General features: G+C 36.4%; 1 protein-coding gene across 1 annotated transcript; it reads right to left on the bottom strand.

Annotated features, from left to right (window-relative positions):
* Window positions 1-1,785: 1,785 nt before the first annotated feature.
* Window positions 1,786-52,392, bottom strand: EIF3E (eukaryotic translation initiation factor 3 subunit E). Its single transcript, XM_061171412.1, has 13 exons — window positions 52,266-52,392; window positions 46,370-46,484; window positions 44,629-44,746; window positions 40,498-40,540; window positions 39,326-39,430; window positions 34,025-34,150; window positions 33,225-33,349; window positions 20,035-20,161; window positions 19,105-19,206; window positions 17,685-17,794; window positions 3,489-3,591; window positions 3,062-3,196; window positions 1,786-1,968 (listed from the first exon to the last, which is right to left on the bottom strand). The coding sequence occupies exons 1-13, from the start codon at window positions 52,353-52,355 to the stop codon at window positions 1,930-1,932; spliced, it is 1,338 nt and encodes a 445-aa protein (XP_061027395.1). The 5' UTR covers window positions 52,356-52,392; the 3' UTR covers window positions 1,786-1,929.
* Window positions 52,393-72,089: the final 19,697 nt, after the last annotated feature.

Raw genomic sequence — 72,089 nt, forward strand, 5'->3', positions numbered from 1 at the left:
TAACTGAAAAAGCCTGTTTCCAATTCCTTGCTTTAACATTTACTAGGTATGACCTTGAGTAACCATCTGTGTATATTTCCTCATCAAAAATATATAAATATTTGCACAAAAATTTCAGTGTTTCCAGGCATAAGTGAGGCACTCAAATGTTAGATTCCTTTTCTTTTCCTTAGGGTTATTTAGATATATAGGTGTAAAAATGCCTGACACATAGTAAATGCTTAATATTCACATCCTATCTTTCCTCCCTGCAGTTTTTACAGGTCCACTAAGACATATTAAATAACTGTCAGACTTGCTTTTAATTGTTAGTGATATAATCACCTAGAAACCTTTGCTATTAACATGGCTTGGTTGAGCTATCTTAAGATAAAAAGTGAATATTAATGATGCCTTTAAGAATGTTTTGCCCTTGGGCCACTGGTGAGGATGGAAACATAGGCATCTTAAACATTCTTCCCATTTCAACATAGCCTGAGTAATACATGCAACTTTATATAACTACTGCTCCATTTCTTATAGCTCTGTACTTTTGAGCCATGGAATTAGCTCCTACACATGAGGTAATGAGGGTCTGCTTCTATCTAGTTAGTGATATGCCACCTTTTGGTACTTTCTCTATGAACCTTGATCATTTTGCACTACAAGTGATCCTCTAAACTTGGCATTTTCACAACACTGGTTATAGATGAATCAAAAATTAGCATTTGGCTTACCTTGACCAGGAATCCTCCTCCTAGATTCAACACCTTTGGATTACAGTTTAGAAGAACCAATACCACAAACGACAGCACAACGGCTAAATCTGGCCCCCGTATTCTCCAAATTTAACCGTATGTTGAGGGTGGCCTGACCAGGCGTCAAATAAAAGAACAGTATGCATGTATCTTTTATCTTTGTACCATTCGTTGAGAGCAGAAACAGAAACTTCTGTTGTGACTGGGTTTTAGTTCAACAATCAAAATGAAAAATCAAACCACTTCTAGGTAAAGGAGACCCAACCAGGGCTTTATATACTTCTTGAATATCTTAGGTGTCTATATAACTCTGTGTGTTTGTGCGTGTGCGTGCGTGCACATGCACAAAATATTCAAGGAGGTATTTATAAAATTCAACTTATATTCCTATTTAAGTCTCTGTAGCTGCCTAGTGAGTGACTAAAGAGCCACTTCAAGGAATTAAGAAATAGCAGCCTTATTTGTTAATAGCCCCAAAATATCCTAAAATAGGTACATGGTTAAACAATCTGGTACATCAATGCCATGGAATACAACTTAGCAATAAAAAGAAACAAACTACTGATATATATGATAACTTGGATAAAGAGATCTCAAGGGCGTTATGAGTAGAAAAAGTTAATCTCAAAAAAGTCACATATTGTATAATTCCATTGCTGTAACATTCTCATAATGACAAAATTATAGAGACAGAGAACAGACGAGTGGTTGCCAGGGGTTAGAGCTGGCTGGAGTAGGTGTGACTCCAAAGGGGTAGCATGAGGGAGATCTTCATGATGATGATAGCTCTGTATCTTGACTGAAGCGATGGTTACAAAAAAAGTGATAAAATGGTACAGAGCTATTCACACCATTGTACCAATGTCAATACCCTGGTTTTGATACTGTATTATAGTAACACATGAGGAAAAAATTGGGGGAAACTAGATTTAGGCTGCATAGGACCTCTCTGTACTATTTTTGCAACTTCCTGTGAATCTATAATTATTCCAAAATGAAAAGTTTAAAAAAAATCACACACTTACATACACAAGGAAATATAATGACATAAATGAAACATAGCCAATTTTATTCAAATTCTCCAAAATTTATGCTAAATATGTTAATTGTTTATAAAATGTTTCACCTTTGTATAATGGTTTTATTATTTCACCTTTCTTTTATAGTTTTTTCATTTTTTCTGTACAGTTCTTCAGTAGAAGCCAGAGTCCTGAGTTGCCCAGTTGGGAGCCTAAAATACACAAAGAGAAATCAACAGGGTGAAAAGAAATACTTTCTGAAAAACCAGTTTCAACAAAAAGTGATACTAGAAAAGTTTTTTAGCAATACTCCTCCCAAACCATTCTCTAAGATTTTAACAACCTCTTCAATTACTAAATGCAAGGTGTCTCAGAACAACAACAAAACACACCAAAATACCATCTGATACATTTTCTCACCAATTATAAAGTATGACAATGACAATATCACCAATATTATAACCAAAATCAATACAACTTGATCCTTAAGCATACAGAAACAACCATTACATAAAAGTTATTTTTCAGGCTCAGTTATTCTGGACTTGGATGGAAAAGGCAAGGACAATAATTTCCTAATTCTTCCTTCTCTTTTAAAACTGAAGGACTATGCTAAGGACACAAATCTGATGCTAAAACTTCAATCAAATGAGATCCTTGAATGTACCTCAACAGTTTCCTAAAAATGTCCTACCCTCCAGTTATACATAATCATAATGACTAAAGAGCATTAGAGGTAGTTTGGAATCCCAAAATTACAAGGCCATTCAAATTCCTTTAGTATCTAATATGCAGGATTTCTACCAAAAAGGGGGATATATTTTTCTGACAATTAAATATGACTTTCAGATAAAATCAAATTTTATAAAATCAATACTAATATATATAATAAGATCAACATTTTTACAGAAGTAGTTCTTTAGATTTACTGAATAAAAGGAACATGAATTTCAAACACTTGAAAGAGAGATAACACATGTAAGTTATCAACTGCCAGTATCAAAATGATGTGTTGAAAACACTGAGGAAATGAGATAATGAAGGCACACAGGAAGGGTAAAAGAAAAAAAACCCAATTATGGTAAAACTAGGAACACTTAATTTTTTTTGCTGCCTTAACTAACGCATAATACATCTAAGAGAAACATTTTCCGTTTAGTAATTTCTTAAATAAAATATTTATACCCCCAACAAATACAGAATCAGATACAACCAAAATTAATTTGTTCTCAAATGAAGTTCATGTAACAATTATATTACATTATTGCTAAATCCCAGACAGAAGAGAAGATGTGTGGTTCTTACCTCTGATCTACTATTCTGATTAAGTTTCTTCTCAATATTCATGGCCAACATCTGGCTTCTAAATGAAAGGCTTTTGGTCTTTTCAATCACTTGCTGATAGGGTGAGACTGCATTGTTACCCATAACCACATGACCCTACAATGAGACAGAGGGAAATTGATCCTGTAATGTTAACAACCAAGTTTCTCAGGTAAGTCATGAGGATGACATCACAACCTACATGTCTGTTGCAAATATTTTTATGCACAGAGATGACAATATTCATCCAACAACACAAAACAGGAGGTTGCTGTTGCCTTCAAAAAACTATTACACATTAAAACAAAAATTCTTAATAGAATAAACGTCCTAATAAAAACTTCTCCCCAAAGTATCAAATAATCAGCAACTGATATCTAGTATTTTGCACAGATAACATAATACTCACTAATTTAGAATCAATCTTGGCATCCAGTCTTGCATTTCTAATCAAATTTACAATCCATCTTTCAGCTTCTTCTGGAGTCATGTTCAGTTTATCTGCCAACATGCTAATGAAAAAAGAAAAAAATGACATTAACTGGGTCTAAAAACTTAGTTTTATATACACAGTCTTTGACCTACCCTCTGTATAGAAACTTTTAGGTACTTATGGGTCACCTTCTCTTAAATATTATGAGTCTTTTTTTTTTTTTTTTTTTTTTTAATAAGAGGCTCTTTTTTTTTTTTTTTTAATTTATTTATTTATTTATTTATGGCTGTGTTGGGTCTTTGTTTCTGTGCGAGGGCTTTCTCTAGTTGTGGCAAGCGGGGGCCACTCTTCATCACGGTGCGCGTGGGCCTCTCACTATCGCGGCCTCTCTTGTTGCGGAGCACAGGCTCCAGATGCGCAGGCTCAGTAATTGTGGCTCACGGGCCCAGTTGCTCCGCGGCATGTGGGATCTTCCCAGACCAGGGCTCGAACCCGTGTCCCCTGCATTGGCAGGCAGATTCTCAACCACTGCGCCACCAGGGAAGCCCGATATTATGAGTCTTAAAAGTGCACTATTGATGTTTGTGCTATTACCTTGTACCGTTCACAATCTATCTCATTTCACCAACCAGACTGTAAGACCCTTGAAGGTAGGTCCCCATATTCTGTATTACAGAAATCCTATTACAAGGAACATCAGTATTAAGAATAATAAAATGTAACACATAACTAAAACTCAGGGCCGCTATGTATGTTTGTTATAAATTCTAAGGACACTCCCTAGAACTAGAACACTATATAACCTAAATGGCCACTGAATTTAAGAGAAAAGAGACAGACACACATACATAGAAAACACGAAAGGAGAGGGGGAGGGAAAAAGATGACAGACACCAAGACCCTGATCTAAAGCCTTTGATGTCATCAACCGATCTGCATTTTCTAATTTATGGTCAGGTTGAAAAAGAGGCCACTGCAGAGCTTAATTTATCAGAACTAACACAAACACAAGCCTTGGTAGTAGGTAAGCCAGTCAGTCACCTGATGAAAAGAGTATCTACATATGCATGTATAGTATTTAGAAGGACGGTATACATATATGAATATACACAGGTGTTAGACACAAACATTAACTGTCCCCTTTTACTTGTCTTCACTGAAGATATTGCACACTTGCCAGGCCTTCTAATGTAATCACTGGTTAAATGAAAAAAACCCTAGAATATCAGTAACAAAATAATTCCTTAGAATATTATAAACTAAAATTCCTGATCTGATAGCATTCCCAATTTTAAAATATAAATATTCAAGACATTGCCAATCATATAATTATGTAATTCCGGAGCTCCCAACCTAAAAGTAACCAATCAAGTTAATAAAAATACCTTTATGGGAATAATATAATCTGTGCTATCCCTATTTTATATGTTTATTGTCAAAGAGAAGAATTTCATTCAAAATGTAAAAATTAAGTTAGGCTATCAATAAAATCATTACACATTAAATTACAAACTAAAGCTATGAAGACAATCATTTAAAATTTATCCCTAAAATATGCTTGATGTTAAAAACATCATGATGAGTATGAGCCAACTCAACCATAAAACTCCCTGGATTTACATGTCAAATTCTGTTCTCTGTCGTTTTATGGTCAATTTTGCTGTAAGTACACATTCTCAGCAAACATAAAGAACAATTAGTCCATGACTACTACTTCAATTTCATGATCAGGTTTCATCTTATTCTCTTTGTTACTGCTCTCTAACCAAACCTCATTTTATTTACGCTACTAGAAGTAGGGAAGTGTGTCATTTTACTGAAAGAACCAGGCATTTTTTTGACTAGGAAAAATTCCTGCAGCTGGTGTTTCCTGTGGCTTCTCAATAAACTCCTTGTGTTTCCTGCAGGTACTTGACTTATTTTACAGATGTGTAAATTTCATTCTCTTGGGCTTCCCTGGTGGCGCAGTGGTTAAGAATCCGCCTGCCAATGCAGGGGACAAGGGTTCAAGCCCTGGTCCGGGAAGTTCCCACATGCCGTGGAGCAACGAAGCCCGTGCGCCACAACTACTGAGCCTGCGCTCTAGAGCCCGCGAACCACCAACTACGGACGCCCGCGTGCCTAGAGCCCGTGCTCCGCAACAAGAGAAGCCAACGCAATGAGAAGCCCACACACCGCAACGAAGAGTAGCCCCCGCTCTCCGCAACTAGAGAAAGCACGCACGCAGCAAGGAAGACCCAACACAGCCAAAAATAAATAAAATAAATAAATAAATTTAAAAAAAATTTCATTCTCTTCTGTGCTGCTAAAGTAAGCAACTGCCTAATACTTTTATCTGAAGCTGCTACTCTAAAGGTAAAGAACATATTTTCCAAAAGATATTATTTTATCAACTCCTGTAACAATTTCTCTTTTGTATGTCTCCTGCATTCCCCCAAAATACAACTCTTTAAAGTGAGGCCAAGACCATTTTACTCTGAAAAGCACAAATGAAAACAATTTATACTGAATATATTAAAACTCCAATCTTCAAGATCTCTATATACTGCTTTTCAAAATAGACATGTCATTCCTAGTAGCTACTAATTGTGTATAGTTGGTTTTATACAGATTTTTAAAAATTATAACATAGAACCTGTTTATGGAGGCTGTTTACATAATTAAAATTATAATGAAACATTCAGTCTCAAGCCTAAGTTATTGATCAGATTCCTCTTCTTGCTGCCTATATCAAACTGAGAAGTCCTATCAATTATCTCTTTAACCACTGCCTCTAATCTAAGTTCCCTACCAAACTACTCTCATCTTGAAAGACTCTCCTCTTCACCAACCAGACTAAACCTCTCTGTTCATTAAACATACCATGTTTTTAACCACTTCGGGACCTCTGCACATGCTGTGCCTTCTGCTTAAAACGCTAATCCACCTTTTTCTTCACTAAGCTATGTGTTACATGGGTATCAGCTAAAACAGCACCCTCATCAGCCTTCCAAGACACCTCTGCCAATCATGACAGATGTTTGATGCTTTCATGGCCCCCTATTTTTTTCAGAGCATTCATAGAGCTGTAGTTGTTTTACTGAGTATCTGCTTTCATGATAGACTGTACATGTACCCCAAGAGCATGCATCATAGCTTCTTTGTTCAGTGCTATATATCCAGTAATTAGCACAATGCCCAGTATACAGGAGGCAATTAAATAAATACTTATTGTCTGATTCCTACCCTAGTCACTACCCTAGGGCTCCATTACTATTTCCTAATTTTCTAACTAATCTACCTCGAGTCTCTCCTTAATCTATTTTACATAGTTGTCAGCTTAGTCCTAAAACCCAACTACCAGTTTATTCCTAAATTCCTTTCAAAACTTTAATAGAGCCCTTCTACCAAAACAAAAAAATTCAAACTTCCAAGTTTCTCTTTCATGTTCTCTACAATTTAGCTACAATCTAACTTTCCAGCCTTCTCTTATTCTTCCTCATGAATACCACACACCAACCAAATTGTTCATTCAACAAAATATGAACTATGTTAGATGTTTGTGACAACATACAGTCTGCTCCCCACTTTCATAAAGTTTAAAGCTGTAGACTGGGAAGTAGGGGACAATCACCTAATACCCCAAATATATAAACTATTTCAAGTGTAAGGATGAAAAAGTGGAAGGAGCTATGTGAGTGCAAAAGGGTTTAACCAGTTCCAGTCTGGAAGTCTGAGGACAGTTTAAGTAAACAAATATTTAAGGTCAAATTTTAAGATAAAAGAAAGAAAATTCTATGCTGTATAACTCTACCTAGAATTTTCCATCCCTCTTCTTTCTTTACATACATATTCTAAGTCTCATATTCCATCATGGCTAGAGCAATCTGGCAACATGCATCAAGACCCACAAAGGTCTGCATACTCTGACCCATAATCCCACTTCGGGGATTTACTGTTTTGCAATGTGCTTGTTGATCCTTTACTTTTAAATCAAGTCAAAGAAAAACTTGAAATAAGGTCCGAGAAGTATTAGTAAATTATTGATGGTATCTCAGGTTATCTAGGCTACCAATCACTCTGAGAATAAGTAAGGGAACGTGGCAATAATCCAGTTTCTTTCAAGTAACAGGAAAATATACACAGTAAAAGTAATTAAATAATAGAGAGAAATCCTCAAAGTCCACAATTCTCTTACACTCTACTGATTTTATGAAAAAATTAGTAAAGGTTTAAAAATAAAAATTTAATATCCTATTAAAGCTTAAAAAAACAAAAACTTGCCTTAAGCTATCCTACACCATGTTAATTTTGTTTTTAAAATAATTCAGTTTATCAATAGATTAAAAGACAAAATGTATCAAAAGGCAGAATTTCTGAGAAAAATACCTAATTCAGTCTAGGTCTCAAACTCAAAAATAACTTCCAGATTATTTAGATTACACTAAAAATCTCAACCCTGTCAATAGGCAGCTTAAAGAAGATATTTTAGGCTTAAAGACTTATATTTAAGACATGATACCATAAAACTCCCAGAAGAGAACATAGGCAAAACATTCTCTGACATAAATCATACCAATGTTTTCTTAGGTCAGTCTCCCAAGGCAATAGCAATAAAAGCAAAAAACAAACAAACAAAGAAAAAAACAAATGGAACCTAATCAAATGTAAGCTTTTGCACAGCAAAGGAAACCATAAACAAAACAAAAAGACAACCTACTGACTGGGAGAAAATATTTGCAAATGATGCGACCAACAAGGGATTAATTTCCAAAATATACAAACAGCTCATACAACTCAATAACAACAACAACAACAAACAACCTAGTCGAAAAAATGGGCAGAAGACCTAAACAGACATTTCTCCAAAGAAGACATACAGAGATGGCCAATAGGCCTATGAAAAGATGCTCAACGTTGCTAATTATTAGAGAAATGCAAATCAAAACTGCAATGAGGTACCACCTCACATCAGTCAGAATGGCCATCACTAAAAAGTCTACAAATAACAAATGCTGGAGAGGGTGTGGAGAAAAGGGAACCCTCCTACACTGTTGGTGGGAATGTAAATTGGTGCAGCCACTAGAGAAAACAGTATGGAGGTTCCTCAAAAAACGAACAAGAGCTGCCATATGATCCAGCAATCCCACTCCTGGGTATATATACGGACAAAACCATAATTCAAAAAGATACATGCACCCCCTATGTTCACAGCAGCAATACTATTCACAATAGCCAAAACATGGAAACAACCCAAATGTCCAATGACAGATGAATGGATAAAGAAGATGTGGTATATATACACAAAGGAATACTACTCAGCCATAAAAAAGAATGAAATAATGCCATCTGCAGCAACATGGATGGACCTGGAGATATCATACTAAGTGAAGTCAGTCAGACAGAGAAAGACAAATACCACACAATACCACTTATATGTGGAATCTAAAATATGACAGAAATGAACTTATCTACGAAACAGAAACAGACTCAAGGACAGGGAACAGACTTGTGGTTGCTGAGGTAGAGGAGGGCTGGGGGAGGGATGGATTGGGAGTTTGGGATTAGCAGATGCAAACTATTATATATAGAATGGATAAACAACAAGGTCCTACTGTATAGCACAGGGAACTATATCCAATATCCTGTAGTAAACCATAATGGAAAGAAATATAAAAAAGAATATATATACATATAACTAAATCACTTTGCTATACAGCAGAAATTAACACAACACTATAAATCAACTATACTTCAATAAGATAAATTAAAAAGACATTTTAAATATTTTGTGTAAATCCCTTATTCCCATCTTTTAGTTGAAGAGCTCTCCTGCTCAAGTGACACAACAACATGATATTGAATATGTTAAGTCAGTAATACATAAGACCCCGAGTAGCCCAAGCCATCTTGAGAAAGAAGAACAAAGCTGGAGGTGTCACACACCTTGACTTCAAACTATATCACAAAGATACAGTAATCAAAACAGTATGCTACTGGCATTAAAACAAACACAAAGATCCATGGAACACAATAGAGAGCTCAAACCCAAGCATTAATTTATTTATGACAAAGGAGGCAAGAATATACGATGGGAAAAGAACAGTCTCTTCAACAAATGGTGTTGGGAAAACTGGACAGCTACACGCAAACAAATGAAACTGGACCACTATCTCACACCATATACAAAAATTAACTCAAAATGAATTAAAGAGTTGAACATTAAGACCTGAAATCATAAAACTCCTTAAAAAAAAAAACAAAAAAAACACAGGTAGTAAGTTCCTTGACGTAAGTCTTGGTGATGATTTTTTGGACCTGATACCAAAAACAAACCCCAAAACAAAGGCAACAAAAGCAAAAATAAACATCAAACTAAAAAACCCCTGCACAGTAAAGGAAACCATCAATGAGAAGAAAAGGCAACCTACCAAATGGGAGAAATATTGCAAAATATTGCAAACCATGTATTTAAGGGGTTAATACCCAAAATACAGAAGGAACACATATAACTCAATATCAAAACAACAAGTAATTTGATTTAAAAATGGGCAGAGGATCTGAATATTTTTCCAAGGAAGACATACAGATAGCCAAGAGGTACGTGAAAAGGTGCTCAGCATCACTAATCATCAGAGAAATGCAAATCAAAACTATAATGAGATCTCTCACACCTGTCAGAATGGCTATTACCAAAAAGATAAGAAATAAGTGTTAGCAAGAATGTGGAGAAAGGGGAACACTTGTGCACTGCTGGTGGTAAAGTAAATTGGTATAGCCACTATGGAAGACAGTATGCTAGTTCCTCAAACAATTAAAAATAGAACTATCATATGATCCAGCAATTCCACTTATGAATTTTTTATCCAAAGGAAATGAAAACAGTAACTTGAAAAGATATACCTAAACCCATGTTCACTGCAGTATTACTTACAACAGCCAAGACACAAAAGCAACCTAAGTGACCATCAATGGATGAATGGATGAACAAAATGTGATACACACACACACACACACACAGAGGAATATTATTCAACCATTAAAAGAATGAAACCTTGCCATTTGTGACAACATGGAAAGAACTTGAGGGCATTATGCCAAGTGAATTAAGTCAGACAGAAAAAGACAAATACCACATGATCTCATTTATACGTGGAATCTAAAACAAACAAAAAATGCTTGTAGATACAGAGAAGAGATTGGGGAGGGGGCGGGGACTGGGTGAAGGGTCAAAAGGTACAAACTTCCAGTTACAAAATAAGTAAGTCATGGGATATAATGTACAGCATGGTGACTATAGTTTAGAGTAAATCTCATCACAAGAAAAAAAAATTGCAACTATGTGTGGCGATGAATGCTAACTACAGTTATTATGGTGATCATTTCACAATATATACAAATATCAAATCATTATGTTATACACCTGAAACTAATGTAATGTTTTGTTATGTGTTAATTACATCTCAATTTAAAAAAAAGAAAACTAAAACAAACAACAAAAACTATCATTAATATCCTTAGCAAAATTAAAAACCACTGTAGTATTGCATTCATAAAATAAGAACAGAATGCTATAAAGGAAAAATATTCAGAGAAAAGAGTGACAGAGGGCTCTTGGAAATTAAAGAATAACATTAGAGATTTGTTGTTTTTAATCTACAGAAGATTTGAAAGATGTTGAGAAAATATCCCAGAGTGTAGAACACAAAGACAAAGTGATGGAAAATAGAGAACTGATAAGAAGATTGGAAGCCTGGTCCAGCAGGTCTAATACCTGAACAATAGAAGTTCCAGAAAGAATAAACAGTGAACATAAAGAAGAAAGAAATAATTCAAGAAAATTTCCCAGAACTGGAGAGCATGAGCTTCCAAATTAAAAAGGTCCTATATGAAGAATTAAAACAGACCTAAACTAAGGCATATCATTGTAAAATTTCAGAGCAATGGGGACAAAAAAAAAAAAGCTTCTTCCCCCCACATTTCTAGACAGGAAAACAAAACACCTGTATAAAAGATGAGGAATAAAAATGGCTTCTGACTTCTACAACAAAAGCTAGAAAGCAAGAGAATCACGTCTTCAAAATTCTGAAGTAGTTTTCAAGTGAGAATACCATGCCTAGCAATACCACTACTCAAGTATGAGAGTCAAATACACAATTTTAGATGTGAAAAAGTTTACCTCCAAAGTACCCTTCCTTATAAATCCACTGAAGAATATGATAATTACCAAATATGATAATAAACCAAGAAGAAGGAAGGCATAATGTCCAAGAAACTGGAGCGTTATCATAGTAGACAAGCTAAGGAAATCCCCAGAACAAATGACAAAGAGAGATAAATATGCATCTGGCAGAAAGAGCAACAAGTCCAGATTTTTTTGAGGAAGATAAAACTAATAAAATAATCAATTTTCAGAAGAGATTTATAAATTGGCAAAGAATCTGAAGTAGAATTAATGAAAAAGACATTAAGAAGAACAATGAAGCAAATGAGGGAAAAGTGGCAATTATCAATTACATGGAAAATAAATACGGAATACTAAAACATACTATAGATCTACCTTATTTGAAAAAAGGTACTAAGTTAACTTAGCATGTATTTGGTGCTAAGTTCAGAAATCAACACACAATTTATAAAAGATTAAAGAGTTCAGAAGAAGTCCCATATATAAATGAGAATTTAAAATGTGATATGGGTGGCATTTCAAATAAGTGGTGGGAAGGACAGTTTTTCAATAAATCATGTTGGTTAGCTATTGGGGGTTGGGGGGTGGGGGAGCTACTCTCTATTCCCAAATAAATCACTGATGGATTCAAATAGAAGAAATAAAGCCATAAAGGTCCTAGAAAAAAACATATAAATAGCATATAAACCTATTATAAGAAAGAACTTTTAAATAAAATACAAAATCCAGTACCATAAAGGAAAAGCTTAGTAACTTTGACTAAATAAAAATATAAATCATTCCTTTGGGGGGAAAAAAACAGAATCCTAAGTGCTATTTCAAGGCATAGAAAAAATAAGTATTTCATTCTCTATTCAATTTCATTAATAAAACATATTCAAGACTCTTAGCACAAAACCAGATACTTTTCTTTCTGGGAAGTAATTAAGACCAGTGGTCCCGCTTAAGCACATAAAATATATAAATCTAAATCTAGAGAACCAATTAGGCTTTCATTAACTCTAGGCTGATTGTCTATCAGGTTTTCAATGACTAATCTTTTAGACAGTCTCCCTTTTCTGAACCCTCCCATAGCCCCTGCCCTGATGTATCTTAACAAATAAGGATTTGGGGTCCAGCATTTCACAGGCATATGAATTACCTGTTTAAATAACCTGGCTTTCCAAATTTTATTTGATAAGCACAATTTATTTCAAATAGTATTGACTTTAGCATTAAGCTATGGAAACCTCTGGCCTGCTTTTCACTGAAGACTGTGGCTAACTATTTAGCATATCCAAAGAGCACCAGACTTTTATAACTGTATGCTACGACAACTAATTAAAGAATAAGTGTTAAGTGTAAATTGTGTTTAACTGTAAGATTAGGAGGAAACAGGGGAAAGAAACCAGGAGAAAACTGAGAAAATGCTAAATTCTGTGTGTGACAAATGTAAATTCTCACTGAATTTTGCAACATCGCATTAGTCAAAAATGACAGTATAGAGCTTCCCTGGTGGCGCAGTGGTTAAGAATCCGCCTGCCAATGCAGGAGACACGGGTTTGAGCCCTGGTCCGGGAAGATCCCACATGTCGCGGAGCAACTAAGCCCGTGCACCACAACTACTGAAGCCCGCGAGCCTAGAACCCGTGCTCCCAACAAGAGAAGCCACCACAATGAGAAGCCTGCGCACCACAACGAAGCGTAGCCCCTGCTCACCGCAACCAGAAAAAAGCCCGCGTTCAGCAATGAAGACCCAACACAGCCCAAAATAAAAAAAAATAAAATAAATTTAAAAAAAAAGAAACTTCTGATTAAAAAAAAGACAGTATATTACTTTATAGTTAACACAGAAATGCAGTGATAATGGCTGTTAAAACTATTTAATCTCCATCTGGAAACGCACCTTTTTATTTCTAACATCAGGAAGTATAATTAAGAATACAAATTGCTACATGGTAATAAAAACTTGAAGAAAAATATTAAGATCTAAAATGTTACTTAATAAAATCAGCAAAGTAGAATGACTTCATAACTTAAATGCAAGAGCAGTTGGCAAATACATATTTTTGTGAAAAGCCAAAACTAACCCCCATAGGGAAATTATATTAATGTATGCTCCAAAATGTTTATCATACACATTCAAAATATTACTTCCATGCTTTGCTTTTATCTACAATTGAAAACTGGTCCAAGAGTTATTCTAGAACAGCTTTTAAATTTCAGACACACACCATATCTGATAAACTATTCGGCTATACTAAATTAAATCCCACCACAGTAATCTTTTTTGACAGATGTTGCATACTTTATGGTAAACAGATTCGAAAGTTATCCTACAAATCTACAGGGTTGTATATAAACCGATAAAAACATTCTTAATATGCATTTTTACAAAGATAAGACTATCACATGTGCTTACAGCCACTTAGTGAAGAATCCTATTAACAGAGAATGTTCCAAATCACAAATGGAAAGAGTTATTTAATAAACCATGCGTTTTATAATACTGAATAGCATTTGATATGCGTCTGCTGGGGGACAGAAAGGAAGACAGAGACAAATCTTCCCCGCCCAACGCTAAAAAAGATCGAATATCAAATAACTTTAAATTAATTAGCAGCAGAGATAGGCCAGCATAAACTAGTGAATGGAGTAATTTGTCATAATTAATATATGGTAGAAGAGTCTACTTAAATATATCCCATTTAGAGAATTATCAGAGTCCACTGAAACTTCAATCCAAATTACTTCTCTGATTTTTCAATATACAAATAATGTCCAAGTCATTCTAATTACTCTGTATTTTTTTTTTCAAAATGCCTATCATAACTTGTAATCTTATCTTTATTTAATATCTGTTTCTTCCTCTGGATTTTAAGCTCTAAGGCTATGCTCCAAGAGGCACTCATTCACATCTGTAATATTTTCTTCTTCAACAACTGTACTAGTTACACTGCTCTTAACTAATTACATCTTAATGTATATCATATGTATCTATCCTCTTTAGAAAGCTGAACACTGGGCTTCCCTGGTGGCGCAGTGGTTAAGAATCTGCCTGCCAATGCAGGGGACACGGGTTCGAGCCCTGGTCTGGGAAGATCCCACATGCCGTGGAGCAACAAAGCCCATGCGCCACAACTACTGAGCCTGCGCTCTAGAGCCCTGTGAGCCACAACTACTGAGCCCATGTGCCACAACTACTGAAGCCCGTGCGCCTAGAGCCCGTGCTCTGCAACAAGAAAAGCCACCACAATGAGAAGCCTGCGCACTGCAACAAAGAGTAGCCCTCGCTTGCCACAACTAGAGAAAGCCCCTGCGCAGCAACGAAGACCCAACGCAGCCAAAAATAAATAAAAGCAAATCGTATTTAAAAAAAGAAAGCTGAACACTATCTTTTTAAAAATTTTGCACATTCTTGAAATGACAAAATTACAGAAATGAAGAACAGATGAGTGGTTGCCAGGGGTTAAAGAGAGGTGGGAGGGAAGTGGGTATGGCTATAAAAGAGCAATTTGAGGAATCCTTGTGGTGACAGAAATGTTCTGTATCTGAATATATCAACAACAATAATGATGGCTGTGATATTTTACTATGGCTTACAAAATGTTACCATTGAAGGAAACTGTGTAAAGGGCATAGGGGATCTCTTCATTATTTCTTACAACTGAAGGTGAATCTATTATCATCTCAAAATAAGAAGCGTAATTTAAAAAAAGAAGTTTTGCATCAGAGTTACTTAGAGGAGCTTTGAAAAATACAGATGCTGAGATCTCCCCCTCCCCACCCTGAGAATGTTTCAGTTTTTTAGGGGTTGGACCTGGGAAGTTTTAAACCAGATTCTCAAGCCTTGAATCCAGAGATTCTGATTCAGAAGGTCTGGGGTAAAGCCAGAAAATCTATTCTTCTTAAGTTTAAGTTGTTGGTGGTTTTTTAAGTTCTCCAGATGATTCTGATGTACAGCTAGGTTTAAAAACCTCTGGACTAGAGAACAATATTTTTTTCTATGGATTGTTTGAAGGTAAACATTAGCTATTTTGGTCATTATCATGGATTCCAAGTCCTTGGGGTCTGAATTAAGACATTTGTTGTACTTATAAAAGCCCAACTTAGATGCTTAACATAATTTTCAGCATATTCCTAACCCACTAAAGCAGCTCTAAAAACGTGAAGAAGCGTAGCTCCCTGGACTGAGCCTATTGGTCACATACTCTCCACTATCACCCCCTAAACCTTACAACCTGAGATCTCACTGTTATTCTAAAAAGAATTATTTCTTTGTTCACGTGAAGCTATACTTTATGCTCTGCCTCTACCTTCTTAATTCATTATATACTAAAAATATTAAATCACTGGTTTTTCACTTCATTACCCTAGCAGGCTGTAATTATGTGTCTAAAAAAAACTGGTGACCTGATGCAATGGTTCTCAATCCTGATGTGCTTTGGAATTATCACCCTAAATGGAACAGCATAGTAGCCCTATTTATTACACAGCATAGCACAGCATACACAGAAAATGTGACTCAGAAAGTTCGCAGTTGCTTCAGGGAATCTCTTTGTAAAATAAAAATCAAAATTCTACAGATTTTGCACAAAAAAATTAAACACTGTCTTATGGTTTCCATCTTTATCCTCTGGTTCAAGTGATACACTAATGACAAATTAGTCTAAATCTGCTGTTTCTAAAAATATCAATTGCTCACAATGAAAAAGAAAGAATTTATAATGAGGGTGAAGACAATGAATGTCAGAGAGCTATTAGCTCAGGCTCTTTCATTAAATAAGCCCTAAGCTGCTTAATGTCTCTGAGCCTTCAGTTTCTCAGCTATAAACAGGGAGTTACAAAACAAAGGAGTTGTACTGAATCAGTGTTTTGTAAAATTGGGTTTACAGAGTCAGAGTCGTATGGTTCCATAGAGTCAGGAGGAAAGCTGAATAGAGGTACAAGCTGAACAAGGTGAAGGGGCTCTTATTTTATCTGCATATATGTATACATAAATATGTATACTCATATACATAATATTGCATTTCACAACGAATGACATTTTAGGAATTTCCATGTATTCTTTAAGAGAATCAGATTTTTAAAATTATATGTCTGCTAGCTAAAGTACTACTAAAACAGGTCAAGGCTTCAACTCCCATAGAAAAAGCCTCACGCTCACACTGTAATTCTAACTCTGAGTAACCACTTCAGTGACAACCCACTAAAATTAGGCAAGCAACTATGGATGCCTTAGCAAAAACAAACGGCACTAAAGAAAAACTTTGGTCTACATACAATTCCTAAGAGGCAAACATTAAAGTAGTAAGTTTTTAAACATTAAGGAGCATTTACCGTTCGACTTCATCTGTGGCCAAAGGGCGCTGTTATTTTTCAAATTCTAATATGTAAAATTAGTTTCTAATAGGTTATGTAAGTTTCACAATTTTTTCCTAATAATTTCCTCACACAAGAGAAAATTCCAACTGAAATCCACCATAATTTTTCCGTGTTTCAACATTTTAGGATGTCACAAGAGTTTACTATATGAGAATTCAAATATATAATTAAATAAAACAAATTCAATTAACTGAAATGATTACCAAATGTGGTCTTTTCAACAGCATTTCCAATTTACTAAAGACTAACTCCTTATTTGAACCCCTGTTAAAAACCATTCTAAAACTGGTCACTGCTCTTTTCTCCCTACGTAATGGTATAATAGTGTTATTTTAAAAGGTAACTCTTTAAAAAGGTAACTGACAATCATAATACTGCCTTGAAGTTATCATTTTCAAAAATCATGCTTTCCCACACACATGGAAACTAAAGAAGATAAAGAAGGACTGTAGCACCCCGGAATTCAAACAAAAGCTAGGATTTTTAATAAATTACTAGGACAATGTTTCCTTTTTCTTCTAAAGCAAAGAGAAATAAAATAAAAATCCAATTAACTGGAATCCTATTAAGTATAACTTTACAATAAATGAAAATTTACAGGAATTTAGAAGTAGAAAATACAAATCAAATCAGAGTGTTCTTACTTAATGCTGATACATTGATGGATGCGACAAAAAGTCTCAAATATGAAGAGACGGGCATTTTCAATGAAATCCTCAAGACAAGCCACCAAGAAGAAATCATTCACTAGCACCTATGCGTATAAAATATAAAAGAAAAAATTAACGGTGCTGACAAGCAATTTTGAAAAATTTGTCACAAATACTTTCTTTGTGCTTTACTCATTATTCCATTCACTATAATTCTCTCATCTATCACAAGTTGTACACCACAGCACTTTCTAGAACACTATATTCAAGTCTCTAACAATTTAACCAAGAAGTAAACGAACGCTACAGGAAAAAGAGCTAAGAACTGTGATGTTTCCTTGTTCCACTGATGACTTGAGCAATCTTGTGACAAAGCAGCTTTGTCCTGTCTCTATCCTACATAAATGCTCTGGAGATAACATATTTCCAGCTATTTAAAATAGTTATGAATGGACTAAAGATATGCATATTTTTGTGATAGTAAGTAGACTTGAAAATCTACAAAAGAAAAAAATTCAAAGGGTGGCACCTATTCCACAGATGGTATCATACTTAGAAGAGAATATTCTAACTTCAAGAATAGCAACCAAGTGCCCCACTGCCTTGGCAAGACCTAGATACTTAGTATTACAATATACACCAATATTTAATAATGTCACATTTGACTGCAAGTACACAAGTTATTAAACTGGATTCTAATTGTGTCCAATGTTTGAAAATCACCTCTAAAGGTATACTTACATAATTTCCTTTTCCTTAGACAAATAAGATCTTAAGTCCTTCAACAAACTCTTCCCATTTTTGTGCTAATATCTGGGTTCAAAAATGAAACTGACAGCTAGTAACTTGTAGATTTGGTAAATGCCTTTAACAGGTAAATTCTTAGTTTCTCAAAACTTGCAAACTAAGTTATTCAAAAAACCATAAATCTAACTCTTTCAGTTGCTCTCACAGAACTTTAGTTTCTACCAACTAACAGAAAACATTGTAGTTAAAAAATTCACACTCTTAGCTTGACTGATTTATAGCAAATGATAAATACAATCATGAGAAAAATTCTGAAGATAGGCCTGCTTATGTAACACACTGGAATTACAGTTGTGATGGAAAATTCCATATAATCTTGCCCATACATATAAAATATTTCACATATTTACTCATTCAGGATAAGACATGAAATTATGTGTGAATTTATAATGTGCCGATGTTTTAACAAACTGTCCTAAAAAAAGGGATAGACTCAGGCAATAAGATTGAAAATGTCTTCAACCCAGCACATTTCTAAATAATCTGCATATTAAGATTAATAAACATTTCTGATATAATTACTTTAATAAAACCCTGCAAGGTTAACTTTTATAATATACAAAATTTTAAGAATATTATTAATTTGTAAGTAAAAATTTGTACTTACTGATTCACATTCCCTTAGCTTTTTCTGAGCCCCATCAAAGTCAAAGTTAACATATAAGCATTCAACAAACTCTGTAATTGGGTCTTTATATGTGTAAGACTCCTGTAAAATTAAGTCAAAGGTTAAGTTGGATCTGATTCAACATTGTTTAGTAGACTGTCCCCAGAATAGCCCAATCTTCCTATTTTCTCCTCCCTTACCATTAATTTCTAACAAATTACCTAGTATTATCTTCTCAAAGCAATTGCTCATATCCTGATTGCAGGCCACACCTTAACCTTATAATGCCTTCCAGACCAAGTTCTCTAAATTCTCATCCTAGAACCATTCAAAGGCTTTCAAATTCCTCTACTGCCAAAAGTCTCCCTTACTTAATAAACAGTGATGAACTTCTCCAAGTAAAAGGGTATTCATATCCTGCAGAATAAAACTGTCTTTTTGTACTTAAATTATTCTTAGATCAAATAAATGTTTAAGTTCTTTTTTAACCCATAGTTATTGCTGAGAAATTCACTAAAAATCAATCAGTAGGGCTATAGCTTTTGTACAACTTGGGGACTATTAAAATTATATTCTATGTAAAAATCACTACTCTGGAACTATGTAGGTAGTGACCTTCCAACAAAAAGTTCCAAGCTCCAGATCTCCTTCACCCTTTGCAATAAGAGCAACACTAATACACGATGCATATCAAGTATCTAACTAGCAGAGAGCAGTATTCATTCATACCACATCTACCATAAGTATATCATGAACTTAAAGTAGTATATGCCCATTTGGGGTTCTTGGGCTCTTTTCTCTTCATGTATACTTCCCTCCTATTTTTAAACATTTTTATCTTAAGAACTAAGAGTTCTACTTTTTCAGAAAAAGAGGTTAGACTTAAAGTTTAGGCACATTTTAAAAATCAATAAAGATTTTAGTTTTTACCTGTTGAATAACTTTGACCAGATCTTTTAGCACTTGCCGGCGTTTTCGGACATCTTTGTTTGTTATGACTGCTGTGGTCAAATAGCGGAGAATATGTGGACACATTGTCTGAATTGCATTAAGATACCTAAGGTAAAAATATAAAAATTACTTAATATTAATAACTTACCCAGTTTTTTTAGATCTATAATCACCTGTGATTAAAAGAAAACACTTGGGGTTTCCCTGGTGGTGCACTGGTTAAGAACCCACCTGCCAATGCAGGGGACACAGGTTCGAGCCCTGGTCGGGGAAGATCCCACATGCCGTGGAGCAACTAAGCCCGTGTGTCACAACTACTGAGCCTGCGCTCTAGAGCCTGCGAGCCACAACTAGTGAGCCCATGTGCCACAACTACTGGAGCCTGCGCGCCCAGAGCCCGTGCTCCACAAGAGAAGCCACCACAATGAGAAGCCCGCGCACTGCAACAAAGAGTAGCCCCCACTCGCCGCAACTAGAGAAAGCCCGTGCGCAACAAAGAAGACTCAACACAGCCAAATATTAAAAAAATAAAGTTATAAAAAAATAAAAATAAAACACTTGAGCAGACCATTAGATTGCACTGTTTCAGAAAACTAGGATTGCAAAAACTTAAGAATGAATACTATAAAGCAGCGGTTCACAACCTTTTTGGCACCAGGGACCAGTTTTGTGGAAGACAATTTTTCCATGGGAGGGGGGCGGGGGGGAGTTGGTGTGGTTCAGGTAGTAATGTGCTCGATCGTGGGGAGGGTTCAGGCGGTAATGCGAGCGTGCGAGCGATTGGGAGTGATGGGGAGCGGCAGATGAAGCTTTGCTTGCTAGCCTGCCACTCACCTCCTGCTGTGCAACCCAGTTCCTAACAGGCTGAGGACGGGTACCAGTCTGCAGCCTGGGAGTTGGGGACCCCTGCTGTAAGGGCCATCTCCTCCAAGAAAAAGTCTAAATGATGAGAATGCCAGCTGGTATTTCCCAATTTGGAGTGAGATGACAGACTCACCTAAGAGGTAAATAATCCTATTACCATTGTTGAGTAAGAGGATTTTGCAAGGCCCTTATACATACTGTCAGTCTGTTTCGAAAGATTTCATTCCCCTAGAAGAACAAATGTGTGAAAACTTATGTGCAAAACAACACTACTCAATTAGAGAATCAGGCACTCAACACAAATTAAAGAATTAAAAAAATAATTTCAGGGGATGAAAGACTGGAAACTATTTTGATGATCCCCAGCTGGCTACCCTCTGTCATTCAGTGTTTATCCTGTATTTCTCCTGCTCAATTTCCTTATATAGCTCCCCAATTTTTATCCAGTAAGAACCTCTGAGCACCAGGTACTATGCCAAGCTTGGAAACATTTGTCAATAAAGTCCATTTCTCTTAGTTAAATCTTCAAGTCCCAAAGTACCCATCCAGATCCATCTCCCACCACACCACCACTGACTGCTTCTTGCTTCCCTCACTTCTTAAAACTCACTCCATATGGACTGCTCTCCCAAACACATCCCTCTGAAGGCCTAAATTCTAGCCATCCTTCAAGGTCCAGCTCAGATACCTTATCTTCCAAGTTCTCCCAGACTGTAATGTTAATAAATCTTTATACTTTGTCATGTTGCAGATTCCCCATAAAATGCTGTTTGAACTCTTCAGAGGACCCTAGAATCTGATAGCAACCTAACACTTAAATAAAATCTAGTCCCACTTAGCCCTCCCTAAATTTCCTCTAAAAAAGGTAAGGTATAAAAATAATCAACACTCACTTAAGAATAAAACAATTTCTAAGAAAAGATAACTACACAAATCAGCTAAAAGTTTCATTACCTGAAAAATTAAGCCTGAGTTTTAGGCAGAAAATTTAAAATGCAATGTTCACTCAGTACAAGTGATTGCCTCAATACTCTTATCAGAGACATCATGTACAGCAGAGCATGACTGGTGTTCTTAATCAGTTTTGAAGTAGGTAATTTTAGTAGGCATTTATGAAACTCATTCATAGATTTATCCATACAAAATAAAAAACTGTAAGTTTATTTTATATGATGTTAAACATTTATTTTTACTTATCCTTTCTCTGTATCATTGCACCATGTGTAACTTCACTGTTTTTATTGGAGAATGACTTCCTTAGAAAATCATCTCTCTTATGTGAGTATATGACAGGGGTTAGCAAAACTTTTGTAAAGGGCCAAATAATGAATATTTTAGGTTTGCAGGTCAAGAGGCAAGATTGAGAATATTAATCAGGTACCTAAATAACCTAAATAACAAGAAAACAAATTTCCAAAATATTTTATTGACAAAACGCAAACTATAATAGTTGACTATAATTTTTTATAATTCAGGTCTACTAATGAGAAGAATAAAATTCCTTTAATAGGGTAACTTTGCTTAATTGTGTTCAAAGTTAGAGATCCCTATCACTAAAATTTATTGCAAATGTTTATCTGTTAATGCTGATCTGTAATGAGATTTTACATATTTGACCTCTGATATCAATTGATAAGATTTTAATTGAGCATATTTATCACTTGGAAGGCTTTTATGGAAGGCTTTTACAGAATTCTGTTACGTTCTTTTGATACTGCCTTTTAGCATATCATTACACTGCAGATAAATTGCTTCTGTTTCAATTGTACAGTTAAATGAATTTTCAAATACAGAAATTTCTTTTGTATTGGGGTTGGCAAAAAGGTTCAGTTTTTCTGTAAGATCTTACAGAAAAACTCGAATGAACTTCTTGGCCAACCCAATACTTACAATGAGGTCTAAAACTTTCTAGAATTGTAACTTGAGCCCAAAACACGTGTCCACTACAAATTTGTGTGGGAATGAGGGTCTCATTTCTTTTAACTTTTGAAAGAATGGAAAATGTATAAAGCAGCTGGACATAGGATCCATGCTATGTTAGGCATTATCAAAGTGACTACTAGAGTATAAGTTTTGCATATAAGTACTGTTCTGATTTGTAATTTTAGGTTGAATTAAGAAACATTATCAAGTCTATAGCTTAACTTCCAGAGCCATTCATGGCTTGATAATAGTGGTTGAGGGCAATTTTTTGTTCAGGAAAATTTCAATCTTGCCCCAACCTCAAAAAAGTCACAATAAAACTCTGCCACTGCAAAGCCATCCTATCACTGTGGTAGCAGGAAAAATCAAGATACTCTATTGATCTGACAAAAATTCATGGACTGAGAACAGTTAAGTCTACGATAGCAAATGAAGTTCACTGCTGACACTAATGGTTCAGTAATACACCATGGATTCAAGAATTTTCCACAAAGTACCTGGAAATGAATAAGGCAGTGGATAACTATAGGCTGTGAACACCTCACATTTTCACAAGCTTTGTAAATCTGTCCAACTAATAAGCATTTTTCTCCTCCACACATATTTGCCACCAAAAGTTTTAACACATCTTAGCAGATTCCACTTCAGGCTGTACTAAATTAGTGTTTCCTCAACTTTGCAAACATTTTCACCTGTAGTTGTTCCACAGACTATTCATAGAGGCATGTTCTTCAGTCACTTCAAATCCATCACTGACTCCTCAAGCCAACAACTAGCCATACTGGTAAACATCTCTCAACTCATCAAGAGCCCAGGAAAACCACTAAAAATCATATACTTTATTTTTTAATTGACTACTGATGTTGCTCCCAATATCTTCAATTCTGAGGAGCTGTTCTCACCAATAGGCTAAAAGTTTTAAACAAGTTCATTTTTTCTGGACATATCTCTTTGGCCACTGCAACTGAACAGAATTTAACAAAATCACCACTGGTAAATGGCTTTCCTTACCTGGTTAACAAAAGAGCCGCTCAGAAACTTACTTTGGTTGAAGCCTCATTTTCATTCATTTTTGTGAGGAAATTCTGCTGTGATGAGATATTCTGTTTTAAATTTCCTAATTTTTCTGACAGTTGCTTTGTAATCAGTTGGGAATATTGTAATGAGTGCTTACAGTCTGGTTATGTAGATATATACTGTATCCTCTTAGCATATCTACATTGTCAGTTCAATGCTTTGCTTTCTAATTTGAAACAAAATAATTCCCACTGCACTGTGCCTTACAATTTAAGCACATTTGGTACTTCCCTGGTGGTGCAGTGGTTAAGAATCCGCCTGCCAATGCAGGGGACACAGGTTCGAGCCCTGGTCGGGGAAGATCCCACATGCCGTGGAGCAACTAAGCCCGTGCACCACAACTACTGAGCCTGCGCTCTAGAGCCTGTGAGCTACAACTACTGAAGCCCGCGCACCTAGAGCCCGTACCATGCAACAAGAGAAGTCACCGCAATGAGAAGCCCGTGCACTGCAAGGGTAGCCCCCGCTTGCCGCAACTGGAGAAAGCCTGCACACAGCAACAAAGACCCAATGCAGCCAAAAATAAATAAATTAATACATTTATAAAAAAAAAATTTAAGCACATTTGAGTCTACTTTTCTAAAAGAAGTAAAATGTTGCAGTATAGTGATACACATGGCACTTGAAACTTTGTCCAGGTACAAGGGCAGCATCACTGGGATTCAAAGAGCACTGAGTAGCAGAGCGAGGCAGGGAGACTGCAATAATATATGATCTCTGTCACAACAATTCAACTCTGCCATTACAATCCAAAAGCAGCCAAAGATGTGTGTGTTGTGTGTGTGTGTGTAGATATATACATATATAAATGTGTGTTCCAATAAAAATTTATGGACACTAAAACTGTAATGTCATATAATTTTCACATTGCAAAATATTATTCTTTTCATTTTTTCCCCAACCATTTAAAATGTAAAAGCCATTCTTAGATTGCAGGCCATAAGAAAAAAGGCAGTGGGCCACAAGACATTTTAGCCCATGGTCCATAGTTTGCAGACTCCTGGCATACAGCATTACCATGGCTGACTTCGAAACATGCTAGGGCAGAAGTGATCCTTCCTATGTATGTATGTATATATGTATGTTATGTATATAGATCAATATATAAAGGAAGGGAGTGGGGATTAAGGGTGATTCTGGGGACGTTACCTTAGTTCACACTCTTGTAGGATCAGTAATTATATATTTAGTTCGAACAAAAGCAAAATCATAGATATGGTTATTTAACAGCCTGTACATAACCATTGTGCTCTTTTGTTCTACTTCTCTTTCTTAGCATCCATCTCCCTTCCTCTCTATCAATCAAAATTTAAAAGTCAAATCAATTTTCATCTTCACTGGACTCTAACTTCTCCAGGTCTCACTGATAAGTGTTATATATTTACAGTGTGTTCAGCATGCACAATACATCTGTATTTAGTTAAGTAGGTTCTTAAACTACTTGTTATGTTATTTGTTTGGATTATAAATTAGGTAAGAAAGGAGGCTATACCTCCCCTATTTTTGAAATCTAACTTAAAATTAATTTTTCCTTTAAATAAGAGTTTCAGTATTTATTGTGTTTGGAAGTGTAATTTCATGATGGTTAAGTAAAAATGTTTATTTTTCCTCTAGCACAGCCCTGCTCTAATTGTACAATTTTATGGAAGTTTTTTCTACAGTATTTTCTAATTGTAAGTCAGAACATTTAGAAATCAAAGGATAAGACAAAATATGCCACCAAATAAAAAATATTTAAGTATTATATGGGGGATACTATAAGGACATAAAGAATAAAAATTCTGCTCTCAAATATGCTTATAATCTAGTTAGGGAGATAAGGCAATTATAAGTTTTTTTAAAAAGACAGTAAATAATTAAATTCCAAATTATCAATATAAGGTAGGCACAATCTACAGGACCTCATGTAGAAGTAAACCTGAGCTGGAGCTTGAAAAACAGGCAGGCTTTGAATTGGTACAAAAAAGAGAAAGGTACTTCCAGAAGGGCTAAAAATATCAAAAAGGCAAGACTTAGTAGAACTGCAGAGGATGGATTTTTAGAGATCATCCTGAGCTAAAGCAGGTGAAACACCTGCATGAAAAAGTTTTCTTATCAGGAACAATTAGAAAGTTTAGGAAAAATAAAGGCAGAGGGTATATCAGGACAAATTCTAGACACGATCTAGTTGACTGTTAACAGTAAAACTTGAAATTTCTTAGGATATTTATGATATCTTTATTTAGAAAACAAATTAAACATTCTTTTGCTAACTGAACTTTGAATCTTTCTTTTTACAACTGGAGAGTAACTAGGGCATTGTATTACAAATGCATTCTTCTCCCTAATAGCATCTACATTTGGTGGCAAAGCCTCATCTCTAATAGCCTACGAACACTGTTCTAGCTTACACTTGCTACTTTATCTTACATATTATATTACATTTAAAAGTTCAACATTTTTCAAATGTGTAAATCATCTCCATTTTAGATTCAGAATAAATTATGGCAGAAATGATAATATATATGATGTAAGAGACTTAACCTGCACTGGCATCTAAACTTTCACTTCAAGGACAAAAGTATAAATTATCTCCACAGTACTTTCGTATTTTAGAAAAAGCCTGAAATCACAATCTATATAAACTATCAATTTAACATACACGCAATGAACCACATTAAATTGTATTCCTGTGCTACTGGAAATTAAAAACAGAAAAATATGATACTTTCTCCATTAATACCTACTACCTATCAGAGACAATTGAAAAATGCATACTGACTGTAGACATACAAATGCAAATTACACACTACTTACTAGAAGCTATTCTACTTAAAGAATATGCAACCTAGGAAAATGGCTGAAACAATGATCTGTCAAGCCAACTGGGTGTATTCTCACGTGAAGAAAGTTAGAATCAAGCAAAAAATCAGAATAAGTCATTAAGACATTACTAATGAGGAAGAAAATATGATGGCAACCTGACCCTATGGCAAGTGAAAATGGTAAGCACCATATTTTGGTGAAATTTTAAAACTGTAATACTACTGAGTCTTCTTTTTCACATTTTGCGAACAGGTTGCTTCTGTTTAAAAAAAAAATAGTCCAAATGGCATCAGGGTTCTTATTGGGAGGATGAAAATGTTCAAAAATTGATTTATGGTGATGGCTGCACCACTTGGTAAAGTAACTAAAAATCACTGAATTGTAAACAAAAAATGAAATCATCTGGTACCTTAGCACAAATCACAGTAGTGGCATCATACTATACTAGTCACTGTTATTAATAACCACACTCTTACAGTTAAAAAAAATGCCAATTTCAACTATATCTTTGATTAGGCAGTACAAATTATTAATTTTCAAAAATTTCAACCCGTGCATACTTATCTTTTTAATATTCTGTATGACTAAAATGGGAAGTGTGTAAAAGATCTTCTGCTGTACACTACAGTGTCATGGTTGTCTTAAGGAAAAGTACATGTTCAATGATTGAGTTGCAAGGTGAACCAGCTGCTTTTCTCACAGAACACTATTTTTACTTGAAAGAATGACAGTCAAACCAAAGCCATTCAGACTTGAGTATTTGGCAGACATTTTCCAGATAATAAAGTTGAGCCTATCCTTCAATAAAAACAAATGATAAAAATCAGAGCTTGCAAAAAAAGGGTAAAATTTTGGAAAATTTGTATCTGTCATCAAGAGTTTGACTACTTTCCAATACTTGAAAAGCCTTTTCTAATGGGTTTAGTAGTGAAATTAATGAATGTGATTTTTTTGGTGTTGTATAATGGTGCTGTGTATGTTGGAATACCTGCATAACTCCCTGAACCAGTATTTCCCAATCAATCAATGCATACGGTCATAAAATCATGCATGGGTAAAAGATCCATTTAAATTGCAAAATCAACCAATATAGTTTAGAATTCTAGTATAGTTTAGAATCCAAAAAACTGAATGATACGGTTTCAAATCCCGCTTTTCAGTACTTTTTAAGAAATTACTACTTGTTTAGTTCTGGTGTATGATCAAAAAAGGATATTCACAATTATCTGAAAAGGCTATTAAAACACCTCTCTTTCCCAACTACATGTATGTGTGAGGCTTGGTTTTCTTCTTATCCTTCAAACAAAATGACATATCACAACAGACTGAATGAAAATCAGATATGAAAGCAAACATGAAAATCTAGCTGTCAATTAAGCCAGAAATGTAAAGGTCTGCAAAAATGTAAAACAATGCCACTCATCACTAAATTTGGTTTTTTAAAGTTATTTTTCATAAAAATATATATAACTATAATCAATTTACTATTTGTCAATTAATAAATATATTTTAGAATTTCTTAGTTTTAATTTCTAATACAGTATATATCAATAAATTTAGCCAACATGTACGAAACTACACTCAAAAACTCTTAATAGTGTAAAAGAGTTTCAAGACCAAAAAGTTTAAGAACCATTCACCAGTAACAATAATATTGCCAAAGATAATTCTGATGTCAGTATTTTTTTCTTCTCAACATCCAATGTTTTTTTCTCCTCAGTGTGTATATCTGATTTGGGTCTTGGAGGGGGTAAGAGGATCTTACTGAATGTTCTAATAGGGCTGGTCCTATTTGCCTCACAAAATTGGATGCAGAATATCTCGCCATGTACACCTAGTTCTTTTAATGCTCCAAAATTAGTAATTTCAACATTTACTAATATATTGCTAATTTTATTTTCAGTGCCTTTGTTCCGTTTTTCTGTACTTTTACTCAAGGTTTTAAAAGTTGAACAAGTACTCAAAGCTATGAATTAATTTCTGAGTGCTGCTTTGGCAGGTATTTCATAATTATCAACATTTAATCTCTTCTTTGATTCAGTTACTTATAAAACTTTTAATAATTCCTAGTTTTACTGTTTTGTGTCCGGAAAGTACATGCTATAAAATTTCTAGTTTTAAAAATTTATTCAGAGATTTTTAATGGCATACGGTATTGTCTTTTTTGTATATGAACCATGGAAATGCAAATGAAGGCATTAAGCCTACTTGTAGAATACAGCTTGATAATTAACTGTCTTAATTCTAAGTTGTTATTTTAATTATATTTCTATGACCATGAACCTTTACCTTACTTTAAAATTTAAAAAACAAATCTACTTTTTGCATTGTTTTCCTTTATAAAAGTTTGATATTTTATCTTTAACAAAATTTTCTGCAATCTCAACTGAACTGCCTTTCTATTTCTAATATCTATAATAAATGATTCTACTAACAAATTAAATATATTGTTTTGATTTCATATAAGCCATAAGGTTGTCAGGGATTAATCCATACTGTTTCCCCTTATCTGTATTATAGAATTTTTACAGTGGGCTTGAATATTTTTACTTTCCTTGTTTGTATACTTCCTTTCATTACTTAAAAATATTTTTAAAAAATCAGTTGAATTTAATGTTCCTTTCTGGATACATATGTAACTGCAAAAACTACAGCAGAGGGCTTCACTGGTGGCGCAGTGGTTAAGAATCTGCCTGCCAACGCAGGGGACACGGATTAGAGCCCTGGTGCGGGAAGATCCCACATGCTGTGGAGCAACTAAGCCCGTGAGCCACAACTACTGAGCCTGCGCGCCTAGAGCCCGTGCTCCGCAACAAGAGAAGCCACCGCAATGAGAAGCCCATGCACCACAATGAAGAATAGCCCCCGCTCGCCGCGACTAGAGAAAGCCTGCGCGCAGCAACAAAGACCCAACGCAGCCAGAAATAAATAAATAGATTTATTTAAAAAAAAAAAATTCAGCAGAGTGAGTCTACCTGTAAGCAGTAGCATGGAAAGTCAATGCCTAGGGATTCCTATGACTGAGTTCAAGAAGAGCTGTTCTTATCAATCCTTAACCCACCTACTAGGTATCAAGATTAGAGCCAACTATTACAGTATCCAATGTTTGAGTCAAATCTGCTCATTCAGGGAAGGCTCTTACTCCCACCCGTGATTCTAGGGATATCAATCAACTCATAAGACAATCTTACAGGTTTTATTACTCAGGAGGGAGGCAAAATACTACATGATAATGTTACTTTTAATCTCTTCTCATTTAAATGCATGTTCGATTAATCTCCATAAATACTGAGAAATATATCCTTAATTCTTGAGTTTGAAATTCTCATCAAACATCTCTTTTCATAAGATGCACGGATAGTTAACATTAAAGATAGGTATGTAACTATTTTATATTCACCAACATCCCCAAATTTCTTGCAATGTTTTACCAATCATTTTTCTGGGTACTCCAGATTCATCCATTATTGGTATGTCTCAACTACTGCATAAGATTGCAACTGTCAGTATCACAAATAAAAAAGCCTCTTATAAAATATAATGGTTGCCCAAAGGGTGCATGAAAAAGGTACTTCTCAAGAATCAGAGTATAACAGAAATAAGACGGCCCTCAGAGGATTAAATAAACAATGCACCAGAGCAGAGAGAGATTCATCAATTTAGTAAGAGAAAACTACCAGATCAGGAAGACTTGAGAAGAACTTGATAAAAAATATTAACATATTTAAATCAACATAGGGGGACAGGGAAGGAATATAGGAGCAAAGTGAGAGATACTGATATGAAATGGAATCATAAAAAGAGAAGTAAAAAGCAAATCTTGGAAATGCCCATCCAAATGTTTAGGATGACATGCCAAAAAATGTTCACGATCTGGTCCTTATGACAAGGATATTCCTATTGTGGAAATGGATATGTTAACCCGATGCTTAATCTGATGGTGCCATGAAACATTCCAGTCACATAAATTAATTTTCTATTCTGATTCCAAATATTCATAAAGGAATCTTCTGTATTCTATAGCTTCCTATGTATTAAACCCATAGGGTCAGAACAATCTGGTCATGTTTCACGTACTTAGTCCTCTTAGCACTTCTCATTGCAAATAATGATGCCATTTTGGTTTTATACATCAGTTTTTTTGAGGTTGGTTCAGCTTTGTTCTTCACAAATCAACCCCTAGGATACTGTAAAATAAAGTTGCACGCTTCCTATACCAAAAGCCAGAACAAAATAATACCACCCTTGTAGGATCTTACTTCAGTACACAGTGGCTTTTCTTTTTTAACCTTTCCCAAGAGCTTTTTACTTAATGCAACATATGGACTACAATTTATATATAACTTTCCAGATTACAATCTATCATAGCATTCAGCAAAGAGTAAAACTTTAAAATTTTTAGATTTCCCACAAAATAGGGTTTCTTTAATAAAGGAGGAACAACAGCTCAGACAGAATGAACCTTTTATGTTCACATTAGTGAATAATGTGAATCTAGAAGTCATACTTGAACATCTCTAATGAAAGAAGAAATAACTATAGTACCATGTAAATTACAAAATCTTATCTCTTGCAATTTACATTTAAAATTTAATGCTGGAATCACCATCTTCTACCTCACTTAATGCCATGTAGTTTTTGTTTTTTCAAGGGAAGACCAAAATAATTTCCTGTTACGAAAACTTCTCTGCCTGTGTTCAGTTTTAACAAACTGGACCAGTGTGTCATGCAAATACTGACTAAATACATTAATACTGAACTTAAGTTGTGATGTTAATACAAAAAATAAGCCAAGCATATTTCTGATAAAAGTGCTTCTATTTGACAGATTCAGGGGAACATTTAGCATTTAATGCAGAGAACACAATTTAAACCATTTAAAAATGGCTCCCTGGGACTTCCCTGGTGATCCAGTGGCTAAGACTTCGCCTTCCAATGCGGGGGTGTGGGTTCAATCCCTGGTTGGGGAGCTAAGATCCCACATGCCTCGTGGCCAAAAAACCAAAAAAACAAAAGCAGTACTGCAACAAATTCAATAAAGACTTTAAAAAATGGTCCACATCAAAAACAAAAACCAAAATAATTCATTTCTACATTTAAAAATTACTGGCAGTTCTTGGTTGGCAAATATTTTTCATCTGTATCGCCACCAATAACTTCATTTCTCTTAAATTTAACGTCCAGATGATTATGTTAACAACTTAACTGAAGAGGTCAAATATTTTATAGTCTCAAAAATCTTACTAAACTGAGTATTTAAAGAACATGTTTATTCACGTGACTCAGTTTAGATGATTATATTTCATCAACTTATACAAAAATATCGCTAAAGTATTATTACCTTATTTTCAAGACTTAAAAAATTACAAAACAATTTAAAAATACTCTGTTCAATGTTCATTGATTTTCTATTAAGTGGGTATTACACCATCTATTCCTAAACTATACTTCCGTAAATTAAATATGCATTTTAGGAAAAAATGTTAAAACCTTAATTTGACAGACAATAAGCAGAAATCAAGTGAAATGTATTAGGATCTCCATCTTAAATTGAGTTAAAAATAACAAAAATATGGCTCAAAGTGTTATGTGAGACTTAACCAACAATGCAGTCAATAAGTCATACCAAGAATGCAATCTTGGGCTAAATTAATATAAGTATATGTACTGGTCATAGGAGCTAATAATGCCACTGTAGTCTATAAAGCTTAGATAACAATCCTAGAATAAGCTTTCAATTTTAAAGATCCAGATTTTTAAAAAGCTGTGGATAAACTGGTGGTTACCTAAGAACAGCAGCCAAAATACTAAAGAATGTGACAAACTACATTACTTAATAGAACTAGAGATATTTAGCCTGAAGGAAAGAAAAATAAGGAAAATTATCTTCAAGTATCTAAAGTATTTTCATAAAGCAGTCTAGTTTTCTGTTGCTCCAACCAAACAAATAAGAAATAATAGAAGATTCAGAGGTATTGACCTCAAATGGAAGAATAAATTTTTAAAAATGATTTCTAGCTAACAGCAGAACAGTCTAGTTCATAAAGCAGTGAATTTCTTATCACCAAAAGCTGGATGATGGAACAAAGATGATATAAAAGGGATTCTCTTGGTATGTATATCTTCCTTCCAAATAATATGGCCTAGAGCCTTAATTCTAAAGCTTTAATGTATACATGAATTAACCTGGGTTCTTCTTACGTTGAAGATTCTGATTTAGTTCTTCTAGGATAAGGCCTGAGACTCTGCATGATACTGATGCTGCTGGCCCAGGGACCAAACTTAAATAGCACTTTAAAGGGCTAGGAGTATACTTTTATCAAATAATTTACTTAAGAGTTACATGTAAGCCTTTTCAATTAACAAGCAAATCTACCACATGAAGAGGGGAAAATATGTGACAACAAATTCAAATGTTAGAGAGAAGTACATTTTAAATTTTAAAAATTCTATTTGATTTCATATAATTAAAGTCAAAACTATACAGTGAAATAACTTACTGTGGCTGGTAAAGGAAGAGATCAATAATGTTATCGCGCCCTTTAGGGTGATTGAAGAAAACAAACAGAGACCAATGAATGAGCCATGTTCGCTGCTGAAGAGACTGAAGTGGAGAACTCACAGACTAAAGGATTAAAAAAGGTATACAAAGGAAATATTAATATATGAGAAAGAGGAAAGGGAATAAACATGGCTGATCTCAGAATTTTATTTTAAATGAGAACCTTCTAAAGCATGCACGGTGATCATTATGATCAAAGTCCAATCCCCCAGACCACTCTACTCTCTGCATGACCCTTGACATTCAAAATTTCCCTGTTCTCAGAGACAGATTCAACAATGTCCACTAAGCCATTTTTACAGAGGCTCTAAGTTATACTTATTTCAGACAACATTTTATAAGCAAGGACTAAATTAAACACTTCATAATAAGTTTTATTAGACATTAATAGTAGATGAAAACTGTCATCTTCTGCATTAGACTTTCAATAACGGGTGGCACTAAGAGTATTATGTCATTTCCACTGGAACAGATCAAAGAGGCACCACAGCTCTAACAAAAATGAAAACTGAGTTATTTTCTCTAAGAGCCAAAAGAAGTTTGACTGCTTCCTTCAAGGAGATTCAGTAAAACTAATCAACCCACAAACCCACTGTGATTTTTATATCAGGTCAACATTTTAGTTTAGCCTCCCTCCCTTTCCTCCTTCCTTTTTAAAGTACACAGTATTTTCCTTATCAGAAAGTATTAAGGATACATAGAAATTTCAGAAAATCACCCTGAAAAACTGTAACTCACATTATTATCTATGGTCTCTTTTAGCCGTGTAAGGTCTTCCATGGCTGCATCCCAATTCTGCATTAAGATTTCAGAGGCCAGTTTTCCCCAGAGTGAACTCAAAGCATTTCTATCTGTTGCTGGAACCTGTTTAAGCAATCATAATTAATTATATTCTGAATACTCCGGAGGAAAAGAAGATAATGTATATTTTATACCCTACATATCCCTCGGGCCTACTAAAGATCTATAGCACTCTTCCCCAAACTCCAGTTATATAAGCCCTTATTTGGATCACACTGGTTAAGCTGATTCAAATAGATTTCATTTAACTTAATTTATTAAAAATACTCAGGTCTTTGATATTCAGTCTAGATCAGAAGATAGAGAATAACTTAAAACTAGGATACAGCACCAATGTTTTAGTGTAACCCATTTCAGATCATTTATACACAATTAATCAAATTTTAGGGACTCAAAACTTTGCAAACAAAGTTAGATTCAGAGGCAATTTGTTGCTAAAAATTCCTGGAGTGAAGACGTGAAAATCAAGACTTGTGAGTCTCAACTACAATTTAGAAAAATTATTTCCAGAACAAAAAAACTTCCAAATTATGATATAAATGGAAGAGGTCATAGAGAGAAAAAAAAAGCAGGTCTACTGGTTAATAACATTAATAATTATCAGAGGAATATGTACTGAGAAACAGAAGTTCATATTCTTATATAATCCTAAAACCCTGGAAGGTAAATAATAATTTTTATCCCTATTTTAAAGAGGGGAACTGATGCACGGAGAGCATAATTTGTTGAAAATTATACTTCTAATCATAAAAGCTATAAAATTTCATACTGCAGTCTTAACCCTACAAAAAAGGAGGAATGAGGGTCACTCTATCTCTTCTTGCCATTGATGCAAGTGGGTCATAAACCCAAACACCTATAAGGACTAGGCTAATAACAAAAACAAGTAAAGCAGGACTCTCAAAACAAGGCAAAGAAAGTGGATATAATGGCTCTGAACTGTGCTAAAGCAGCAGAAGCAAGTGAGGGTACTGGAGGGAGAAAACATTTCTATACCCCAAGCTGAAATTTTGAATTTTTCACTGAAGCACTTACATGGTACTATTAACTGTAAAGTACTATTGGTACATATTATAATTACAAGTTAAATAAAATCATATGGGGAGGACTGGAAATCCAACCACCAATAATTCTGGCTCTACCACTTACTATAAGTAGCTGAACCATCTGTGCTTTAGCTCCCTCATCTATAAAATAGGGATAGTAACAGAAGCCACCTCAGTTGTTGTATGACTTAAATCACATAATACATGTAAAAAGATTACAACATCATCTGACACATAATAAAAACTTGGGAAATGTGAATCATTACCACAATGATAATGAGAATAGAAATGATGATATCAGAGTATTATAGGTTGCCTAAACTATGAGGATCAAAACCATACCTAATTCAGACTCTGTCTATACTGAAATTCTTCCTTTGATGTCAGTAATTAATTCAAATGTACGGGAAAACATTTAGCAAACTCTCAGAACATGCAAATAGCAGAGACTAAATTTGCAAATTAAAATTCGTAACATAACCATGAAATCACTGGTTCTTATTATTACAATGTATGTCCACAAGAAACTTGTATATGAATATTCATGTCTTTACTTGAAATAGACAAAACCCAGAAGTAATCCAAATGTTTATCAACAGATGAATAAACTGCAGTATATTCATAGAATGGAATACTAGTCAGCAATGGAAAGAATCAAACTTCTGATATATACAATAATATAAACGAATCTCAAAAACTTGCTAGTCAAAATAAGCCAGGCACAAGCTTACATATATCATTCCACTTACATGAAATTCTAGAACAGACAAAACTAGTCTACAGGGATGGAAAGCAGATCAATGGATGAACCAGAGATGAGGTATGACTGCAAAGGGGAACAAGGGGTCTTTCTGGGGTAACAGAAATATTCTTTATCTTGATTTGGTGGTAGTTGCACAGGTACATGCATTTGTCAAAACTCACTGAAATCAAAAAAACCTTATATAAAAATCTATAAAATTATTGTTCAAATTACAAAGGATAAAATGTTTGATCCTTAGAAAGAAATCTAAGTACTAATATTTCACTGAATCTAAGATGTCATCAATTTTATGGTATATTATTTTAGGTCAATTCAGGACACATCCTAATTTTAGATGTTAAAATGGGATAAAAATATATCTGAGAATCGATATGAAATAGATGTCTTTTACAGTGACATTATCAGAGTACATCAGATCCAAATCTTCAGTCACGAGCCTAAAACTTCACCAAATCATCATTACTCAAGCTTTCTTGAGTCAAGGAAAAGTACCTTTAAATTGAATGGCAAGTACTTACAGTAGATAAATTTTAAATTCTGAGTGAAACAAACACACACACAAATATGATCACCAACAGTCCTAGCATCTTAAAATCACTTTTATTTCAAATAGCTGCTGGATGAGGAGAGGGGTTATATTTTGGAGCCAGACCGAAGGCCACAGTGAGGGCAAATTTTAATAAAATAATTACAATACAGTTATTAATTAAAATACAGTTATAAATTAATAACTTTTAAAACAAAAATGTTCAAAAATTCCTAACAAATCTGCTCCACCATTTCAATTCAAATTAATGCATTTCTTGGAGCATGATTCAAAGAAGCTTCACAATCAAATAGGGTGCATTTAAGCACTCGGTGTATTCTAAAAGCCATGAAGTCTTTTAAAAATAAAAGTAGATTCTAGGGTCATACAGCTTTAATTTATACAACACTAACCTACAATAGGTCACTCAGAGAGTCAAATTCTAATCTCAGATCATAGTTACAATGGTTCTTTCATAGCTTATGTTTCCCTAACCATAGATTTAAAAGAATAATCAACCACCAGAAAAGAAATGAAAACAGGCCATTTGCAAAAAAGTAAAATTAAACAACTAATAAGCAAAAACATTGACATTATTTATCCCAAATCCAAAACAGGATTTTTATCTTTGCTACTAACAAGATTTCAAACAAATACATAGATTTTTTAGTGGTGCCCATCTAAATCAAAAGAAAAAGTAAATAATCCATTTTTAAACTTAGCTTAGTTAGCCTTTATCAATATGCCGACATGAAGTAACCAACTCGCACATAACGCAACTGTTCTGCGGCACAAGATGGGACAAAAACTAAAATGAACTGCACCTAATTTCTGAACACTATCTAATCACTATATTTTGACTGCTCTTAATGTAAAACATTAATTTTGTATCCAGATCATGGTATTCAATCACTTAAACATCATTTGAGTTCCATCATAAGATCTGCTAGGCAATGTAAAAGCTTAAGATCAACCCAGAATTTTTTAAGACAGGAAACTAATTAGATCTTCGTATTTTACAAAAGTAAATATAAAAACTCTGCAAACTTTTAAGTATATACCTATCACATGCAGAAATTTTCAGACTAATTATGAAACCATACTACATAAACATAATAATACTATTAAAACTAAAATATGTTATATGTGTTAGGATAAAAGCTTTTTGCAGCAGTGTAGCAAGATTTTAATCCCCAAAAGATTCATGCGTACTACTCTGGCTCAAGTCCATGTCATTACAGTTGGCTCTTCATACCAATCTGCTTTCAAGGGTGGATATGCTAGAAGAGTTTCAGTATCTGGATTTCCAGCAGTTACCTTAAGTTTCCATGTCTTAGCAAAATGGCACATTCACTCACTGACCAGCAACAATAAATTTACTGTGCTAGAACTCTAACATGACACTAAATCTTCATTCTCAAAATTCACTCCCAGCATTAACAAATGATATGAATAACCAACTCTTTTCATGTACCTGTAATCATATCAGGCTTCTGATTTTACAATCCTCGTCTAAGCTGTTTACATTTCCAAAGTAATCAACTTTTGCTCTCCTAAATCCTTCATAATATTCAAAGTAAAACTGATGGAATTTTCTGATAAGCTGCTACAAATTTAGCATCACCCACTACCTTCAATGCACTTGCAAGCTAACCACAGCTAAACTGTAAATTAAGAATTCGTTTACAAATGGGATAATTTTTTTTAAAATCAAACTTGGAAATAAACTGAAATCTTTATTTCTTTGATGGAAGGATGGTATTTTTAAAAAATAAAGTTGTCTAAGCACTTTTTTTAAGTGTAGGATTTATTCGATTTAATAATACTGAACTCTTTCCTCACTTGCAAAAAAGGAAAATTTAATTTCCTAGAAAACAACCAAAGATAGCAGCCATTGAGTCTTTTCTTTGTGACTTCTGGGGCTAAAAGAAAAAAGGCACCAGAAAATAGAGACAGAAAGAACGGACTCTTCCAAGGTTGGAAGACAAAAAGTCCCTGTCTTAAAGAGGTCATTTCCCAACTTCTAGGATTAACTAGAGATATCAGAGATGTAGGTACTTGCTTACTAATCCAAAGTAACAAATTATAATTTCTCAAATGAGACGCTAGTTAAAACAAGAGAATTTTGGTAACTTTAGAAGGCATTTATTAATATAATTACCTAAACAGAAGGCAGAATAAGAAAGAAATCTGTCAATGTGAAATCCTGATTTTTCCTTTGGCTTCATGCAACTCTCCTTCCCTAACAAACACAATGAATCTAGGAACTTGTCAAGAAGACAAATGAAGAAAAAAAGGTTAGGAATTTTTTCTAGCAGTACTATTTAAACTCATCTACTCCCTACATAATGAAAAAAAATTGAGCTTTGTAGTCTAATACCTGAGGGCAGAAGTAAATAGAAAAAAGTTATTTTTTGAAATAAAAAGTTATTTTTTCAAATTTATTTGAAAATCTTTTCAAATATCATTAGAATTCCACAGCTGTTTAGAACAAATTCAAGGAATATATGAAGCACAAAATATTGAATTAAAATTAGGAATAATAGATTTATTCAGTAAATATTAAGCACCCACAATGTGCCACTCACTGTGCTGTACAGTAATATTATAACAAATTCACTACATGATAGAATTCTACTAATGCTAAAATCATACAATTATACATAATATGAAAAATTAGTGGTTCCTACTTTTGGATTTCAAGGACAAGTTAAATCTGCCTCCAAATTTTGAGGCCCTGAAATAAGGTTTCCTATTTCTATTTGGTTTTGTTGAAAGTTTATTTTTTTCTCCTTTTGCCAATGATCGTTGAAAACTTAATGGATAGATCAAATCTACAGACATGTTTTAAGGAACCAAGGCAACCTACAAAAGAGAAGAAAAAGAAAAAAAAAATTACTTACCAACACTCTAAAGAAGTAAAGATATTCTGCTGCTCCAGAGTAATTTCCACATTCATATTGGAATTTTGCATACCTGTAGAGTGTATCTAAATATTCCTGCCTAAACTAAAAAAAGGAAAAAAGCTTAAATTCTATTTCTGAATTTTGAGTTTTAAAATTCAAACCATTTACTCTTTCAAATATCCCCAGATATCAATTCTTTCAAAAGTTACTACCCTCCCCCCACCCCCCAAAATCAGAAAAGCACATGACCATTAAGATACATATTAGGAATTGTTGGATTTAACATTCATAGTTCTGAATTGTAACAATACCTACTTTGTTGTGATACAAACTTGAATTACAGCTGAAGGTCTGATGTGTGAGTCCCTTAGCTGGTGAATGAGCTTAGACAACTACCAAGCATATGCATCCCTGTAAGGATTTTGTGATTCTGTACAAATAATGTGTATAGTAAACTTCAGTTCTCTGAAAAAACTGGCCCCCAAATTACACCAACTTTTACAGTTAATGATGCAAGCAAAGTGAAAGACAAAAAATCAAGAGAAGGGCTCCGAACCAGAACATTAACAAATACACCAAACATTCTATATGGAAACCAGAAAGAGTAATTTTGCAGTGGTCAGCATGTCTCTTGTTACAATAATTGTTAAATGAATGATAAAACTTGAATGCAAGTTAAAGAACTGATTATATAAATAGCCTCACACTTTGAGTTAACACAAGGGGAAGGAGACTGGGAGATGACTAGGAAAGCCTGTAACAACATTCCTTTATATGGGGGTTTATGAAGGTCTTGGTAATGTCAAGGGCTACTGTATTCCACAAGGCAGCTTAATGCTATTGCTCAAGGTATTCTAATTCAAATTTAGTTCTGTTTTTACCTACTTGTTTATCCATCAGAAATATAAAATGCTAACTATTACATGATCATTCTGGAACAAACAATTTGAGAATTTCTGTTATCTAAAAAGATAAGTATAAGGATATTATTTTCCAATCAAGACCAATTTTTAAAAACTAAAGTTTCAAAAACATACCAGGTATTATGTCTAATAACTTAATCTGGAAATTATACTCTTGCCAAGCCATGAATCTATCTATACAGCACTATTCTTTAATTAGCCTTATTACAACATGACAACTAAACAGTTTTTTAAAAGACCACTTACACCATGCTTGTCTGCGAGGTAGTCAAACAGCATCCGACCATCCCTTAATAATAAAAAAACAAAAATTATTGTATTTTATAGGCCACAGAAAACAAAACAAGCGTATTCAACTTCTATCTTATTACTCACATAAAGCCATTTAATTATCTTAATACTTAAACACTAAAAATAAAATAAGACTTCCAGAATAAAATAAACAGAACATTACATGTTTTGAACATAAGGAATAGGAACTCAAGGAGAACTGCAAACTTAAAATTTCACTTTCAGATTTCTTTAGCCCTAACTGAAAATCATGTGTTCTGATTCACCACATGATCTAAGTTTTTAGGTAATAAAACCAGAACATTCTGACTATTCTTATAGTGAGGTCAGTGAGGTCTACTTAGGTGTTAACCTACTGAGTATGGAATCTGTTCTCTTGAGGATACTTTTCTAATAGGTAATATATTCTTAAAATAGGATAGAGATGGAAATAATGTACTATACAAATAAGCAGGAATTAATCCTGTATATAAATTTTGTCCCCCTCCACAATGTTAGTATTTCTCATAAGGACAGTGATTTGGCAAATTTACAAGACTAATAAATCATGCCTAACTCACATGCTATCTATGTTACACACTCTATATGATTATTATTCATACCAAAGTGTCAAATAACCCAATGTAACGTTTTTAAAATTAGCTTTGCACAACCTGAGATGTTGGCAGCCTTGTAAAAGACAAATTGATGACAAAGACACCAAGGAACAAGTGACAGGTGGCAGAGTTGCCCGCCTTCTGGGCATTTGCAAAAATGAAACCATTTTCTTATGCTCATTGTAAGAATGAATACCGTGGCATGTCTTTTGGGAGCATAATTTTACTTGAAGGTTTAATGGGGAGGGGTATGTTACCACTAAAATTAACATGAACATATTATAATACTAAATAAAAACATGCATGAAATTTTAACATAAAGAGACCTCAAAAAAAGCCACTTAACACTTGCTGTAGATCATAGTGAATAACTTTGTGTTACACGCCTTATACCTCAGGTATATAATCACTGTCCTCTGGCTGATATGGTATTTCTGGGAAAGTATGAGAAGTACAATACTACATATTCAATGAAATTTTAAAATGGGGAATCGGCAGGGAGAGGTTATTACTTTGAAAATGAATAGGTTATAAATTTAATTAGATTACAAGTTTTTAACCCCAATTCCATCCTTTCATTTATCTCCAATTTATTGCCTATTAAGCTAAAAGGAGTTATCTTTTTCTAATATTTAGTGAATAAATCTATATTCATCTTATTCATACCTTAATCCAATTACTTCCTAGTGTTTAAGTGACTAGACTAAACTTAGAATTAAAATCCTAAATTTTCTGTTGTACCCTAACATCTGGATTATTTCAGCTGTCCCTTTGTGGGCACTTACATGTGACTTGAAGGGCTACAATTACTCATGATATTCTAAGTGCATACAAGTATACCCAGACACACAGAGATAGCTATATACAAGCTATATACATATATATGAAAATACATATATATAACAGCTTTGTAAGATATAGTTATCTCTGTATATACATACATACTATATAACATGGCACATTATAGTAAGGTATAGTAATCGTATAGTATTTGCTGCTTTTCTAAAACATACCTGGTAACACTTTCTCAAATCACAAATGGAAACTTAGAGCCAATCGCTCTAAAAATTTGGTTTGATGACATATCCTAAGAACTCAAGGTGCAACATGGTAAAATCCTAAACAATTCCTCAGGTGAATATATTGATAGAAAAGATTTACCACAATGGCAATATTCAATTTTCGTAGAAGACTATTTTTAAACATTTTTAATGACCCAAAGGGCTTCAATTAGTGAAGTCAGAGTAGGGTAACATGCTTCCTTTGGAAACTAAACAATAAGTCTATTTCTAGCTAAGAGGAAATCAGGAATAAAATATAACCATATCAGCTCTATACTACCCTCCTTGGGCTGAGCATGGAAGGATATGAGACAATGTCGCAAAGTGATAAAGTGAGCTCAGTTTTCCCATACATTGAGCAACCCATGTACTCTAGGTATTGCCCAGGCACAGTTTGTCAACTTCAGCACTAATGACATTTTGAGTTGGGTAATTCTTTTGGGGGAAGTGAGGGTACTGTCTGATGCACTGTAGGATGTATAGCAGCATCCCTGCCCTCTCCTCTTTACATGCCGGTAGCACCTCTCCAGCTGTGACAACCAAAAATGTCTCCAGACATTCCAAATGTCCCCTGCGAAGGGGGGAGGAGGGTGGAGCTGCTCAGCATAATCAGATTTGGATTAACTGGTAAAGAAGTTCTAAAAAAATTTAGTTATTAACATTTATAATTAAGGACTTCCTCATCCTTACACAATAAAGACAAATGAAAAAAAACAGATAAAGCGATCTCTTAAACTGTGAACTTTTAGACTGGGTTACTAAAGTATGAATTAACATTTGTATTAATCCAGAAAACAGAATTTTTAGAGTTCAAATTAAGGAGAGGTTACCTGAAGGCAAAAGAAATAAAAGCAAAAAATAAACAAATGGGACCTAGTCAAACTTACAAGCTTTTGTACAGCAAAAGAAACCATAAACAAAACGAAAAGACAACCTACTGACTGGGAGAAGGTATTTGCAAATGATGCAACCAACAAGGGCGTAATTCCCAAAATATACAAACAGCTCATACAGGGAATTCCCTGGCAGTCCAGTGGTTAGGACTCTGCACTTCCACTGCAAGGGCAAGGGCTCAATCCCTGGTCAGGGAACTAAGATCCCGCATGCTGCGGCAAAAACAAACAAACAAAAACACAACAAACAGCTCATATAACTCAACGACAAAAAACAACCCAATCGAAAAATGGGCAGAAGACCTAAATAAACATTTCTCCAAAGAAGGCATACAGATAGCCAACAGGCACATGAAAAGATGCTCAACATCGCTAATTATGAGAGAAATGCAAATCAAAACCACAATGAGGTACCACCTCACACCAGTCAGAATGGCCACCATTAAATGTCTACAAACAAATGCTGGAGAGGGTGTGGAGAAAAGGAAACCTTCCTACACTGTTGGTGGGAATGTAAATTGGTACAGCCACTGTAGAAAACAGTATGGAGGTTCCTTAAAAAACTAAAAATAGAGTTACCATATGATCCAGTAATCCCACTCCTGGGCATATACCTGGACAAAACTATAATTCAAAAAGATACATGAGGGCTTCCCTGGTGGCGCAGTGGTTGAGAATCTGCCTGCCAATGCAGGGGACACGGGTTCGAGCCCTGGTCTGGGAAGATCCCACATGCCGCGGAGCAACTAGGCCCGTGAGCCACAATTGCTGAGCCTGCGCGTCTGGAGCCTGTGCTCCGCAACAAGAGAGGCCGCGATAGTGAGAGGCTCGCACACCGCGATGAAGAGTGGCCCCCACTTGCCGCAACTAGAGAAAGCCCTCGCACAGAAACGAAGACCCAACACAGCCATAAATAAATAAATAAAAATTTAAAAAAAGAAGATACATGAACCCCTATGTTCATAGCAGCACTATTCACAATAGCCGAGACATGGAAACAACCTAAATGTCCAACGACAGATGAATGGATAAAGAAGATGTGGTACATATAAACAATGGAATACTGCTCAGCCATAAAAGAGAAAGAAATAATGCCATTTGTAGCAACATAGACAGACCTAAAGATTATCATACTAAGTGAAGTAAGTCAGAAAGAGAAAGACAAATACCATATGATAACTTATATGTGGAATCTAAAATATGACACAAATGAACTACAAAACAGAAACAGACTCACAGACATAGAGAACAACAGACTTGAGGCTGCCAAGGGGGAGGGGGGTGGTGGAGGGATGGATTGGGAGTTTGGGATTAGCAGGTGCAAACTATTATATAAAGAATGGATAACAAACAAGGATCTAGTGTATAGCACAAGGAACTACTTTCAATATCCTGTGATAAACCACATGGAAAAGAATACGAAAAATAATATGTATATATATGTATAACTGAATCACTTTGCTGTACAGCAGAAATTAATACAACACTGTAAATCAACTATACTTCAATAAAATAATTTTTAAAAAAAGAGGTTACCTGGTTGACTGCATTTGCCTTGTAGTTTCTGGATCTTCAAACATCTTCACAATAGGTTCAGTTTCTGCCTGAAGCTGTTTCAGTTGTGCAACAACGGTGGTTCTTTTTTCTCTCAGAGCTAATTAAAAATGCAAAGGAGTACTATAATGTTAAACTATATCGCTCACTATGAGGATGTCTCTGGAAAATTTTCAATCTATCTAAATTGTGCATATATTTATCCCCAATATATTCATGTGCCAGGAGCCACCAACTCAGTAACTGCCCCAGATCCAATTTCTTCTTTCTAGCACTGCAAAGGCACATAAAGGAAGAGTGAATCCTCTTCTTACTCTTAGAAGAAACTGAGGAATATACAGATACAGCCTGGGAGAAGGAGCTGTTGAGGAAACAATTATTTAACTCTACATTTCAGAGACTTCATTCTCAGTGTTTTTATATTTGTTTTCATTGAATTCTCTCAGGAGATTATCCCACAGTTTCCGAAGCGGCTCAGAGGGGTTTACATATTATTACTACAGGTTTTCACCTAGGTTGAATGGAATTTAAATTCATCAATAATTTCTCTTTTCACTTTAAATCTAATTCTGTAATCTCTCAAAACCAATTCTATAGTTCCTTTTTACTGCATCATGAAGTCAGAGAAAACTTGCACATAATTTATCTGGCTAGCATGTTTTAAAGTTTCACTAAGAAATAGTTTACTTTTTTACCACAAACTAAAATTTAAAGAGCTACTGTTCTTGCAGGGAACTATAATAGAAGTCAAAATAGTGATTATGTTTTATGTGATAATTTCTACATTATATATTAGAAAGTACTAATACTAGGAGAGTGTTTCTCAAACACAGAGGGGATCTGTGATCAAATTTTGAGAAATGTCAATTTAAACAAAGTAAATTGTATTTCTCTACTGAGAAGAGTTCTTATAATCTTTTAAAATACTATGTGCATAGTGGGTTTTTTTGTCTGCTTGTTTGTTTTAAGAACATCTATTACTACAGAAAACAAGGATTTCGAAATATACCACAGTAGTTCTCTAATTTGAGTGCTGGTCTTCAGCCAACATTTTCTGGTTAAGTAGATCTGCGGTATGGCACAAGAATCTGCATCTCTAACAAGTTCTCCCAGGTGAGCTGAGGATGCTGGTTCTGGGGACCATGCTTTTGAGAACCCAGATGCTTCAAGACAAAAAAGAAATCTCTAAGGCACACAAGATGCCAACTGAAAAAACAAGTCAAAAAACTGCAAAATTCCCAGATAATTCTAAGGAAACAATCTGATTAATAAGTACAACTTTGATGCTGCATACTATGAACTGAAGACATTTGATGACCATGTTTTAAAGTAGTTTCACACCTTTTATAGGGTCCCCAACCCCCGGGCTGCAGACCCGTTGGTTAGGAATCGGGCCGCAGAGCAGGAGGTAAGCAGCGGGCAAGGGAGCAAAGCTTCATCTGCAGCTCCCCATCGCTCGCACTGCCCCCTGAACCATCCCCCTGCCACCCCCATAACATGGAAAAATTGTCTTCCACAAAACCGGTCCCTGGTGCCAAAAAAGGTTAGGGACCACTGCTTTAGAAGACCTGTAACCTCCATATTACCTTTCATCCAAAGAACTTTTAAATCATTCAAATAATTATTAAGACTTCTGGCTAAAGCACTTTTATAAATCACAAATCTTTTAATACACATGTCCTCAGTTCACAAGTCAAGCTTCAGATGTAATGACAAAACTTACCATGAGGAATATCATCAGAATAAAGGTTTTTGTATACATCCATAGCAAAGTCTACCATGTTGGTATCACTAAGAAGATCCAATTTCCCTTGTAACAATTCTTTTTCATTATATATCTGCAAGAGAAAATTACTTTCTAATGAATAAATTGAAGTTCCCTCAAGTAAAGCGGTTAATATTAAGATAGTGTACCTGGAAACATATGTCCTGAACTATTTTTTAATAAAATATATACTATTAATTCACCCTCCTACAAGAAAGGCAAGCAATCAGCCTACAGAGACATAAAATATTTTGTTTACCTAGCAACTTTAAAATAAAGGCAATTACATACCACAAAGCCATTCCCACCAACTTCTGATTTATACTGATTTTTTAATGTGTCCCTACAAGTCATCCTTTAGCCTTTCTAGAACAAGGCTATGAGTAAATAAACCACACCCACTCCACTGATAAGCACATAGTATTGTTGACTCCTCTCCACATTCAGGTAATTAGGAATCAACTCTTAAATGTTTTACCTTCTTAGTCTCTCTCACAGCCGCATGATGCCTACCCATTTCTCATTGAGGTGGCCTCTCCTTTTTCCCCCACATACTTTTCCACTATATAGTTAAAATCCTTTATAATGCTTCCCATCCACACCCCTGAAACAAACTGGCACCCATTCTTTCAGTCAACCTTGTCACATCAGGTTTTAGCTTTTGCAAAGAGTTCAAGAAACTTAATTTAACCCACAGTTCAGGAACCAAAGAGATACATAAGCAAACTCACATAAACATGAAGTGTACTGAGCAATATGTTAAGGATTCTACACAACAGCATTCAGGGAGAGAGACAGTAACATAATTCAAAACAATTTTTAATCAAATAGTCAAGATAAGGTTTCAGCAAAAGAAAAGATTTTTGTACTAAATCTAGTTTTGTCAAGCAAAGAAAAATGAAGGAAGATTATACAACATTTTACTACCCGTGAAAAGAAAAGATAAAGGCGGTCAAACGGTATAGCCATGAGATCAAACCTGAACCTTCCAAACTACATAAAGAACTCCTACAAAATAGTAAGAAAAAATAGACAATCCAATTGAACATGGCTAAAAGATTTTAATAGGCACTCCACAAGAGCACAACCAAATGGCCAACAAACACGGGAAAAAGTCCTCAACCGCATCAGTCATAAAGGAAATGTAAATTAAAATCACACTAAAAACTAAAAAAACGGACAATACCAGTGTTGGTATAGTTGCAGAGTAACTGAACACCTTCTCTGCTGGCAGAACTACAACCACTTTGGAAAACTGTTTTTATCTTCTAAAGCTAAAATATTCTTTAACCCAGCAATTCTACTCCTAAGTACCCAAGAGAAATGGGTACATATATTCAAAGGACATTACCAAGAATGTTCCCAGCAGCACTATTTGTAACAGCCAAGTCCTATCAACGTTAGACTGGATAAATAAATTGCAGTTATTTAGGACGTTTGCAACATTTTATTTATTGATCTGGATGGTGGTCACACATAAATGTGTTTCCTTTGGGGGAAAAAAAGCATTTATGGGCTTCCCTGGTGGCGCAGTGGTTGAGAATCTGCCTGCCAATGCAGGGGACACGGGTTCGAGCCTTGGTCTGGGAAGATCCCACATGCCACGGAGCAACTAGGCCCGTGAGCCACAATTGCTGAGCCTGCGCGTCTGGAGCCTGTGCTCCGCAACAAGAGAGGCCACAATAGTGAGAGGCCCGCGCACCGCGATGAAGAGTGGCCCCCGCTTGCCGCAACCAGAGAAAGCCCTAGCACAGAAACGAAGACCCAACATAGCAATCAATCAATCAATCAATCAATAAATCTTTAAAAAAAAAAAAAAGCATTTATATTTGCTTACTTTTCTGTTCACATATTATACTTGATAAAAAGTTTACTTTAAAAAAGAAGTTCCCTTTCAGTTTGCCCCACAGAAACCCTAATCTTAGGTGAAAACATCCTCTTCCTGGCATGCCACCTCTCCTCACCACTTCATCAATAGCTTTTAATTTGTAATGTTTCTCCCAACTGCAGATCCAAAGCATTGCTCCTCTGCCATCAGACCTCACTGGCCTCTTAAATCTATATCTGCTTATATCATCCTCTCTAAATTTTATCTCATAGGCACATTTATTCTGTAAAGAAGAGACAGTAAGATTTTGTGAGCCAAAAAGCAAAAATCAAGGATACTATATATAAGTACCATAAGAGAGAAAAGCTTCAACAATTTTCTTTTTGAAATAAAAAATATAATATGGAATAAAATTTTCTGTAATACAGTTCTACTAATGAGAAGAATGGAATTCTTTTTGGGCAGGAAACATTTTACTTAACTTGTGTACAGTTATTGTTCTATAATTGAGAAAGGTTGCAAATGTTCACCTGTTAAAAATTTTTTTTAGCTCAGACCATACAAAACAGGCAGAGAGGGTTGTATTTGGCTCACAGGTTATAGTCTGCCAACACAGTCTATCAACCTCTTGAAAACAACTCCTACTTTTTAATAGATTAAAAATCTTCTTTTGACACTCCTCCTGCTATCATCCTCCACAAATCCAACATCCATAATGATGATTCTTTAAAAACTCAAGCCTTAAAATTCCTTTATCCCGCAAATCATAACAACTTTCATCAGCTCATCTCTAAGACTTTTAACTTACATTCATCACCTCTTCCACTATTACCTCTAAAATGGTTCATCACCCTCAACATACCCTCTGTTCTTTCTAATTTTTACATCACCCTATTTGGTTGTCACTTTCTACATTAGTTTGGATATTGTTTTTGGCTATATCAAAGCTCTTCTCTTTAGCGGTTAACATTTATTCCATTCATTTTCTCCAACCAAATACAATTCAATGTCTATCTCTAGCACTGGAAAAAAGTTATCTCTTTTCTATGTTATGGCTAAGGTCACCCATAGAATGTTTCAGAACTAGGCAATAATGTTATTCAATCACATCTGTGCTTTTCTCTAATCAGCAATCCTTTTCATCAATCTCTAGATGGCATTTATTTATCACCAGCCTACCGCCACATATTTCTATACTACTCAAATAAACTACCGTTTCTCTCACTCCAAGAATGACCACTTATAAATGTGTGATTTCCAATCTCAGTTGGGCCCTCCAAACTTACCAATCCTTGCATTTGTCTTTGGTCAGTTTCCTCAGTCACCATTTCCAGTCTTTATCTCCCTCCTCAAAACCCCAATTGAGGACTTCCCTGGTGGCGCAGTGGTTGAGAATCCGCCTGCCAATGCGGGGGACATGGGTTCGATCCCTGGTCCGGGATGATCACACATGCCGTGGAGCAACTGGGCCTATGCACCACAACTACTGAGCCTGCGCTCTAGAGCCCACGAGCCACAACTACGGAGCCCGCGTGCTGCAAACTACTGAAGCCCGCGCACTTAGAGCCCGTGCTCCGCAACAAGAGAAATCACCGCAATGAGAAGCCAGCGCACCGCAAAGAAGAGTAGCCCTTGCTCACCGCAACTAGAGGAAAAGCTTGCACACAGCATCGAAGACCCAACGCAGCCAAAAACAAACAAAACTTAAAAAAACAAACAAACCCAACTGAATTCCCCACTTCCCTCTCACATAGGATGGCCTAGCCTCCTAATAGAAAACACTTAGGAGTACCTACTCTGTCCCAGAAGGCTAAATACTTTATATGTACTATTTCATGTAATTTTTCTAACAACCCTATGAGGCTGGTGGTAGTACCAACATTTTATGCATGAGAAAAGGCTTAGTTAAGATGGGAAAGAAACTGTTCTCAAGTGCACAAAGATATTAAGTGACAGAGCCAGGATCCTAATCCAGGTCCCAATTCAGTACCCAGGCTGCTAAACACTATCTGGCCTTCCACTTCACTTGAGAATAAAGAACACTAGGGTTCAAATATATATTCACTCATTTATTAAATAATCATGAGAAGCCCTTATGCCAGACTCTATTTGCTGAGAACACAGCAAGGAAATAAAACAAAGCTCCTGCTCCAATGGAGTTTATATTTTCCAACATATTGATACCATAAATATATTCAATTGATACCCTCATGTGTCATGATCATTGACTATCCCAACTATCTAGCCTTCAAAACTCAACTTCAAGCCTCTCTTCCTCAGAATCCTTTCTGTACCTCTTCAATTTTGATAGCACTCTGCCACTACTTCTGACATTTATTACTCTTAGCCTTATAATTACAGACGTCTATCTCCACCAAAGGATAAGTTTTTTAGTGATGAGATGTCTGGATTTTATCTTGGATTTCTCACAATTCCATGGTAGTCCTATACTTAGTAATTGATAAATAAATACTCCAGCACCTGTCTTCCCCTTGGTGTATCACAGCCATCTTACCAGCATTCTCTCCAAGGAAAACAGGTTTTGACCAGTTATTTTCCACTGATTCTCAGCTGCCGTTCACAGTTTTGGTCTTGCCCTATGAAAAACTAATTTACACTTACGTATTCCTCCCTTTCATCTGTCTGCCTTGAAAAACAAAAGTGTAAAGACACATTACAAAAATATGAAGTTTGGCTAGTTTAGAAGCATAGAGGATATTTTTCTATTCCTTGATCTTTGGTAAATTATCCTAAATTATCCAAAAAAGAAACAGAAGGCTGTTTTATTCAAGTTATACAATACAGGTTAAGTACATCCTATAAAAGAAAAATCAAGACAAAAACATTTCAAGATAAAGCTCTATATGGCAAGGCATTCTTGAATATTTATTGAAAATAAACTTTGCTGTTCCCTAATATCATTAACTTTAGAGTTGTGTGTAGGTGTTTAGAAAAGGTTCATATGAATTTGAGGGTTATACCTATCCAATGAACCATGGGAAAATTTGAAAACTTATCAGAACAATTTAATGTTTATTTGTAGGGCTTTTTTGTTTTATTGCTGTTGGAACACACAAAATCTACTCCCCAAATCTAGAGTGCCTTAAGTAGACTTGTGGTTTAATCTGCTTCTAGAAATAGAACGTATTTTTCTGACCAGTATTCTAATTCCTCCATCACAGTAATATCACTTTATTGTAACTATTAAAATGCATCAATTTCCCAATAAACTACGGTATAACTAAGCCTAATATTTCCAAACTTTTAGGACTGAGACATATTTTTAAATGAGGTACTAGGACCAAATACTTTTTCAAGATACCCTGAATAGCTCAATGAACATTGACAACCAATTCAAATCACTCGAAGTCTGTACATCTATACACTGAAAAACAACTCTTAAGATAAAATTACTGTCGGGTTATTTTTTGGGTTCCCCTCCCCACTGGACAAAATATGCTACGCTTCTAGGAAGTGGCTATTTACCGAAACACCAGTTAAACTCCTCGCAAAGAACTCACAACTTTACGGAAACCAAGGGGCTAGATATTTAAGTGTAAGAAAATCATTCCAAACGATCCGGCAAGCAAAAACACAAAGCCAAGGTCACCCTTCCTACTGTGCCCAAAAGAAAAATTTAAATCTCTAACAGTCCAATTTGCTTTTAGAAGCCAGCTTGAAGTTAAGCTCAAGCATTAATACAGGGAAGCCAGCCAATCGTCAACTTCCAAGAGGAACGACGCGGAAGTCCCTTCGGCACTGGCACCTCAAGAAGTGAAGCAGAGACCCCTCCCTTTCTCCCCTGAGTTTCATATTGTCACCTCACCCCTACTCACGGCCGAATTCCGCGGTGCTAATCAACAGGTACGACGCTTAACTACCAGCAGATCCTTATTGCCCGACTCGGGACCAAACTCAGGGCCGCCTCACACGTGTGTAAGGCCTAAGGCTATCGCCACCGCCTTTCGGCCTTGCCCCGCATCTCACGCGCTCCCACGCCTTCCTCGCGCTCAAAAACCCACTCACCTCCTTTACGGAGAGAAACTCAAGCAACGGAAAGACTAGATGCCGATCCAAAAAGTGCGCGATGCGAGTAGTCAAGTCGTACTCCGCCATCTTGCCAAGGAAAAGAGAAGTGTGCGCTCGCTAAAACTTTATTGATAGCGCCGACAAACGAACGGACAAGACCCTTATCGCGCATGTGCAGTGGTTAAACCAGCCAAAGGAAAGGGGCGGGGTTCAGCCTCGAGCGCTCAGGGAACAATGGCGCATGCGCGAGGTCCTCCCTCCCTCCCTCCCTCCCTCCTTCCCGGCAACTCTGGGACGGGGTGGATGGGCGGGCAAAATTCCTTTTGTTTGCAAGTTTGTTGGTGTCCTGCAATCCGTTCCGTTAACAAATGCTGAAAACTCAGAATTGATTGCTGAGGCAATGTCATTTGTATTGGAGATGCGGCAAAGGACAAGATAATGAGGCCCCTGCTCTCCAGAAAATTACGTACAAGGAGGAATAGCTGAGCTTTTATTTGGTGTATAGTAATCGTTTTGTAAGCATTTGTTAAATTAAGATGGGATGGTCTTCTAGACAAAAAACAAGTGAAATAATTTCAGATTATAGTAAAAGCCATAACTTGGTGTCGGGGGGTGGGGCAGGGAGGTGAGGGACGCGGTGCCAGTTTGGGGCTTTTCAATTAGGGTGTTTAGATAAAACTCAGGGTTACAATTTAGCCGAGGTTGTGGTAAGAGAAGCAGGTGACCAAAATTAGAGCCTGGGTGGAAACATGCCTGGTGGAAGCACAGCAAAGACAAAGGCCATGAGACAGGAAAGGGCTTGGTGTCCTTCAAAAACTGAGTATCCTACCAGACTGGAGAGTGAGGTTACAGACATGGAGAAGGGCCAGGTTTCCATTAAGGTAGGGAATGTGAGTTTTTTATTCTAAGTACTCTTGTCTCCTTGTCGTCTTTCAGACCTCTTCATTTTGGAGTGCCTTTGGAGTGTCTTGGACCTTTTCACTGTCTAGGCCAATGCCCTAAGTGATGTCATTCAACCTAATGGCTTTAAATGCAATCCACACGTTGACAACTCCCAAATTAGAGCCCCAGCACAGACTATTAGTTAACAGCCAACTCCATATATCCAACATCTCAACATTAACGTGTCCAAAAGCAAATTCCCCATGTAGCTCGTCAAAACCTGCTCCTTTTACACTCTTCTCCACCTCAGTGAATGCCCACTCCATCTGTCCAGTTGTTCAGACCCAAAACCTTCGAGTCGTCCTTGACTTTTCTCTTTCTCTTATACTCTACATTGACTTCACCAACAAATCCTCTGGTTCTACCTTTAAAGCATGTCCTGATCAATCAGTTCACACCACCTACAAAGTTAATCCCTACTCCAAAACACCATTATCACTTGCTTTGATTTTTGAAATAGTCTCTTCACAAATCACCTTGCTTCCCCTCTTTTCCTCCTGTGGTTTATTCTCCATATATAAGCCAGAGTGACTTTTAAAAGTCAGATTATGCTCAAAACCCTCCAGGCCTTGTAATCTCACTCAGAGAAAAACATACGTCTCAAAGTAGCCTAAAAAGCCCTACATCATCTGGACCCGTTACCTCTCTTACCTCATCTTCTCCATCTCCTCCTCTTGCTCATTCTACCACAGCCCTAAGGAACCACTCTGTAGATTTTCCCATTCAGGACTTTCAAATGAATGGAATGACATGATATATGGCCTTTTGGGTCTGACTTTTTTCACTTAATGTTTTCAAGGTTCATCCAAGTTGTAGCATGTATCAGTACTTCATTCCTTTTTAGGTCTGATTAATATTCCATTATATGGATATACCACATATTATTTACCCATCCATCCACTGATGGACATTTGGGTTTTTTCTACTTTTTGGCTACTATGAATAATGCTGCTATAAACATTCGTGTACACATGTTTATGTGGACATATGTTTTCAGTTCTCTTACATATATATTCAGAGGTGGAATTGCTGTGTTATACGGTAACTCTATGTTTAATTATTTGAGGAACCATCAGAGTATACTATAATTTTGTACGATGTTACCACTGGAAGAAACTGAGTAAAGGGTACACGGGATCTTCATATATTATTTCTTTCTTTCTTTCTTTATTTTTGACTGTGTTGGGTCTTCGTTTCTGTGCGCAGGCTTTCTCTAGTTGCGGTGAGCGGGGGCTACTCTTCATTGCGGTGCGCGGGCTTCTCATTGTCGTGGCTTCTCTCGTTGTGGAGCACAGGCTCTAGACGCGCAGGCTCAGTAGTTGTGGCTCACGGGCTTAGTTGCTCCGCGGCCTGTGGGATCTTCCCAGACCAGGGCTCGAACCCGTGTCCCCTGCATTGGCAGGCAGATTCTTAACCACTGCGCCACCAGAGAAGCCCGTGTATTATTTCTTACAACTGCATGTGAATCCACAATCAGAATAAAAGTCTAATTTTTAAAAAAGTGACTCCTAGACTTTGGGCTTAAAAAACTGGATACCTATTGGTGACAGTAAAAGGTGGGTGGGGGAATGGCAAAGGAATATGTATGAGTGCTAAAATCAGGAATTCTGTTTCAGACAGAATAACATTCCTATTAGCTACCCAAGTGATGCTGTCTAGTATGCAAATGGAGATACTATTCTGGATCAGTTGATATAGTTGTTAATCACTTACCATCCGTGTAACCTTGTACTAGCTGTTTTCAAGGATTTGGGAGTATGATATGATCTCTGCCATAGTGTCATTACAGTATTGTTGGGAAAGCAAGGCTGAATTTCCATGAAGCAAAGAATAAGTGGTGGTATAGGCTGCTGTATTGTAGGGGATAGTCTTTGTAGCCTCTAAGAGTTGAGAAGTGATAGCTGTAATATGAAGTTTCCTGTAAGCCCAGAGACCAAAGTTGTAATAGAATATAGACAGGAAAAGAGGAAGTTAAAGAGAGAAATAGCAGGAACTGAGGCTTCCAGCAGAAGTGAGCTGCAGCAGAGGAAGGAAGGAAGCAGGTGGAAGTACAGAAACTTGCCAAAAAGGAACAGAGAGCATCTTTGAGAAGCAGTGAGAAATAAGATGCAATTCAATTTGATTAACATTTTGAACTTTTACCATATGCAAGGTACTAAGCTAGGTGTTAATGGGACTATATAATCCGTAAGAGCTAGTCTCTGGCCACAGGAGCTTTCAATCTAATAGGTAGCAATTATTTGTTCATTCATTCAATATAAATTGAACACTTACAATATGCTAAGCACTGGTCTAGGTCCTGGAAATACAGCAGTAAAGAAAACAAATTGCCTTCTCTAAAGAAGCTTATATTCAAGTTGGGGGAGACAGATAAAAACATATTAACAAATACATAATTTGTCCAGTGGTGATAAGTGCTATGAAGAACAATAGGCAGGGTGAGAATGATGGGAAAAAGTTGCTAATTTATATAAAGTGGTCAGAGAAGGCCTCTCTAATAAAGTAGAATTTGAAAAGAGATATGAAGGAAGTGAGGGTGCCTGTGGCTGCCTAGAGGAGAAAAAGCCAGGTGAAGGAACATTAAGTATCAAGGTATGGAAGCAAAAGTGTGCTTGGTATCCTTGAGGGATAGCAAGGAGACTTTAAATTCAATAACTGATTGAGCAAGGGGAAGTGTGGAAGAAGATGAGTTCAGAGAAGGAGTGGTGGGACAGATGACATAATGCTTTGTAGGCCACAGTAAAGACTTTGGGTTGCATTCTGAAGGAGGTGGGAAGGTATTGGAGGGTTTTGAGCAGAGAAGGCATATAATCAGTGTTTATGCTTTTAAAAAAGGCCACTTTGAGGGTTTGGAAGGGGGTGGGGGAAGAAGCTCATTCACAGAGAAACCAGTTAAGGGACTATTGAAATAACTCAAGCAAGAGATGATGGTGGCTTAGATCAGAGTGGTAGCATTGAAAGAGTTGTGGACAGTAGTGAAATTCTGAATATATTCCAAATGCATAGCTAGCAAAATTTGCCAATGCATTAGATGAGAAGGAGAAGGGTCCAAGATGACTCTAAAGTCTAGAAGAAATGAGAGGCCATTTGCTAAGATGAGGAAGGGTGTGATAGATGCATGATTAGAGGAGAGAAATCAAGAGTTAAGTTTTGGACATATTATGTTTGGGATGCCTATTAGACACCTAAGTTGAAATACTGATTAAGCAGTGGTACATATGAATCTGGAATTCAGGAGAAAGGTTAAGAGCTGGAGACAGAAGACTAGATCTTGTCAACCTCTTGATGAAATTTACAACCATGGCACTGGATGAGATCAGACTGTATGTTGGGAAAAAAGATGAGAAGGGCTAAATCTTAGGCACTTCAACTTGTAGCGGTTGGGATAATTCAAATCAAGTAAAGACACCAGAGAAAGACTGGCCAGGAAGTGGAGGAGGGATGAGGAGGAACAAGAGAAAGTGGTGTTCCAGGCACCAAAGAAGGAGATTGGTCCAAGCACCAAGGAGCAATTAACTGTGTCAAATGGTATGGTTAGTTCAAGATGACAACTGAATACAGTAAGTCCCCTACATAGGAACGAGTTCCATTCCGAGAGCGCGTTCGTAAGTCCAATTTGTTTGTAAGTCCAACAAAGTTAGCCTAGGTACCCACCTGACACAATCAGCTATATAGCACTGTACTGTAATAGCTTTCACACAAATAATACATAAAAAGCAAACAGACACAAAAAATAAAGAAAACATTTTTAATCTTGCAGTACGGTACCTTGAAAAGTACAGTAGTACCGTACAACAGCTGGCATACAGGGGCTGGCATTGAGTGAACAGGCAAGAAGAGTTACCGACTGGAGGAGGGAGAGGAGGTGGGAGATGGTAGAGCTGAAGGATCATCAGCAATAGGAGATGGAGGGCAACCTGCAATTTCAATCAAGCCTGATGTTGATGGCACAGGTTCTGGTTTCTTGCTGGATTCAATTCTATCTACCCTCTTAAAAAAAGCGATCCAGTGACGTCTGAGTAAGAGCTCTTTTTTTCTCATCATAGATGACACGGTAGCACTGGATTGCATTCTGAACGCCCGCTGCAACCTTCCTTCGTGTACCATTCTACACGGTCCTGTGCCTCAAAAACTAATAGTGCCTCCTCAAATAAAGAAAATCCCCTTGCCACTTCCTGTGTCATGAATTTCTTCAGTTCTTCAGTTACTTCTTCCTCTTGTCTCTCTTTGTCCTTTCTCTGGGCCTCCAATTCCTGGCGCTTCTTAGCAGTACCAGCTACATCACCGCCGCTTTTACAGACATCCTGGGCTTGAAATAAAGATACTGTACTACTGTACTCTATATAGTACTGTACAGTAAAGTACACAAAAGCACAAGCACGTGTGGAGGATGCATGTGACAATGTACACCAGACATGTGAACTAACTTATGTGATTGGACATTTGAATGCACATTCACATCTTTGAAAGCTCGCAACTTGAAGGTTTATATGTAGGGGACTTACTGTGTTGCTCTTTGACTTTCTAAGATATGCAGGTTATTGATGACTTTGATAAAAGCAATTTCATTGAGTGGTAGATGAAAGTCTGTTTGGTGTGAGCTCAAAAGATGGGAGGAGAGAAAGTGAAACAGCATATATAAACAGATCTTTTGAGGAATTTTACTAGAAAGGGAAGCAGTAAAATGGAATGATAGATGTGGGGTCTAGGGAGCGTGTTTTAAAAGATATGTGTATGCTGATAGACATGCTACAGTACTTACATAAATAACTATCATGGAAGGATAGAGTATTATGACAAGCTGTAGGGAATATGAGAAGAGCATGTGGTCCCAGGCAACTGGCTCCAAACGGAGATTGATTCTCCATGAGGGTAGAGAAAATGGAGAAAGCTTGGTGGATTGGATGTCTTTTGTATTGGAACTGCTGACTTTTAAAACAGATGTGGGAGAGAGCATTACAGGTGGTTCAGGAACAATTTGAACAGTGTAGAGACACAAAAACAGAAGAATATAAGAAATATCTGGGAAAGACAACTTGGGAAGTTAACTGAAGATTGAAGACTATAGAAGAGGATATGCCAGAAAACACAAGACCAGGGCCAAAGAGTAGAAAGCTTATGTGAGGAATTTGAAATTCATCTGAAGTCATGAGGAGCCTTAAAATATTTTTGAGTGTGAGAGTGTTTCAGGAAGGTAATTCTGACTGTTGTGTGGACAGTGAATTGGATAGGTGAAATGCAGCCAGGCTGTGGAAGATCTTCAAAACCAGACTGGGAAACTTGGATTTGATCAGATAGGCAATGGGAGCCACTCATTAAGTTCTTAAATAGAAAAAGACATGAAGACAGTGGTGTTTTGTCCTTTAAAATTAAACTGGAAGTGATTTACAAGAAGGATTAAAGTGGTGACAGATTGGAAACTCTGCTGATTTGCCTGGCTTTTCCCCTGGAATTTTCCTTGCTGGTTTGTGAAAATATCTTATTTCTTTTTATAAGAGAAATTTAGCCCCAAGTATGGAAAATCTGACTTTCTTGCTTTAGTCTCTTCCTAGTGTTTTAGTTAAAAAGAGATATTACAGAAGAAAGACAGGCAAGGCCTCACCTGGTAGGATCTAGGTGGTATCAGGTGAAGACTTTCTCATACATTCATCAGATATTGATGCAACACTTTCCATTTGCTGATCACCATGTCAGGCTCTGGGGAAACAAAGAAAGGAAACCAATCCCAGCGCAAAAGGAATTTACGGTTTAGTGGAGGTGACAAGCATGTAAAATATAAAATAATCATAGCACCATGTGAGAGAGTCTATGCACAGAGTGTCCAGAGGAGGAAGTGATTCGCTGCCAGAGAAAGCTGGAGTTTCATGGGGGAAGGTAACACTGGACTACCTCTACCTGAATAGATGTTTAACTGACTAAGAAAAGGGAAAAGAATGTTTTAGGCAGAGGGAAGAGCAGGCACACAGACTTGACCTTGAGAAAAAGCATAGTGTGATCGGAGACATTGAGAAGGTCTTTATGCCTAGAGGGTAGCATGTGTGATGGCAAGTGGCAGGACATGCGTCTGAGTTGAGGGGTCAGGGCTGAATTGTCAAGGGCTCTGTGAACTATGCTGAGGAGTTTGGATTCTATCCTGCAGGCCCTTTTTCCTGATAACTCTTTTATCATCTGTCTTTGACACATCCTCCTCTGTCTTTCTAGTTCAGGCTCTGATCATCCCTCACACAGACAGACTATTGCAATAGTCATCCAAAGGGTCTCCCTGTCCCTAGCCCTGCACCCATCTAGCCTGTCCTCCGCCCTGCTGTCCTGGTGACCTAAATGTACATCTAACCTTGTTACGAACTGAATCGTGCCCCCCCCCTCCTGAAATTCATATGTTGAAGTCCTAGCCTCCAGTACCTTAGAATGAAACTGTATTTGTCGATAGGGTCTTTAAAGAGGTAATTAAGTTAAAATGAGGTCATTGTGGTGAGCCCTAATCCAATGTGACTGTGTCCTAATAAGAAGAAGAGATTAGGATAGAAACATGTACAGAGGAAAGACCTTGTGAAGACACAGGGAAAAGATGGCCATCTACAAGCCAAGGAGAGAAGCCTTAGAAGAAACAACCCTTCCAACATATTGATCTTGAACTTCTAGCCTCCAGAATTGTGAGACAAAAAATTTCTGTTGTTTAAGCCACCTAATCTGTGGTACTTTATTTTGGCAGCCCTAGCAAACTAATACACTCTGCACTTCCAATTTCATATAGTATAACATAAAAACATCTTAGCACACTGTAGTATGTTCTTTAGAACTTTATCTCTCCAGAGCTGTACACCCCTTCCATGCTAACTTCTGCTCAAATAAGCCATCAAGTTTTTTGCTTCTCTACATTAAGTAGTGAGAAATAGCCCCAAAAAGCAACCTAATTCTACACCTTAAGGAACTAGAAACTGAGCTCAAAATTAGCAGAAGAAAGGAAATAATAAAGATTAGAGCAGAAATAAATAGAAAACAGAAAAACAATAGAAAAGGTTAACCAAACTGAGAGTTGGTTCTCTGAAAAGATAAACAAAATTGACAAACACTTAGCTAGAATAACCAAGGGAAAAAGAGAAGCCCCATATCAACAAAATTATAATTGAAAAAAGAGACATTACAACTGATACCACAGAAATACAAAGGATCATAAGAGGCTACTATGAATAACTATATGCCAACAAATTGGACAACCTAGAATAGATGGAAAAATTCTCATAAATATACAACTTACAAAGGGAGAAAGAGAAAATCTGATAGACCAATTACTAGTAAAGAGATTAAAACAATAATCAAAAAACTCCCACGGGGGCTTCCCTGGTGGCGCAGGGGTTAAGAATCCGCCTGCCAATGCAGGGGACACAGGTTTGAGCCCTGGTGCGGGAAGATCCCACATGCCGCGGAGCAACTAAGCCCGTGCGCCACAACTACTGAGCCTGCGCTCTAGAGCCCGCGAGCTACAACTACTGAAGCCCACGCGCCTAGAGCCCATGCTCCACAACAAGAGAAACCACCGCAATGAGAAGCCTGTACACCGCAACGAAGAGTAGCCCCCGCTCACCACAACTAGAGAAAGCCCGTGCACAGCAACGAAGACCCAACGCAGCCAAAAATAAATAAATAAATAAATTTATTAAAAAAAAATCTCCCACGAAGAAAATCCCAGGACCAGATGGCTTCACTGGTGAATTTTAACAAAAATTTAATAAGGAATTAACATCAAACCTTCTCAAACTCTAACAAAAAATGAAGGGGAGGGCACTCTCAAACTCATTTTATGAGATCAGCATTATCCTGATACCAAAACTGCAAGGGACACCGCTAGAAAAGAAAACTACAGGCCAATATCCCTGATGACTATGGATGCAAAAATTCTCAATAAAATACTAGCAAACTGAACTTAGCCACACATTAAAAGAGCCATTCACCATGATCAAGTGGGATTACTCCATGGGATGCAAGGATGGTTCAGCATATGCAACTCAATTAATGTGTTACATTACATTAATAGAATTAAACAAAAGAATGATATGATCATCTCAATAGATGCAGAAAAAGCATTTGGCAAATTCAACATCCATTCATGATAAATACTCTTTAACAAATTAGGCATAGAAAGAACATATCTTAACATAATAAAGGCCATGTATGATAAGCCCACAGCTCAACGGCAAAAGGTTGAAAGCTTTTCCTCTAAGATCAGGAATAAGACAAGGGTGCCCACTTTTACCACACCTATTCAACATAGTACTGGAAGTCTAGCTAGAGCAATTGGGCAAGAAAAAGAAATAAAAGGTATAAGAATTGTAAAGGAAGAAGTAAAATTGTCTCTATATGCAGATGACAGTGATTTTACAGACAGAAAATCCTAAAGACTCAATCAAAAGACTGTTAGATTTTATCAATGAGTCCAGTAAAGTTGCAGGATACAAAATTAACACACAAAAATCAGTAGTGTTTCTATACACTAATAATGTAATTTCTGAAAAAGAAATAAAGAAATTGATCCCATTTACAATAGCATCAAAGATAATAAAATACTTAGGAATAAATTTAGTGAAGATGTGAAAGATCTCTACTCCAAAAACTACAAGACATTGATGAAAGAAATTGAAGAAGACACAAATAAATGGAAAAGCATCCTGTGTTTATGGATTGAAAGAATTAATATTGTTAAAACAACAATACTACCAAAAGCCATCTATAGATTCAGTGCAATCCCTGTCAAGATTCCAATGCTATTTTTTACAGAAGTAGAAAAAAACACTTCTGAAATTTATACGGAGTCACAAGTTTATGGTTTCTTCGCTTGCTCTCTAGCAGTTCCTTCAGACTAAAATGCGCTTCTGCCCTCTCCCATCCCGTTGACCACCTCTTCACTTTTTTAAAAAATAAATTTATTTTTATTTATTTATTTTTGGCTGCACTGGGTCTTCGTTGCTGTGTGCAGGCTTTCTCTAGTTGTGGAGATCGGGGGTTGCTCAGCAGTTGTGGAGCAGGGGCTTAGCTGCTCCGCAGCATGTGGGATCTTCCCGGGCCAGGGCTCGAACCCGTGTCCCCCACATTGGCAGGCAGATTCTTAACCACTGCACCACCAGGGAAGTCCCAACCTCTTCACTTTTTAAGACTTGGATTAAGCATCTTCTTCCCTATTCTGTGTCTCCCATTAGCAGAGCATATCTGAAGTAATCCCTCCAGCCTCTCACTACTAGTAACAAACTTTTATCACAGAGTCTATAACATCTTAGCCCACCTTTTTTTTTTTTAATGTTTGTTTCCCCCTATTAGGCTGTAAACATCTTGAGTGTAAGGACTATGAATATCTGTCTTGGTAGTCCCAGTTCCTGTCTTAGTACCTGGCATATACCAAGTACTCAACAAATGCTATGGAAATGAATAAATGTGCATAGAGCCTGGATATCCAGACCTACATGTTCTTGAAAGAAATTCTTTCATATTTTGTTTTTGTTTTTTGGCCGCACCGTGCAGTATGTGGGATCTTAGTTCCCCGACCAGGGATTGAACCTGTGACCCCTGTAGTGGAAGCATGCAGTCTTAACCACTGGACTGCTAGGGAAGTCCCTCATCCATATCTTGGAATAGTCTAATGAATACCTGTCACTACTGTAGTGGACACTTTCAGAATGCTCATGCCTTCTGATTCAATAGCTCTCTTAGATATTTCTAAATAACACTAAATAACATTATATTTAATCCAATTACCCTTTTTACATACCACATGCAGATGCCTATTGCAGTATGCCTTCTTTAATTATATTTCCCACTCATTTATTCAACACACATTTATTCAGTCCCTATTCTAGCCAGACACAGTGCTAGATTCTGAGAGTGAGAAAATAACTAAAATGCTGTTCCTACATGAAGGAACTCATGATTAGGCAGAAGGGACAGATACCTAAACTAACAATCTATATTTCAGTGTGGTAAGTGCAATGATAGAGGTGTGCATGGGGTATTAATGTAGTGCTTTAATTAGATTGAAAGCACGGACACATCGTACAGCTAGGTGTTTTCTGTCTTTTTTTCCAAAATAATTATTGCTTCTTGGAGTGTGTATCTTCAGAAGCTGACTTTTTCCTGACCTTATTCCCTTGCTCTGGGGGACCTTATTGGAACTCTTTATGTACTGATTCCACCTAATTCCTGTGTGAGAATTTCCAGAAGCCTCAGTCCTGCTGTCATCCTCATTAAAGAATCACACAGAGAGAAGGTGCCTTTGGAGGACTTAAATCCCCTTCTTTCTTCACTTACCACCTCATATAAAGCTAGGATTGACAGCTAAATCTACTTCACTTGGAGACATTGTAATATGTGAAGTGAAGGATATCGGGCAAAGGGAAACATCACTGTTCTTTCTCATCTGTCCCTGATGCTAGCACCTGGAATGCGGCTACCCCATTATTTGGGGGAAGGTAGCAATTCCCAGTAGTTGGAAGTATCTCAGAGGAATCTGAAAGAGTTGTGATGAATCTAAGAGTTGACAAGCTAAATAAACCACTAGCCACTTCAGAACATAATTAAAATACCTATGTATCTGTTCAAATACTTCTAATTCTGTGTGTCTTTTATAGCATATTCTGTGCCTGTGTTATCTGTCTTTAAAAATTCCTGCAGTCCAAATAAATGTTCACTGCCTGGTTACCAGACTAACATGGTTACTGACAGGAAAACGGTGACACTGAAATGCAGTACAGGCTTCTAATCATGACAATGATCATTTGAATACATTCTCTTGTGTGATAACAGCCAGCTTCAATTATCTGGCCAGACATCTTATTTAGCATTTATTTGAAAAATCTGACATGAAAAATATGGGCTCTTTAAGAAAGTAATTTTTAAAAACATTTTCCCCAGTACTTTGTTATGTATCTCAAGCCAATGCTGGGATCTACCGGCTATGAGGGAATTAAGCTAGTAATGCATGCAAGTCAAGTTACTTCTGATATAGCCAAAAACTTAAAAGTAAATATTAAGATTATGTAGGGAGCCAGGAAGAATTTTCAGCCTAAAACCCAAACAGGTAAACAGGGTTTTCCAGGGATGCCAGAGGCCCAAGACAGAAGAGTTAACCAGGAAGAACAGTTACCTTGTTCGTGCTTGTGGTATCCCCTTTGCCATGTTGTATTTTCTTATCTGTTTATATGTCTGTTCCTTCTACTAAACTATAGGTTCTCAAGGTCAGGAATGAGGCATATTTATGTACCTCTATATCCATGTACCTTTTGGAGGAAATGAAGTCACAGGAAAGAAGGCCTGTAGGTAGCCCCAAAGGGTAATAACAACTGGGATTCATATGAAAGCACTTAAATATCTTAATATTATTCAACTAACCAGATGATTTAAGACTAGGATGTGGTTAGAGCGGTCTTCCCTGACTTTCTTATTTAGAATAGCTTCCCACAACATTACCTCACCTTGTTAATTTCCCTCCCATTGCTTATCACAACCTATAATGATCTTGTTTACATGTTGACTGGTTTACATCTTTCTCAGCTCATGGTAATTCCATGAAGGCAGGAGCCTAATCTTTGGTCTTGTTCATTACTGCCCAATAACTATTTGTTACTTGACAACTATCTGCTGAATGAAGTTTTGAATGAATTAATATGTCTGATTTAGGCCAAATGAATATGTTTGTATTCTGAAAATTTCTTACATGATAGAAAAAGCTTGCTTACCTACCAGGATACAATGGGCACAAGGGGAAGTAGAGCTACTGAAAAAGGAAAGAACATGAAAAATGCCTTAAGTCCTGGTATTTGATCTCTGAAAGGGAGGTCTCCCCTTTTTTATTCTCCTAAGTGACAATAGAAAATTAACTCAGTGCCATGGAGGAAGGGAAGTGGGTTAGTGGTATTCCTATCTTTGAAGACTCCTCTGAGTCCTGGAGATTGGGAATAAGGGAGTTGTCACAGGAGTTAAGCACCACTTATTTAACAAAGGTATTCTATACTTGCCATGTGACAAGAGCTGAGGGGGGCCACAAGATACAAAGATGCCCAGGAGGAAGACTGTAAAGCAGAAACAGGTAAAAAGCAGAGCTCCCAGTCTGTAGATGCTGGAAAAGATCTGTGTACTAGATTCACTGTTTTTATCTCTTCATTTCTTTTATATTTTAGAAATAATTTCTCTCTTTTTTTTTTTTTTTGGCCACATGTGGCTTTCAGGATCTTAGTTCCTTGACCAGGGATTGAACCTGGGCCACTGCAGTGAAAGTGCCAAGTCCTAACCACTGGACCGCCAAGGAATTCCCTAATGTCTCTTTTAAAATGAAAAACTTTCCCTTTTCACTTTCTATTTCTTTTAAGGCATTCATTAATCTAATTCTTTTTAATCAATAAATTAATTAATCTAATTCTTCACTGAGTTCTGTCACCTCAATGCTGAGCTTTTCTAATTCTGATTCATGATGTTCCTTCACATCTTGAATCATTTTCTTAATGTGTTTTAGGTTTGTTTTGAAATGGTAGGTTACAGTTTTGAGCTCTTTTGTGGGCACATCTTCCTGGCCTGCTTTCCTTGTCTGTAAGGATGTTAGTTTGCTCCTTATTTTTTCTTATAATAAATTTTGTGTGGGATTTCCCCTGGATATTCTCCTCATGCTCATTTCTATGGGAAATTGGGGGGGGGGTTTGTTTTCTGGTGTCTTTTTTTTTTCCCCCTGAACTTTTACAGTGAGGCTGGTGGAGAAAATTTTTTCTGACTCTAGCAATGCTCCCTCTTCTGTTGCTTTTGTGTAGCAGTCAAAATCTTGGTGGCTTTCTCTCTGGAGTTCCCTGGCCCTGTTTCCTGCCCCCTGAAACTTCCTTTACATTGTCCTGGTTGTTCAGGTGCTGCTGGGATTTATTCTACTCTCAGCGGCTTCTCCTTCCTCAGTGTTGGGCCGTGTCTCGCATAGGAGCACCGTGGAGTCACAGGGCGGCCCAGCTGCTCCGACCCCTGCAGTCCTGCGGACTCGAGCGCCGGAGTCCTGCTCCCGGGGCGGGAGCCGACAAAGCGCTCGCTCCCTCGCCGGCTGCGCGTTGCCCGCTGCTGAGCCGGGAGCCAAGCGCTCCTGGCGGCCAAGGGCACCTGCCCGCACCTGCTTCGCAGCCGTCGCCCGCTAGCTTCCTTCCTCCCGCACAGACCCTGAGAATCTGACTGTTGGGGGTTTGGCCGCACCCACGTGTATTTTGGGGTCCCCTAGCTTTGTGGTATATGTTGCCCAGGCGTTTAGGCTTCGCCATGTATTTGCCCTGTTTATGTAGTGGTTGTTGTTTGCTTGTTTTTCCTTTCTGTTTTGTAGAAATTCAGAGATTTAAAACCTGGGCTTCTGCCATCTCTCCCAAGTACCCGTCAACTGCATTTAAAGCTGGGAGAAACCTGGGACTAAGCAGATAAGACTTCACACAGGCCCTTTGAATTAAAGGGTAATGTTAAATATTTATCAAATGAGATGCCCCCTCTTTACCCCTATCACCACTTCCCATACATGTAGCAGCTTCTTTCTTTCCTAGCCAGCTTTGCTGTGTTCAGCTTTGCCCTCACCCTCCATGCTTGGTCTATGTAATCTCCCTAACATAGAAATATACACTCCTCTTTCCTACCCAATAAATCCTAAACTCCTGAGAAAGGCAAGCGAGACAGTCCATAACCGGGGCCTTTCTCTCTCTTTAGTCTGACCTCCTGTTGCATAACCATCAAACCCTGTGTGTTAATGCTACTGGACTGCTTGTGATTACTCACGTCCACACTGTTTCAAGACTCAGTGCTTTTGTGCATCTTATTGCTTCTGCCTGGAATGCCTTTTCCACCTTTCTCCTTATGACTGATTCTTATTCAAGTTTCCAGCATTAACTGCACCCCTCTGGGATCTCAAAGCATCTTTTAGTTCTTGTCATTTACCAGGAAAGATCTATATAATCTAAGTGTTTCCTCCACTTCGCAGTAAACTAGGGACCATATCTTACTTACCTTTGTGACCCTGCATCATGTATAGTGCCTTGGACATAGATAATATTAACATTTTCACTGTTTTTTGCTTCTATCTGTTCTTTCTGAGTCATTTTATCTGCCCTTGGTACTTCAGGTATGCTCTGTATCATTTACTGCCATGGTACATTAAAAGAAAAAAATATCAAATTTCTCTCGCTAGATCAGTACGTCTTCTGAGCTCCGGATCACTTATTCAACTGCTTGGGTAACATCTGCACTTGTGGGTCTTCCAGGAATCCAAATCAAGATCCAGTTCCCCACTAGTGTTCCCTTTCTTGATTAATGGCACCTTGTTGATCATGCCAGAAAATAGGAATCATGATAACTCATTCTGTTTTCTAAACTCCCTAAGCAACGCGTCTTATTGATTCCATCTTCCAAGCCCATCTCAGATCCATCCTTTTCTTAACCACTCTCACTCTACCACTTGAAGCCCTATTATCTCTCACTTGAAGCCATTTAAAATAGATTCCTAACTATACTCCTGTATCCACTCTTGACTTTCCCTAATCTGTTTTATATATAACAGACAAAATTACTCTTTGAAAATGAAAATCTAATCATATTGCTTACAACCAATCAATCAGTGGCTTTTCATTGCTCTTAGCATGAAGTCTGAAAATCCTTACATTGGCCTCTAAGTTCCTGTTCTTCCTTTTGCTCACTGGCTTCCTTTAAACTCCTCAAATTCCGTCATCTCCTTCCTATTGCCCAGTTATTCTTTTTCCTCTGCCTGGATGCTCCTCTCCATCCTCCTTCCCCCTTACCAGGCCAAACTCATACTTTGGCTTTAATATAGTAAACATTTCTGTGCTGTTCTTTATAGTTCAATTACTTATGTATGCATCCCTATACAACATAGTTTACTTTTGTTTTTTAACTTCACATAAATAAAATCAAATTCTATGAATCATTTTATGACTTGCTTTTTTTTTTTTTGGCCATGCTGCGCAGCTTGTGGGATCTTAGTTCCCTGATCAGGGATTGAACCCCGGGCCCTCGGCAGTGAGAGAGTGGAGTCCTAACAACTGGACCGCCAAGGAATTCCCAGGACTTGTATTTTATATTCAACATTATGTTTGAAGGAGTCATCTGTAATGCTGAGTGTATAGTTTATTTTCATTGTTCTATATTTTCCATATATTCTATTCTACAATATAATGTTCTAGAGTCAATGAACTTTAGGTTGTTTTCAGATTGAGGCTGTAATGAATGATGAGGCTATGAACCTTATTATACATATATCCTGGTCTACCTGTGCACCCATTTCATGGGGGTATATACCTCTGACCTTTGGCAATTAATGACAAATTGTTTTGTAAAATGAGCATCAAGATTACACCTACACCAGGAGTATATGAGAGTTGTTGCTACACATTCTTGCTGACACTTTTTAACTCATGCCAATCTGATGGAAGTACATTTTGCATATAATCTTTATAATAAATCTATGCTTTATAAAATAATAATATGGCAGTATGTGGTCATTTGTTTCCAGATAAGGCCTTAGCAATAGCTCCAACCCCACATACCCTTCTGCAACATGATTTTGGAGCTCTTCCAGTAAAAGGTGGAAGAGCTTTTTCTCTTCCCCCCAAATCTGGGCTGACGCCATGACTTGCTTTGGCTTCTAGCTCTAGGTCTTAAGAAGCCTGGCATTTCCACTTTTATTCGCATGGGATCCAGCTGTGATATAGACAAGCTCAGGTTAGACTACTGAATAACGAGAGACTATGTAGAAAGAGGTCAAGCCAGCTCCCACCTATTCCAACTACCCCCAGCTAAGGTCCCAGACACGTGAGTGAAGCCATCTTAGACATTCCAGCCTCAGTCAAGCTTTCAGCTGAATGCAGCTGCGTGCGTGAACCCAGTCAATACTATGTATCGAAAAATGATTGTTAATAAACGGTTGTTATATTAAGCCACTAAGTTGTGGAGATTTTGTTATACAGCAATAGGTAACTGAATCACAATATATATCAAAAGGCTTAAAAATGCTTATACCCTCCATATCAATTTCCTTAACAATCTATCTTAAAGAAATATTTTAAAATGAAGTTTAAAAATGTTCATCATAGTGTTCTTTACATTTTTTTAAAGTGGAAACAACTGCTATGTTTAAAATTTTAAATACAGAGTAGTAAAATAAATTATGATGCTTTCATAAGATAGAACATTCTACAGACAAAACTACATTGAAAGGGTTTTTAATGACATTGGAAAATGCTGATGAAAAATCGGGTGGTAATGGCAGGATCAATATACATTAATACATATATATATATTCTTGTTAAAAAAACTGTACATAGAAAAACACTGGAATAAATAAATCAATATATTAACAATGGTGTAGTGGTCTTGATTTAAGTTTTCCCATTCTTTGAAAGTTTTCTACAGAAAGGATATATTACTAGGATATATTCACTAGGGACTTAAAATTTTTCATTTTGCCATGGACTAGTAGAAACTTCATTTGGGAGATGCTGCCTCAAAAAAAGAAAAAATAACACTAAAACTTAAAATTACACAAGGACACCAAATGTCCTATATATGTTCTTCCTTGGTAGAAAACCACCTAGATTTCCTAATAAAATTATCTTTAAAGCTGAGAGTAATGGAACTTTTAGAGTCATAAAAAGGAAGTTAGGCTTCCTTTGAGGGCAAAGTTTCTCCAAGTGGAGGTGTTTATTTAATATTCAGTCTCAGGGACCCTATCCCAGACGTATTATTATTGAATCTCCGGGAATGTAGCCTAGGAATCTACATTTTAAACTACATCCTCAGGGAGAGATTTATACACCTAAAATTGAAGGAAACATGATCTTTTAAGTGTTCTCTATCTTGATCTGGCTGGTGGATCATGGCTGTAACATGTAACAATTCATCAAGGTATGCACTTAACTTTTATACTTCATATTAAGTTATATCTCAGTAAAAAGTAAAAAGGAACAAAAATACTAGGAATTACGTATTGCTTTAGCAAAATAAGTAAATCTAATATTTAGTAAATTTTAGTTAACACCAGTAGTCATAATTTATATATTTCCATTGTTCTGAGGCAGATTATTTTGCATTTTTGTTAGAAAACTAAGCACTGGTCATTTTATAAACAATCTTTTACATATTTCTGGTTAAAATAGTTTTATTTTTCAATGGAAAAATAATTCTAGTTTATAGCCAAATCTATTTGTTTGAAAAACAAGCCATCATTTTGTTTTCTTTGATATAGATAAGTCATTATTTTAGATTTTAAAAATTTTGTATTTCTTTAGAAAGTTGATGTTTCAAGTAAATGGTACATTTAAACCCCTGTAGTTTTTGTTTTTTTAATATGAAAAAGTGAAAACATCTGTATGAAAGAGGGAGGAAGAAAAGAAGGAATAGAGGGAGGGAGGAAAAGAAAGGAAAGGGAAGGGAAGGGAAGGGAGAGAGAGAGAAGGAAAATAGAAGAAAAGAAAGGAAAGGGAAGGGAAGGGAAGGGAGAGAGAGAGAGAAGGAAAATGGAAAACAAAATATTCCTGCCGATCCTCTCAAAGTAAATCGCCTCAAAGAGCTTAAGACATTTCACACGTTTTGATTGTTAGTTACATCTCTATTTATTGATTCCCATCTAGAACAGCCTTCTTAACTGCATAATAGGTTATTGTAACACTTCATAGTTGAACATATTTTATAGTTGTTTCTACTGATGTGTATTTGCAAGCTTTATTATCATTATTTAAAATATATGACTGTTTCTGTGTTGGAAAGAGAGGAGCAGGGACTCACTGTAAGAGGCAGAGTACATTTAAGAATTTGTGGCCTCTCATTTTGATGCCTGATTTATCACACACCTTCACAATTTTACTAGTGTCAGAAGGAGGCCTGTTTTCTCTTGGAATGCTACATTCTTCGGGGATGAAGTGTTCAGAGTCTTTAACACTGTATTGGAGTGTCTCTTGAGTATTTAGCATCTGGATAGGGCCATCATCACAGTAATGAGAGACAGAGCAGGCCAGAACTGACTCTGTCCAGGGGAAAAGCAGGATCAACACCAAATCTACCATGGTTTTTCCCAGCGTTGCAAAAATACTGGGTCAGGAAGACATCCATATGGAATACCTCTGCAGTCTCGCATTTAAATTGTGTTATTGTCACCCAGCCTACAAACAGTTAGGAAACTACTCTAATAGTTAATAATATAACTATAAAAATTTAAGGGATTATAGATCATAATTTTCATAACAACAGTTACAGGCTGTTATTGTAGACTGTGTTATTCTCATTCGCATATAACAGTATCTTTCTCTTTTTGTCAATGACAGTGCTAAAAATATTAGAAAGGTTTTTGAAATATAATAAATAATCCATGTTTGCCCAGAAATTATTACCTCAGTATTACCAAGAGAGACAAACTTGTAAACTAGATGGACCATCTGACTTGTTTTGTATTCATAAAAAAACCGTCTATTGCTTTTATTATGAAAATCACACATATATGTAATAAAAACATTTAAAAACTCAGATAAGGGACTTCCCTGGTGGTGCAGCGCTTAAAAATCCACCTGCCAATGCAGGGGACACAGGTTCAATCCCTGGTCGGGGAAGATCCCACGTGCCGCGGAGCAACTAAGTCCGTGCGCCACAACTACTGAAGCCCGCGTGCCTAGAGCCCGTGCTCCACAACAAGAGAAGCCACCGCAATGAGAAGCCCATGCACCGCGACGAAGAGCAGCCCCCACTCGTTGCAACTAGAGAAAGCCCGCGTGCACCAAGGAAGACCCAACATGGTCAAAAATAATAAATAAATAATTAAATAAATTTATATTATAAAAAAACTCAGATAAGCTGAGAAGAAAATGATTAAAATCTCTGATAGGA

The sequence above is a fragment of the Eubalaena glacialis genome, chromosome 17 (genome assembly GCF_028564815.1).
Source record: "Eubalaena glacialis isolate mEubGla1 chromosome 17, mEubGla1.1.hap2.+ XY, whole genome shotgun sequence".
NCBI classification, from domain to species: domain Eukaryota; kingdom Metazoa; phylum Chordata; class Mammalia; order Artiodactyla; family Balaenidae; genus Eubalaena; species Eubalaena glacialis.

Bases quoted from the DNA above. Each gene is read 5' to 3' on its own strand.
- EIF3E (XM_061171412.1), bottom strand. From the start codon at position 52,355: ATGGCGGAGTACGACTTGACTACTCGCATCGCGCACTTTTTGGATCGG. The intron at 39,431-40,497 runs GTAAGTGGTCTT...TCCTTTTTTTAG, and splicing joins ACCTCGCAGACAAGCATGGT to TTTAGGCAGGAATATTTAGA. The intron at 33,350-34,024 runs GTGAGTTACAGT...TTAATCCTTTAG, and splicing joins AAGAGACCATAGATAATAAT to TCTGTGAGTTCTCCACTTCA.